The following is a 72,089-nucleotide window of genomic DNA, read 5'->3' on the forward strand; positions in this document are numbered from 1 at the left end:
CTAATTATCCTACTACATAGATTGACCTGTACACCTCCAAGTGGGCCTTGATAGTTAGAAACAACCTCCCATAAAGTTATAATACTGATTACCTAGTCATTAGGGCCAAAAGTACCACTTATGGTACTATAAATACATCCCACTTAGGCTCTCCTTCGCCAAATTCGAATTTGATGGGCTTTGAGAGAAGGAAAAGGGGAAAGAAGGAGAGAAATAGAGAAAGAAGAAGAAGACAAGGGGGAGAGAGAGAGAGAGAGAGAGAGAGAGAGAGAGAGAGATCTTGGAGCGTTTTCTTGTTGGGTTTCCTCTCAATCGAACCCTTGTTACTATGACATCTTCTACTGAATCCACTTCCACTTGCAATTGGAGGTAAGAATTTCATCCAATCCTTAGATTTACCAAACTAATCATAAGTTCCTCGTTCCTAATGAGTTCCCTTGGATTTTGATTTAGAAATTGATGATTTTTCTAAAAAATTCTAACCTTAGTGTGATTATATTACATAATCCTCTCCTAAGGTATATACCATTACTCCTGGGTTACCTCTTATCGACCTTTGAAGATCTCAGTTAATAATTGTTTGTTGTGAGTGGCTTAATGTAGGATAGCATGCCTATATATTAGTTATATTTGCAAATATTGCTATTACTTGCATATGATTGTTCACATGCTTGATAAAATGCTTAAATGAATACGCTTACTGATTTTAGGGTTTATGCATAATCTCAGTATGATTCTTTAACAATTATTTAGTCCTTAGTTGATGATTAAAACTGCTTTTGATGTTGGATCAGTCATCAAATTGTCCAAATTAAGGGGTGACTCGTATTAGGTCGGTCATCCTATGCTTGTTTAATTGACTCGGGTCGAACACGGACGACTGACAGTAACCGGACTACACAGGATGCTTTGCACCCAATGCTAGTATCTTGGGGTTTTCATAGGTCAATCGAGTTAGCCTAATGCCCAGTTGAAAATGTTATGTTCATAATGTATGACAATGACTAATTGAAAATCGGATAGTCCTGTTCCCATTGAATGTGACACTTATAATCATTAGCGATATGATCCTACAAGTCTCATGAACCGAACATGGTGTTATGTGACACCATGTTTGAGTTGTCGGCCTACGATGGGATGACGAGCTTCCCTGTAGTGTCCGTTGAGCAACAATAGTAACAACTTGCTCGCTATGTGCGATTGATTGGGAGTGATGGACTAGAAACGGATCAAGGGACACATGCGTAGATCCGCTACGGCTATTATGGGCCTAGTGATCCAGTTGAGATCGGTGATACAATGGAAGTACTCTAGCTTCCCAATATGCTAAATGAATGAGACTTAATAACTGCATGGCTAATCATATGTAACGCTCAAAAAATTAGCACCCGAGTACATAGACTTTGGTCTCGAGTTCCTAGGAGTTAACTTAATAAAACGCACATGTGTTCTCGTTAAGATTTGAATTCATTTTACACACAGATAATCAGAGTTGTGCAATTCAAATTAGTGGAACAAAACGATATAGAGATAACAAAAATTCATAAATATATGGATAATGGTCAAAAATACAATTTCGATATTGACAATCGCCCAAAATGGGGATTGTACAAGCCACCATATGCGACAAAATTTACACATAAAGCACGCTCTTTCGGAGACTAACATATACATGCACAAAACTAAAATAAAAGCAAGGTCTTCCAGCTTCGCTTGACGCTCCCAAGGCATCACGACGAAAGTATAAGCCGACTCAAGTATACCCACTGGAGGCCTCGATAGAACTTATATCAACAGCAATGCCTAGTTGATGTTTTAAAACACAGTCCCAAGTGGGAGTGAGTAACTAATTTAGTGGTTTCATTAGTTCTAAGTTATACATGTTATCGACTTAATTAGCGTAAACAATGACAAACAAGAAATCAAGCACTTCCTAAATACTCTTATTAAATATATGAATGAGATTATAAAAAGATGCATGCACCTCACAATCGAATATTCCCTCACAAAGTGACTTCAATGCCTATTTTACAAATGTCAACACTTTCTCATCACGCAACTCTAACGCCAAATCGCAATATCTTATGTTAACCAAATAATTATTAAATTCCATTCATTCAGCATATTGGTGAAGCTAAGATACTGACATTATATCACGAGTCCTTATCTTGATCATATAGTCATTGTGGCACATAGTAGCTCCTTACCAGTGCCCATTCACCCAAATTTAGGTATCACCCATTTATCTCACAAATCAACTATTCTAAAAAGTACAGCATGATACCCAAAGGTATGAAGATCAACCCGGTATGAGTTGTCACCTAAACATCGAGTATGTTCACTCAGTTCCGAGGTGCAGGCTTGTCACATGAAACCAGATCGTCACCCAATTTCATTCATGCCCGGGTCATTCGAATGGTACTTTGGCACGAAACCATCGGCCGAGTAATTTAACGGGGGTCGTTCGAACAACAATTTCTCACCTTCATCATGTTCACTGGTCATTACAGGGAGGCTCGTAACCGCAGCATAAACCGACAGCTCGGACACGGTATCCCATACCACTATGCCTGGCTCATAAGTCTTAGTGGGATCATATTGCACTAACGGTTATCAATGAACTCATCTACTGAGAACGGTGTATGTTAAATTCAATTTAATCATGTCATACATTGTGAACATATATGATTAGTCGGTTAGTGGACTAATTTGATTAACGTGGGGGAACCCCGGCGTAACCGGCATTGGGTGAAAGCATTCCGTGTAGTCTAGCTACTGTCAGTCGTTCATGTTCGGCCTGAGTCGATCGAACAAGCCTAGGGTGACTGACCTAACTCGGGTCACCCCTTGATTTGGGCAATTTACCGACTGACTCAATATCGTAGCAATCCAAAGTATTTCTATAGACTAAACTCTACATCACACAATTATAACATAAGTTTTACTATACAACCGCTTAGACATTTCATCGAACACGTGAGCATCCATAGGGTATTATGTTCACTAAATATTAAATCAAACATATGAGCCTGCATAAAGTAATACAATTACTTAGGTAATAAATCAAGAATGTGAGCATCGACAAAGCAACACATTCTACTACTTAGATATTTCATCGAACACGTGAGTATACATATCCAACTAATAACATATATTATAGAAAAATCAAAATGTTAGCTTATTAGCATGCACAAATTCATCTACAAACAACTAGTCATTGACTGAGACTCTCAAGGGTCGATAAAAGATAACCTAGAGATAATAGTCAACATATTTGCAATGATTCGTCCAACTCAAAGGGCTCATAGGATTAGGGTTATAGGAACCAAAGCCTAAACAACTATACAAACCATTGTAAAGACTAGAAAATATAACCCAAAAGACTATATTATAGAGTAGAATCTATTTCTTACCTCCAATCGCCGCGGAGAGAACTCCACAAAGGATCCGCCAGCGGTAAGGTGGCTATAGAAGAGGATGAGAGGGTGAATATGCACAAACCCTCACACTTCCAAGCTCTCTCTCTCTCCTCATTTTTCCTCTTTCTCTTCTCTCCTCTAAGGCCAAGGCATGAAATTCATATGGGGAGAGGGGGTGTGAAATAAATGAGTATTTATAATGCTAGAAAGTATACAAATGGCCCTAATAATCATTTGTTCATTATTCTAACCTTAAGGGAGGTTGTTTTCAACTCACGAGGCCTTTCGAAGGCCCACTGGTTTATCTACACTATGGGGTAGGTGCTTTGCTATGGGATCTATGTTTGGACACAACCGGGTGGCGATCGAACACTCCAATCAACCGTGGGGGTTATGATTGATGGTCGTCAATGATCGATCGGGGTTGCGGTTATACAAATATGTGTGAGGAAATATCTCTAACTCGCACCTCGAGTTTGGTTGAAAGTCAACGGTCAGAAAGTCGCAACTTTGCGAAAGAGCAAAGAGCCTAAGTCACTTAAATTTTCAAGCTTCTGCTTAGGACATTCGTGTATCCCAAGCATTCGAACTTTGGCCCAAGTTGAGTAGTTCTAGGCACTGTCTTGGTTCGCCACCCGCGATGGACATCAAGCCCACTAAGACGAACATTATTCCATAGTTTTGGAACTAGTGGCTCACTAACGAGTAGTCTAGAGTTTGTTTGAATAATCAGGGTATCTCTATAATGAATTGGGTATCAAGATTTTTTGTGCGTGAGGATTAGGGTGTGGATTAGCCAAGTTTATATTGTGGCCTGTTTGCAATCAGCGAAAAAGGCGATTCGTTCCTAATTACTATAAACCGTTGGTTCTTAGGCTAGATGAGAAATTGTGTTGATTTGGTTTGTTAATTAAGATTTGACCCATAGTTATCTCAGCTTTAGGTATGTCTTTACTTAGTTATGGTTGTCTTGATTAGTCAGTGATAGGTTGGCTAGATTTGTGCCCTGGATGAACAAATCACGATGCTAGACTTGAGATTTACGTGATCAGGCGGAGTCATTGACTTCATACGGTTGATTAATCAAATTTGTGTGATTCTTTACTGGTACTACCCATGTATAGGCTAACATCGAATGTTAATGGTCAGTAAGTAACAATATAAGTAAATTATATTAATTTTTTTAAAGAATTTTTTGGGATCCAAAATAGCAAAAATCCGAGACATTACATCATACATATTAATCGCATTGCGTTAGATTAGGTTGTTGTGATTTGGCGTTAGAGTTACGTGATGATGGAGTGTTGGTATTTACGAAATAAGCATTGAAGTCCCGTATAAGTAAGTGTTAGATTGTAAGGTACATGCATTATTTCATAATAATATTTGTGCATTTAACTAGATTAGTTTGTAAGTGTTTGTTTACCTATGTTGATTGTGTCAATAACATGTACAACTTAGATAATGGTACCACTAAGTTAGTTACTTATTCCCATCTGCAATAATGTTTTAAAACACCAATCAGACAATTTTATTAATGCAAGTATCATCGAGATCTTAAATAGATGCAGGTGAGTTCGCTCTTCGAGTGGGTCACGTGCGTACATTTAATGCAGATATATAATTGATAGGAAGCGGATTGCGTACTGAGTAACTCAGTACGGTAAGCGTACTGAGTAAACTCCGTGGGCCCCTGTGTCATTCATGCATTATATCCGCTCCATCCATCTCTTTTAATACATAATTTTAGGGCTTTATTCCAAAAATGGAATATATCCAAACCTCAAATGGACCACACCACCAGAAACTGTGTGAATTGAACATTTACCATTGAAAATTTCTTGGGGACAACAGAGGTTTTAGATCAAGCTCATATTTGTGTTTTCCCTTCATCCATGTCTTTCTGATCTTAGTTGGATGACAAATAAACATCATTGGGGGCCTTAGAAAATTTTCAACAGTTGAAATCAATAGTTCCAATTTTTCCAATGGTATGGCCCACTTGAGCTTTGTATATGCATCAATTTTGGGTTGAACCCATAAAATGATCTAGAAAATCGAATGGATGGCGTGGATAAACAACATGCATTCGCGGTGGGACCAACTGAGTTTACTCAGTACGATAAGAGTGTACTGAGTAACTCAGTACACAATCCGATTTCTAATTGATAAGCCTTTTCTCTTCTATCCATTTTTCCTTTCCACGTGGTCAAACTGACTGTTGAAAAAGCTTGCATGGACAATGAACACCTCCTCCCAGCATCCGTATTATCTACCATTTTATTAATGAATGTTGTGGGCCTAGGAAGTTTTTAACCGTGGGCGTTCAATCACCACTGTTTCCTGTGGTGTGGTCCACCTGAGATTTGGATCTGCCCTAAAATGAGATGGCAAAAGCAATGGACAGTGTGGATGTAAAACACATACATCACAATGAACCCCACAGTTACAAATCCTCCAAATCCACATTCCTCCATCAAACGGACGGCTTAGATCAATAAGCACATTCCCTCGAGAAGGCCGGTGCATTTTAAAGCTATAAACCCGCGAATAGGACTGTTAATGGGCCAGGTTGAGGTCTGTCCAAGACCAGCCTGCAAAGCGAAACTTAGACCCGACCCCCTGGACCGGGCTTGTGATGGGCCGAAACAAACCAACCTGAGCTGGGCCAGATATGATTATTCCTGGCTTGAGCCCAACCCTAGCCCAGACCGTTCACTCAATTTTGTGAAAGATCCATGCCGTTCATCATGTTGGCCCACTGCTTTATCTGCCAGGGCCCAAAAGTTACGCCAATCCATTGCAAAATTGGGCTACATTTACAATGTATTAAGAAAATACGAGTGAAAACCCTAAACGGCAGGTCCTGGCTGATGCCCGTCGGGTCATCCTAGCCATTAAAAATCCTGCCCACGTATCTGAATAGTCTGATATCCGTGTGTGCATTCTTATTGTTTCTTGCAAATTAAATCAGAGCTGTTGATTTTAGATTTTTAACGAAGATGCTGACTTGCCTGGGTTGACCCACGCCCAATCTGAAGTGGGCCCGGTTTCTTCTGGGCTTGGGCTGAACCTGTTGGCCTGTTCACGGGTCTAGCCATAATTCAAGCCCAGTAACCAGACAAGATGAGCTCAGTCTTGGGCTGATTCTCATGCCAATGGGCCCGGCTCTCTCCTTTAAAATAATAATATTGAATAGGCCCACCCCGAATAGTTCAAAATTCAGGCCGAGACCTACAGCACGCCCGGCCCATCGATAGTCTAATTCTCACCACAGGTCCACAATTAAATGACTCGGCGGTCCCGAGCTGAGTTGCGACTCGCCTGAGTCATGGGGTTTGACTCGTGGTACGGTGGGCCCTCTACTAAAATCATGGTGTGCCTCTCTCAAATGTTCCTATGGTGTGACCCACCTGAACCATGGATTAGCCTGATTTTTGGGGCCATGCCTAAACATGGCAAGGTGTGCATGATGGTCAGTGTGGATATCATCGACCCATCAGATGGAATGGGGCCCACCTAACGAAACATCAAGGTCCTCATACACTGAATGTTCACCTCACTACAATATAGAGATGAATGGGCCCCACCCAATCTCAAACCATAGCTGTGTTCTCGGGTCGCTCCCTGACCATCCGATCACGAACATAATCTTTTTACGCTAGCTCAACGATCTGTCTCGCGTTCCAATTTTCTACAGTGAAGAATAGTGCACCGCTAAGTGAGAGCATGCATGTACAAACGGTTCAAATCAAAGAATATCAAGAGGTTGATGGGCTTCTTGGGCTTAATAGGCTGTTATTGGACCCGAGATACAATGGAGGCCCAGCCCATGATTAACGGCCCAGCCAGGCCCCTAGTACCCATCCAATTTCAAGTGGGTCACCATCATTCAAACCATGGTTCAGGCTTTTTTCAACACAATTAGGGCCAAGGCTTAGCCAATTAGGGCTGGGCAGGGCTAGGTCAAACCCAGGCCAACCCTCAAATGAGCCTTTGCCCTTTACAGCCTAACCAAAGCAAGGACTAAGTTGACTAGGGCTAAGCCGACCCCTAAGAAGTTTTGAACGGTGGATGTCACTATCCCCACTATTTTCCATGGTGGGGCCACTTGAACATTAGATCTATCTCATTCTCTTTGTAATGCTATAAAAGGATCTCTAAAAATGGTTGGACGGTATGGATACAACACATGCATCATGGTGGGGTCCACAGAGCTTGGTGACGTCACTTCAGTAGCGATTTGGCTACTGACCTTGTCAGTATCCAATCCGCGCCGGGGGGTTGGTTACGGATGTTTTGTATCAGGATGATATTTGTGCCTGCAAATTACCTAGGTGGTAATAACCCTATGAACGGTTTGAATGGCATATAAACATCATGGTCAGCTCCGGGAAGGTTTCAACGGTAGACGTTTCTATTTCCCTGTTTCAGTTGGTGTGGCCTGCGTGAGTTTCAGACCTGTCTGATTTTCCGTTTCATTTGGTGTGGTCCACATGAGTTTTGGACCTGCCTGTTTTTATAAATCCAATCCTATCCTATCGTGGACTTTAAAAACAGAAGGATGGAGTGGATGTGTTACGGACAACTCCCTGGACCCCACACAACAAGTCACAGCCAATCTGCTCCCCCAAAAGTCATGCCAACCTGAAATTGGAGGTTATAAGTAGGGCTGGAAGTCGGGCGGCTTGGTGCTCAACCCTAGTCCAACCCAAGGTTCCTATAACTCTAACCCTAACCCAACCCAACCCAACCTAACTTCAGGTTGGGAATTCTCAACCCAAGCTCAACCCAAGCAGGCACGGTTGGTTTAGTCGGGTTGGTCGGGTGAATACATGCTAATATTTTCATTATTACATTAGTATATTGTATTTCAATACACGGCTTATTTTTTGTATCTATGATTTTGTTTAATTATATATGTAGTTATTTATCGTAAAGAACTTTACTTTTTTCTAAACAAACAAGCTAAAACATAGGACGACTACTTCGCAATCTATTTGGGAGAGAGAAATCCAGCATATCTTGTTAGTATGAGTCATTAGAAATGATGTGGACCAATGAGAGCCAACAACACTGGAATTTCTCATGCCTTCAACACAGACGATCCACACACACTCGGTTATAATTTATTAGTAACTTATATATTGATCGGATTTAGGTTGAGTCGGGCAACGATCGGGTTCGGGTTGAGTCGGGCAACCCAAGACCTCAACCCGAGCCCGACCCAAGTTCTATCGGGTTAGTGTTTGTATAACCCAAGCCCGAGATCGGACTCGATACATCATGCCTGAGCCCAACCCAATGTCGGGTTGAACCTACCCAACTTTCAGCCCTAGTTTTAAGATGGTTGTCCATTATTACCTAGGTGGTAATAACCCTATGAACGGTTTGAATGGCATATAAACATCATGGTCAGCTCCAGGAAGGTTTCAACGGTAGACGTTTCTGTTTCCCTGTTTCATTTGGTGTGACCCACGTGAGTTTCAGACCTGTCTGATTTTCCGTTTCATTTGGTGTGGTCCACATGAGTTTTGGACCTGCCTGATTTTTCAAATCCAATCCTATCGTGGACTTTAAAAACAGATGGATGGAGTGGATGTGTTACGGACAACTCTCTGGACCCCACACAGCAAGTCACAGCCAATCTGCTCCCCCAAAAGTCATGCCAACCTGAAATTGGAGGTTATAAGTAGGGCTGAAAGTCGGGCGGCTTGGTGCTCAACCCTAGCCCAACCCAAGGTTCCTATAAATCTAACCCTAACCCAACCCAACTTCGGGTTGAGAATTCTCAACCCAAGCTCAACCCAAGCAGGCACGGTTGGGTTAGTCGGGTTGGTCAGGTGAATACATGCTAATATTTTCATTATTACATTAGCATATTGTATTTCAATACACGGCTTATTTTTTGTATCTATGATTTTGTTAATTATATATGTAGTTATTTATCGTAAAGAACTTTACTTTTTTCTAAACAAACAAGCTAAAACATAGGACGACTACTTCGCAATCTATTTGGGAGAGAGAAATCCGGCATATCTTGTTAGTATGAGTCATTGGAAATGATGTGGACCAATGAGAGCCAACAACACTGGAATTTCTCATACCTTCAACACAGACGATCACACACACTCAGTTATAATTTATTAGTAACTTATATATTGATCGGGTTTGGATTGAGTCGGGCAACCCAAGACCTCAACCCGAGCCTGACCCAAGTTCTATAGGGTTAGTGTTTGTATAACCCAAGCCCGAGATCGGACTGGATACATCATGCCTGAGCCCAACCCAATGTCGGGTTGAACCTGCCCAACTTTCAGCCCTAGTTTTAAGATGGTTGTCCATTATTTTCTAATGGTGGGGCCCAGTATTTTGTATATGCCATCCAACGTTAACCCCGTTGAAATCAGGCCTATACAATATTAGGTTGGTGACCCAAACAAAACAATGGACAACCATCCAAAAACCTCCAAATCGGGTGGCCCACATGATGGTTCGGTCAGCCAGACTTTTGGCGTGTCCAACTTTCTTGGTGGGACGGCCCTTCTGGAGAGGTTGGATGGCATTAACACACCTCAACAGGACCTACGTAAGGCACTTTTTTTTTTTTGGGTTAGCTTGTTAGTACACCCCACTGTCAGTTCACACTTCACTGTTAGCCACCCCTACTAGGGAATCGATACCAAGAACTCAGTGTTTCAAGGTATCTCTCACTCAGTCTACCACTTGAGCTATGGATCAGGGTGTACCTACATGAGGCACTTGTGGGATAAGCTAATTCAACAGGTACTTACAGAAGAACCAGTCTATAGGGTAGTCAAACTGCAGCCAGGGTGACTCTTGACTCAAATTACAATTACTCAGTCAGTTGACTCGGACTCAGTCGAGTTTGATCCGGTTCGTGAATATGAGCCAGTCGTGAAAACAGGCCTGACTCGGATGAGTTGTGACTCGGATTAGGACTGAACGAGTCCAGCCAAGTCGAGTCACTGAGACTTGAGACCATAGTTTAAAAACCTGAAAACTCGACTCGAGTCAGTAGCCAATCAGGTTGGGTTAACTCGACCAAGTCTTTACTTGACTCAACATATTAATTACCTATAAGCAATTATAATATATCAGAAATTACTCAAAAAAAAAAAAAAAAACCCCTACTGGAAAAAGGTTGTGTTTGACTTCCGAGCAATGCATTTTTTGAATTCTTTAACGTTGGCTGGTTCAACTTAAGAAGTAAAGCAAACGTAGCTGCAAATGTATTCTAATTGTTTTCTAGTGCGCATGCCAGTGAGAGGGTTGCCTAGTATTAGATCAGTTGGATAGTCTTTGACTGATATTAGTTCAGTATCGATTGGACTAGACGAGGAGTCGGGTTTTTCAATTATATTGACTTTATCATCTTCTGAACAAGATGTGTTCAGGTGATCATCAATTACCACATATATAGATTCCTGAATTACACCTATTCTCTTGTTAAGAACACGATATGTAACCATGGTCAGGATGAAGACGGAACTGAATGATAATATGACAGATCAAAGAAGGAAGACAAATGGGTATGCCAGACACGACAGAATGGAAAATGCGACACATAAACGAGGTCAGCTCGGCCTTGTTCCCAAATCTAGGATACATATTGACAATAAAGATGCGGTAAAGAATCCTATATTTGGGCAACATCTGATTGGCACGGAGAGCATTACCTGGGCTCCACTCAACATCAAAATGACATAATTTGCGAGTAAGTTTGTGCCGCTCGAATTCAGACATTCTATCAGCAAGAGCATAATCAAATGAATTGCAATTATCTGAGAAAGTGACTCTGGCTATAGTCATTAGAGCCTTAATTTTATTTGAAGTTTCTTATTCTGATTCATCCCACTCAGATGAAACTTCAAAGCTGGATACTCATCTCAAGTAGCTAGCATGCCTTTTCTTTTTGTCTGGTTCCTTTCTGGACACTTATTTGCCATATATATATATATATATATATATATATATATATATATATGAATGCTCACTTGCGCACGTGAGCACCCATGTGCACCTTTGCATGTGTCATGGGCATAGACACGTGATGTTGCACCCCTTGAAACTTTGTTGGCCCAATTTTCGGCATGATACAAAACTCTAGTGGGCCATAGTAAAGAGAAATGCAATCAAGGGAGGAAACTGTTTCCTTTTTCCATGACGCACTAGAGTTTTTTTATCAGGCTGAAAGTTGGGCTAGTGAGGTTTCAAGGGGTGCCGCATCACATGGACCGTTCAGATTCTGTGCCCATGACACATGTCCAAAGGTGCATACCGGTGCTCACGTGTGTAGCAAATAGCCACCAGAACTGTTATCTGAACATCAAACATACTTCCTTTTTTTTTTCCCTTTTTTGATTTAAAAAAAAAAAAATCACTGGGAAATATTAATGAGCTATGAACTATGCGCATGTAACGTTCATGCGAAGAGAAATTAAGAGGTAATTAGCGGCAACATGCCAACATGGCACACATGTGAGATCTAGGCTGTTCATTAGATAGGGGCTGCTGCCAACATTCCATAGCCCAAGAAAGGTTGGTGTGCTCATCAGGTGGGCCGCGCGTATGTGAAAAATGAATGGTTTAGGAAAAAAAATGAAAAAAAGAAGAAGATAGCGGATGGCCTATATTTGCCGTGCATATATGGGGCATACAATGGGCTACATTTGAGGCCCATGTTGGGACCTTCAGGGCGGTACTCACCTGATGATTGCACGGATGTGCCGCACATGTTTGAAAAGTTACCACAAGCGTCCATTGTGGTCATGTGCAATCACATATGCCGTTTTTATTATTATTATTATTTTAATTTCTATTTTTAATTTTATGTCTAGATGGATCACATATGCCATCATGGCATATGCGATCAGGATAGTATGCAATGGCATGCTTTTTTGTGTCATGAATATGAGGTCGCATATGCGAGAATGCGATGGCATACTCCATACGCGATCGCGTATTGTTTTGTAAAAATGTATATATATATATATATATATATTACTTTATTTATATATATATATATATATATATATATATATATATATATATATATATATATATTACTTTATTTATAGATGGTCTAATAGTGTCAAACACTCAAACTACAATGAAATAGGTAAAATAACCCCATCCAATCACTTATAATAATTAGGCATAGTTTTCCTAATTTTTTAGATTTTTTTTCTTTCAAAACTTCTTCTTTTTTTTTTTTTTCAAAAAAACATATAGCAATTTGCGATCACATATGCGAGCATGCAATGGCATATGCGAATAGAATATGCTGGTCACATACGATGGCATATGGGATTTGACAACATTGCATTTGCTGGGAATGGCTTCTTCAATCGCTTCTCAGACACGGGATTATGTAATAATATGCAAAAATTTTCCTATGTATTCCTCTCTATGAGATTAAAATACAACAACTGTTGCTACTACTAAGCTACGTACCTTTCTCACTTCCTTGAGGCCTTGTATGATACATTTTCCTTCAACGAAGATGAAGATGATGATGAAGATGACAGCACTGACTGGCTGAACTCGGCCTTGTCCTTGCTGAAGGCCTTCTGGACGTCCTCTTTAAGCTCGCAGAATCGCATCCGCTTGATCTTCTGCTCCTCAGGGGTGCCCCGCTCAAGGTAGAACAGGTCTGGTAGATCATCTTCCAGGAACTTATCCAGAACTTCCGAACAATGCGGGAAATAATGCCTACCCAACTCAACTGCAATCAATGAAAACAGCAACGAGTGAGAGGCTAATTGCCAACAAACCAATTTGATGGTTAGGATTTCTCGACCAATGCTTCATCCACAGTGAGCCCCTCAATTTGAATGGTCTGGATAGTTGTATGTGTGTGCCAGATACAGGTTGTCGCACATAAAAATTCAGTACTATTAAATAACCTCAGTGACTCACTAATGACTCACATACCTGGATTTGCGAGTTGTCTGAGTCCTGAATTGGACCCCTTCTAGACTGATCCAGTTCAGTACCACGGGTCAGCATTTGCCCAACTGGTCAAATCCTGATAAACTCAGGACCGAACAAGTTGATCCAAGTTGCCTTGCCTTCAATCCATGCTCAAATCAACAGAGTTAATGAGTTGAATCAGCTTGGATGTTGGCATGGTTCTTCCCCAAAATGCTTGATGCCTATGGTGGCTTGTGCAAGCTTGAATGGGTTTGACTGAACTCTGACTCATGGGTTGTGATCGTATAGCAAGCCTTGCTGTATAAACTAGCTTACTGGCTTGATGGTCAAGTCGAAAACATATTTCAAATACTAAAAAACTCGACTCGACTTTATTCGAAGTCTAGCTGGGTCACGTTAACTCGAAGACTCAATGATGTAGGACAATTAACCACTTGCTCTAAAAGCTCGAACTGTTAGAGTATGGCAAATTAATCCCTTTATTTCATAGCCCAGGCCCCACATTACATGCGTTAGGACCTCGGCCGAACCCCCTTCGTGGGCCCCAAATCACATGGGCCGCCCACCCCGAGCGTGTCCCCGCATCCCACGGGCTATCCCACTCGAGCTCCGTGTGAAATGCACATTAATTACCCCCAGTGAGAAGTCTCGAACACGAGATCTCTCCCGTGGGCGCCAAATCACATGGGTCACCCACCCCGACTGCGTCCCCGCATCCCACGGGCTACTCCACTCGAGCCCAATGTGAAAATGCCCCTGCAATACTCAACCAAGTCTTTAATCAGCTCGACTCATTCACCATCATCATCTAAGCCTTATTCCAACTAATTGGGGCAGCTACATGAATCCTTTTCCACCATTCTACTCTATCAAGAGCCAGACTTGAGTTAGACCATACGTCATGAAGAATTTTCTTACTACCTCCATCCACGTCCTTTTGGCCTTCCCCGTACCCTTTTAGAGCCTTCAACTTATACCAACTCACTCCTAACCGGCATAGTTCATGGTCTCAGTTGCACATGACCAAACTATCTAAATCTACTTTCCCTAATCTTATTACCTATTGGTGTTGCTCCTAAATTCTTTCGAATGCATTCATTTCGAATTCTAGCCTTCTTTGTCTTGCCACTCATCCATCTCAACATCTTCATTTCAGCTATACTAATCCTATGAACATGTTATTCCTTAACTGCCCAACAATTTGTTTAATGAAGCATGATTGGTCTTATAGCCATCCAATAAAATTTCCCTTTCAGTTTGAATGGTACACAATCATCACATAAAATAACCGAGACACATCTCCATTTCTTCCACCCTACTTGAATTCTATGGGCAACATCCTTCACAATCGCTCCACTCTTAAAACATAATCGGCTCAACTAGATATTTTCATAATTATTTTTTTATTATTTAATTCATTTAAAATTGTTGGAAACAGCTAGAACAATTGAAATATCCAAACAAAGCACAACAGCGCAATGCAGTGGTAGCATCTTGCTTTTCTGATAAATGAGGCTGCCTCTTAGATTCTTGCATAAAGCACTTTCTAGTTTTACAACAAAAACCCAGATGACTGGTCACGTGACTTGGTCCAGTCATGCCAATTCAAATTGAGTCAGTCAAGTTTTTGAGCCAACTCAACAAGTCTTGTCAAGAACAAGACTAAGCCATGCCAGTCAACGAGTTTCCATGAGACTCAGCTCGAAATCCCGTTGAGGTTGTTAACTCAGATGAGTTTTGAATCAACCCACCAAGTTTTAGAACTAAGGTCAAAAGAGCATGCTCGTTGACCTAGTCCATCCAACTGATGAGCTCTTGGATGAGCCCTTTGTAGACAATCATACAAACTGAATGACCATGACCAATGAAATCATCGATTGTTGGCCATGTCATTTGAGAGGAATTACGGTATACTCAGATCTCCAGTTTGAAGTCTTCTGACAAGCAGGGCCCATGGTTCATTAATCCATTCCGCTGGCCGTTGTGCCTCATTGTGGATGGACTATGGCCTAAAAACTGTCCCAGATAGGAAGATACTATCCACCAATCTAGGGCCGATTTTCATTTGAATCTCATCTTAACTGTCTATTTGTTGGCCACGGAATGAAAGGTTGGGTTTATCAGGGCACAGCTCATCTGTGTCATGACTGATGGGTATAGACTAATGAACCATGGAACCCACCTGTCAGAACTGAAAACCCAAACACACTGCAAAACCTTGGATCAAGGATATGATAATTCCTCTAAATCAAATGCGGGCTACCGACCAGATAATAGGTAACATCCCATACATGTAAGTCTAGGCTATGGCCCGTGTTAGATATTCCAAATCGATGGGCATGAACCGATTATGAGTAGGTAAGGTTTATACACTAATTCAGCAATAATTTATTAATAGAATCATCGCCCTCTTTTGTTTTTTTTCCCTTGGCTCGACTGAATTCTGACTCGACCGTTCGGAATCAATGAGTTGGTGGCCATTACTGAGCTTTCAAATGATGCAGAAAGGGCAATTGACACCTTTAAAGGGGAGTCAAGAGGGGTGTTTGATTTGGTTCGTAACGGTTCCAGTTTCAAAACCAATATGGTGTGGCCCAGAATCCTAGACAAATGGGCAACCACCTGATCAAGATCCCTCAGTCTTTAGTAAGCACTTGCACCAAAAACTCGGTGCAAGCGATCACAACCGAATCAGTCTTTGATAGGAAATTCATGGTACCTGTTTTTTGGAGGGCGTCCATCCTCGATCGGAGCCTTTTGTTCTGCACGATAGGTGTCTCATTCAGATCAACCTCTCTTAGGGTCCCAGATGTGTTCTTAGGTGCAGAAAGGCCAGCGAACTCAGAAGTTGTCTCTGCGTGTGCGATTTTCATTGCTAGCTTAGCTTCAGCAGGGAAAAGCAACCTTGCAAATGCCACTGAAATGAAAAATAAAAGCTCTTAATCAAACAGATTTTAAAAATAAATCTCCTATAAAATTTTCTATTCATGACATCTAACAGATGTTGTTCAATTCCAAATTTTTACCAAAAGGTTAATGAGAAAAGCATTATTTAGTAAAAAGGACCACGAAGTGTATCAACATAACCGGATTGTACATTGAGGAACAATCAGCTAGGTTGTAGACCAAATAGCGGTTTATATGCTACCAACCACTGCTCACTCTAGGTGGGGCTGTCCATGCAGTTAGGGGTGGCAACAGGCCAGACGAATGTAGGCCCGGCCCGACTTGGCCCAACACTATAAGCCATAAGGCCTGAGCCTAGCATGGGCTGAGCACAGCAAAGCCCGAGCCTGAAAAAAATTGATTAAATCCTTATTTTCCACAGTGAATGTTCCTAATCCATTCCCTGATCAGGTGGGCCACACGTGCAAGGAGAAATAGACATTTAGAAAATGAAAACCAAGGTCAACATGCAAGATGCATGTGTGCCTAACCAGTGCTTGGAATGGCATATACCTAAAATAGAACACATTATGTTAGGTAGGGCTGGGTCGGGCTAAAATGACCTAAAACCAACCCTGGCCTGAAAATTGATGGGACCATACAGGCCAGGTCCAAGCCCAGCCCATGGCCCAGGCTATAGGTCCAAGACCAGTCAAAAGCCGGGCAGATCACCCAACCAATTGCCATCCCTGCACAGTGTTGATGTGAAGAGAGACAAAGAAGGTAGTCCTTAATGACAATCCTCAACATCAATACTTCCTACGTGGCCCACCTGGAATCAGCATTTGATTTAGTATATGCTACAGATCTGATCATAATTCAAAAATCAAATACAAAAAAGCAAAGGTTGTTCATGGAAATCTGGATGCCATATTAAGTGAAGTAGTTTCAACCATTCCTATTTTTAGGAGAAATGAGAAGGCTACTCACAAGAGTGGGAATTTCAATCCAACTCCCGCAGATGTTGAACATGTGCACAAGATCCAGGCTGTTCATCAAGTGGGTCCCACCATGTATGTGCCATAACCTGAAATCAGGCAGTCCAGTCATTGGATGGGCCAAACATGTAACATAAGAATGGACAGTTAAAAGAGGATTGATCAACTGTCGCATTTGATGTCCACATGGCCCATCTGATGACCAGCTTTACCAGAAAGCCATTTCCCATTTCCAAGACCAGTATTTGACGCCTCCCATTTTTGGAATTTGCAAATACTATGATAACTGATGTAAAATGAAACATTTTGACTTTCAACATCTGTTTCTTGCTTTGTTTCCTGTATCCAAGTTTTTTTTTTTTTCTCTGGAACCCATGCACCAAATGGGTCACATTTTTCGGCAACACCACATGCATGGTGCGTCCAACCTGATGAATAGTCCAGATACATACATGTTCTCCACATGTAGGAAAAATAGGACCCAAAATCTTACTCTCACGTAGCCTTTAGCAGGGCTTGATATTGAAAGGAACAAACATAGAAATCTTCTCAAGTGGAAGCTATCATGGCTTGTGTTCCCTTAACAAAGATTTAAATTCGCTGATAAAAAGAAGGAAATAAATAACATAATGCATTGCGAAAGACAGAACTCGAAGCGAAAACCTGAAATATCCTACAAAAGAAAGCTTTTGAGATACTCACCTCTATTCTCTAGATACAACAGCCTCATGTGCAGATCGTCGGCCATCACCATCGATGAATTGGACCCATCCCCATCAGTCGGGTTCCGCCGCATCTCCCTCTCCAAAATATCGATGCAAATCCGGTCCTTGTTCGACTCCTGCCCCTGCTCCGTCTTTGCACAATAATCCTTGGCCCTCGTCAGCCTCCGACAGATACTAATGGTGCTTTGCCCGTCTGCTGTTATATCCGACACACAAGCTCCCATCCTCAGCAACGACATGATCACAGCTGGCTCCCTACGCATGGCAGCCACATGGAGGACTGTATAGCCTCTAGCATTCTTGAGGTTGACATTTGCCAGTCTTAGCTCTAGCACCTCGGCCACAATCTTCGAATCACAGTAGGCAGCTGCATAGTGAAGAGCATTCGCGTCATCCAAGGTGATGTCTGATTCGCTCAGCAGAAGCTTTAAGAGCTCGACATCATCCGAATCCAGCGCCTTGTGGATTCTCCTGACTCTCTTTTCTTGCACGGGGTCCACTTGGGCAGAAGGATCATTTGGATGGGATTTGAGACGGAGTAATTTGATGTTGTCCACGACCTCAGGTGGCGCCTCCTTCTCTAGAGTGATGTTGTCAAGATCAGACCGTGCGACTCTCTGGATGCAGTGAGTGAGGAGAAGATTCAGCTGGCAATGGAAGGCGACCTGAACGATTGGTATTACATCTTCGATGAGGGCCTTCTCGACGAAATTGAGAAGACGACGCTGCACGAATAAACAGTTCCAAGTCATCATTACAGTTTTGATCGAATTAAGTGCTCAAGATCACATCGCAAATACCATCAGAATCAAGAACAGATGCAATAGTCTTAAAAATTAAGAGGTGGAAAAAAACAGACCATTGGCATTCAATTAGGGGTGCAACTTGGGCGGGTTGGGCTGAGGGTCAACCAAACCCCACCCAAACTCAAGAGGACCCAACCTGCAACCCGACTCTACCCAAATTCCAATCCGAGGTGCCCAACACGAACCCAACCCGAATTCCTCTATACTCGACCCAACCTGACCTGACCTGACACGACCTAAAACTGACAAATACATGTGTTTATTCCCATCCCGACCTAACCCAACCTGACCGGAGGACCTTGACAACCCGACCAGAACTCAGATTGGGTCAATTGGGTTTTGGGTTGACCCGAACTCAAGTTGCAGTCCTAATTATGAAATCATTGGATGTGGTTATTTTAAGGCTGTGTTTGGATGCACAAGTTAATTGATTCATGAACAATTGGTTTAATCAAGAGGACATCACGAAAGTTGATATTCCCTAGTATTCAAAATATGGAGGTAGGCCGCATATTGTACTCACATCTCTCTGAAATCTAACTTCAACAGTTCAATGTAATGCAATTGCAATGCTGAGAAAGTAAATTACAATTTGGTCATTCCCACTTTGTCACACTAACAATTGCAATTCTATTTGCTAGTGCATCCAAATCACCATGAGTGATTGCAGAAAATCCTATCGAAACTAGAATAACACTTTTGAAAAAAAAATAAATTGAAACTGCTGCTTTGGGTATTACAATAATTAATGCAAATGATTCATTCGCATTTGGTGAATTTTATTTTAATTTCTGAAGTATTACTAATCATTTTGAGTATGACAATGGAGTCTCCAGATAAAGAGCAATCAATCAAATCCTCACATGTACCACAAATGACATAACATTTGGTTCAAACAGCAAATTCAACAATAAAACCCAAACTTCTAAGGGCTGTTTGGGGTGGAAGGATTTGAGGAAGGGATTTGAGAAATCCAAGGATTTCAAATCTCCCCTATTTGCTTTTAATTGGGGATTTGTTAAATATGTCGATTTCCCAAATTCACAGGTCCATAAATCCATGGATTTGGGGCATATCCAAATCCTTGAGAAACTAAAGACTTGGAAAATCCTCAAAATGAGAGGAAAAGAAGTAATTCCTTTGCAATAAATGCTCCCCAAATCCATGGATTTGTAGTGTGATACTCAAACAGTGATCTTAGGAATTTGTCAAATACAAATGCAGTGCAAATCCAACTCATTGATTGTAATCACCCTACGTAATAGACTATTAGCTAATGCTTGATTGTAATAAACCTATGCAATGGTTGATTAAATTGCACCTATGGGAGCTTGTGCTGTCATTGTCAATCCCCAACTCAGATAAAGGAACAGGGTTGCATCCGGCATCAAACTTATGCCATAACTTTAATTATGAATTTGAACAATATGACATTCCAAACTCATGCTAGGGTGTTCCTTGTAAGCAAAGTGTTGCATCGCCCTTGATAGAGTGGATTGGTAGAAAAAGATCATGTGGTCAACCCCAATTATATCGGATAAGGCTTAGATGATGATGATGAAATCCAATGCAAATCCATGACTTTAACAAGTTGATGGATTTACCAAATTTCACATTCTCGCTTCCTTGATTCCAAATAGGGTCTTGGGATCACCCACACTATTTGAATCTGTGAAAACACAAAGCCATCACTCCAAAGATTCTACAAAGTTCATTATTGTTCCCAAATATCCATTTGAAACATGGGAGTTATTGATTGCTGGTTTATAAAGACACCCAACTTGCCTTTGTAGAATAATTGGTACCCAGCATTTATATGGGAACCCAATTTTGGAAAAGGCATGCTAGTGTTAGTTCCTAATCATTAAATTCAGAGGAAAATTTTGGATTCTGAAGATTCCACAATAATGACCAATTTATTGCTTTGGAGAAAATATCAGGACATCTATTACAAAAAATAATAATAATAATAATAAATAAAAATAAAAAATTCAATGAAAGATTCACCATTCATGAGAATGTGATTTCCTTTTATCATACTGCAAAAATAAAATTATTCTGTTTTGTTGAGAAACATTAAGTTAGAACTACTGCCGATTATCAAAATTAATGATGCACAACGGCATTTTCAGACCACAGCAATTGCCTTCATGTGGTTTTCAATCTGGTTGCCACCGTCTTTCGCCCCTGGAGCTCTCTGGGCATGACGATTGAAGCAGTTACTACACTAAATCATTGTTTGAAAACCTGAAAACTCAACTAGACTTGAAGTGTCCATTGAGTCAGGAAGGCTTGAAGATGTGGAGGGAAATTCAGGAAAAACTCAAAGCTTAAAACTTGATATCTAAATGCAAAAAGATATTTATTCAACATTTTCATCATATAACAGCAGCAGCAACAACAATAATCAAAGCCTTGTCTCGACTATTTGGGGTCTGCTTTTATGAATCAAACACATCTACAGGCCTCCAACTTGGTAAGCGAACAAGCCTTCATATCCCTTCTTACATACTCAATCCAATTCATCTAAAAGATAAGAGGTAAACATCTAAAAATATCTAACAAATCCTAGAAATAGAAGAATATCTAATCCACCCGAATAAACTAAAGAAAATTCAGAAAAACTAGAAAAAAAAAAAGGAAAAAACTCGAACGCCACTTGATGGAATTGAGTTTCCGTCTAGTCACAAAATCTAATCTAATTGAGTTGATTCCTCCAGTTTTGAAGCCATGCACTAAATACAAACAATTCCATATAACCTTTAAAAAAAAAAATCGAAAACAGGAATACCAAACTTCTGGAAGTTGAATACAACTAAATAAACAATTACCTTAAATCTAAAATGGTAAGTGCTTAGAGGAAAAGAAACAAAGAAGAATAGCACAAAGCAAGTAATAATCTCTTTGGGGCTTATTGACACTGTGTTAAAAGTCTGTTATGCTATGGTAAATAAGTCACCTGGAATATAGAGTTGGATTAAACAAATCCAGTAATATTCCACCTAGTGTTGCACTTACAAAATCAGAAACCTAGCTTTTAACTCCAAAAGAACAAATATGTAAAAAATTGCAGATGATCGAGACTCAATTGTGCATAAACAATCAACCTACATCTCAAAAAGCATCAGTAAACACGTCAGGCTCCCAATCTTGTAACTTTGTCTGTGGAATCAAGTTAACTCTCCCCCTCCCAAACAAATATGCACAAAATTGCAGCTGATTGTGACTCAATCGTGCATAAATAATCAACCTACATCTCAAAAAGCATCAATAATCACATCAGGCTCCCATCTATCTCTGAAGTCAATTTTTCTAATTTTAATGCCAAGACTCATTCTAATAAGATGTTGTTGTTGAACGCATACATGTATGTATACATACATGCATATATGGTGTGTATAAAACAACACAACAAAATCTTGACAAAACCATGGACATAAAAGTCCAGATGCAGTCAAATCTTTCTATTAAATGGTTCCTTGCAATTACTTCTATTTCTTCGCTATTCAATTCAGCATATCTTTCTTTCTTCAATCAGTAACAAGGAAATTTCAATTATCAGAAGAAAAAACAAAGTTCACACCATCTATCCAATCAAAACCATTTATAAGAACTCAGTCATGATTAGTAAAGTTATCAACCACCAAATCACTCCTAATGAACTCGGGACCTCAAAAGGTCTTATCGTATCCATATTTTAGAAAGATGCACTTCATAATGTGTCCTTACATCCTAGCCCTTCCACTAACGAGACATTCCATTTTCCTTCCCAATTCCCCAAGACCAGTGTTGTTAAAATCTTATGATTTAAGATATACGATTTGAGTTGAATCTTAAGCAAAAATGATTTGAATCCCACCTTGAATCCCTTTTTATATGAATCCTACGATTCTATGATTTGAATCTTATGAATTATGATTCAAATCCCGATTTACCATTCAAATTTGTTCTCTTCTATTTTAATCCCCACTTGGCTCTCGTTTTATGTTTTTAAATTGGTGGGGAATTTAAGAATTGTTCAGAAAATGTAAATTATTTTATTTATTCTTTATAAGAGATTAAATGATATGTATTCTCTTCAACATTAAATCGTAGAGCTTTTCTTATGACTTCTTAACTGGTCGAAACACCAAATTGATGAATGACTTGTCTAGAATGTTTTTATGGATTGTTACGATCATGTTGACTTATATATATTGTGGAATAATGTTTGGAAATCAAAATATCTTTTTTTGTCGGTCTACAATATCCAATGCCACTTTTTTCCAACGTGATTCTACATTCAAGAAAGGTAACATGAACATAAAGTATAAAAGGATCCTTGTATGGTTTTTAAGGGAAATTTCTTAAAAGATAAAAAAATAAAGGAAAGATAAGAATCCTTAACACTATCATGACATGGTATTACTTGGTGTATATTGATGGTAAAAGGATGATTGATGAATTCTAATTTTTTTTATTGATTTCTTTATATTTTTCATATCTTTCAAAATTTTATGAAAATTGTGAAATATCTTACGATTTATGATACAATTTGCGATTCGATACGATTCAACCCCCATTACGATTTGCAATACGATAACGATTTTGACAACATTTCCTAGGACTTTGAATTTGAATTCAAAGTCACTCCAAGATAACATCTGATCTGCCAAAAACACCTCCAAACAATCATGATTAAACCTTAGATTCCAAACATGACAAAATCATATAACTTCTTATTTGATTAGTAAACTGAAGATATGCAATTCACCCACTCATCCAAACACAGCCTAAAGTATAAGGGTGTGTTATGATATTTCACAATTAATCTGTCTAATTGCGTGCAAATTTGCATCACATTTCATGAAATTTGGTGCACCAAAAACACCCTAAGCCATGTACAAATTCAGCAACGTATCTAACTTCCATAAAATTGAACTCTATTATCACCAGTGATAAAATCATACTCATCCATTTTGAAAATAATCAAATCCCAAAATCTCGTCTCCAATCTAAGAATTGTCTAGCAATATCACCTAAACAACCAAGGCTATAGCTTCATGGCTACTCTCCCTCTTGAAGAAAAAAGTTATATAGGCCTGCTTCATATTCACCAAGGGAAATAACTGATTGACAACTAAACCACAACAACAAATCAAAATCCCCATTCATATTACCTTCCTACTCAAAATTTGCTGAACCTGCTCTGAAGAAAAATGCTCAATGACAGATGAATCTTGAAGAAAAACATCAAGATGAGGTTTGCAAGGCAGGCTTGCGCCACAAAGGTTCATCCATTCAGCCCCACCATATGGTGATTCCGAACATTCATCTAGTAGGTCTCCATGTGGGTGGCCTGCATGGCAAAATCCCCCTAACTAGAGATCCTTGTCATCTATACATGTTTTGAAATCTGGACTGATGTTTCTTCCCCATCCCTGTATAGATGGTGAGGATGTAGGGTCAATGAGTTTTATCCATGTCTCCCATCTTAGGTGGGACCTTCTATATGAACCTATGCTACCCAAGAATGGATATAGGTATCAAGTATGGAAAGGATCAGGTTTGGGAGTTCTCAAAATCAAAATTTTTAGTACAGGGGTACGAAATTGATTGGTTAAATAGAGTCAGATTAAATAGTTTCCAAACAATATTACAAGCTGACCTTGTTGTCCAATTGTGTGATTCACCATGAAATTCCAAATAAGTAACAACTATAGAAGTCAAAATCCTAATACATTTGGATTTCAAGTCTCAGAGATGGGGAATTCCTTATCCTTACCCTCCTCCAAGCATCCAGTTTTGACTTGGATACTCCAGTTTTTTCAGGGATCTGATTATCATATATTGAATGGCCTGGATCACCAAGCAGTGGCAAAATGGGTGAAACTTGCTCATATTTCTTCTAGAAGAGACTTTCAAGGCGTATGTACGAATTAGTGCATATAAAACATATGGTTGGGTGATTACATATTTACAATTGGCTCTAGCACAATCTTTTTTTTCCTTTCTTTCTTTCTTTCCTTACGAAAAAAAAAAAAAATGAAGAAGGAAAAAAAAAAAAAAAAAGGAAGAAAAACTAAACTGTTTTTGAACCTAAGACCTCAATGTTGAAACACACCCTGCTAACCATTGCGTCATTTATTGCCCGCTAGAACCCACGAATTCTCACTGGAACTTGGCAAAATAATCACAATTGGCTTCAAAAGAATTAGTCCAGATTCACATGAATATGCAAAATACCATCTTACATACCCAAATACAAGGAAGCAACTAGTAGAAAATAAATGATCAGTACTGAGAATGGCAAACCTGGAATAGAGAAACCAGCTCTGCTATCTGAAAAACTGAAGAAGCATACATCAATTCCACAGCAAAATTAACAGCGGGCCGGCAAGCATCGTGCACACAGGAAGTGTCCACACACGTTGATACATCCTGTGGGGATGGCTTTAGCTTACCCGTATACAAATAACTCAAGAAAATAATGAACGCTTCGTGCCCGACCCTTCCATCTGGCACCAAGTCATTCATGTGATACTTTGGTTTCCGCTCCGGCTTAGAAGACCCATCTCCCCCCTTAGCGAAGAGCTCATGGAAAAACCGACTTCGTGCAGCAAGGATACATCGGTGGACACCAACCGGGATGCCTTCAACAACAATCTCCACATCGCTACAATCGAAATCGGAATCGAGCAATAGCTTTTCTAGATTAGAACTGAGCCGACTTAAACTGATGATTTCAAGATTGGATCTGCCGGATTCAGGCCCACTAGAAGCGGATACGTTGTAACTATTCGCACCATTGGATAGATGGGAAGTTGATGTAAAACTCAAAGAAGACGACGGTTCTGTCAAATTGTCCATAAGTGTATCCATCATCTAATCCAATCTGACTTCACCCAACGAGCATTCAAATTTACCAATAGACACGAATTCCGCCATGAATTGAGAGAAAAAAAAGCGATTGCAATGGGACCCAGATCTTCTAATCTTCTCCAATGATCCTATGTATTGAAAATTACACGAATGGACTAAATGTTCAGAGCAGATAGATGCATCTAAAATTCACAAGAACAGAACAAACTCAAATTCAAAGATTTTCTCAAGTACTAAACAAGGCGAATCCAATCCTACCTTTTGGAATCAGGACTGCAGTTACCAGCAAATGAAAATCTTCCAGCAGGATTTTGAAGCGAACCTCAGAATCATGATCTAGGAATTCTCGTAGAGAAATCTTCCTAAACTTCCATCAGGACCAAAGAATTCAAAACACTTGCACGAAACAGAATTCGAAGAAAGATTTTTCTATTCCTTTCAGCATTCTTACGCATCAACTTCAAACAAAAAATTCACCAAAAAAAAAGGGAAATCGATACTTCAAAATTCAGCAGATCATCACTCCAATGCAAAATCCAAAAAAAAAAAAAAAAACAGGGAGAAGAAAATTAGAAAATTCAGATTCTTCCAATTTCAACAGATTTTCAATCTGTCCAAAAAATCACCAAAATAACTACAAAAATAAAAAATAACAATAAAAATCAGATCGTCACGATTCAAACAGCGCCGCATTTCACTGCGGAATTCATTAATAAAAAGAAAAATAAAAATCGCCTAAAATCAAAAAGAAAAACTATCTTCAAATTCTATTATTTTAGATTAACAAGCAAGTTCGAAGAAATCCTTCCAATCTAAACCAAAATCCTTCAAGAAATTGCCATTTTCTATATAAAAATTCACCGAAACCAACAAAATTCCCAATTCCTTCTAATCTATTCAAATCCTTCAAAATTCGCCATTTTCAAGGAAAAATCAATAAAAAAAACTCAAAATTTCGGAACTTCTTCTTCCAATCTATCCTAGTATCGTAGAAGTCGCCATCAGAATTTGAAAATTTGCGGGATAAAGAAAGGATCGGATTGCTTTCGGAAGTCGAAAAAAAAAGGAGAAGAAAACTCTTGCGAGAACGAGACTGGTTCGTTGTTTTTCCTTCGTCCGCTGAATTTCATTTACCTTTCTGAAAGAGAGAGGGGGAGTTTGGGACAAATATCGCCGATATTTTGAGAATATCTCAAAATAATGATAATATCGTAACATTTCCAAAATATCGGATGATTTAAATTTATCGCCATTATAAAGAAAGAAACCATTTAAAAAACTAGTAAATCATTATAGTTTTTTAAAATGATTTATTAATTTAAAATTTATTTTTTTAATATTTTATTTCCAGCGACTTTTTTCCTTTAATATCGCGAAAAAGACTTCGAAATCTGAAAATCTCTGGAGAAATTCACACGAGAAATGGCGAGGACGAGATTTGTCCTGTATGAGACAACACAGATATGAATTATATGGTACTCCTTGAGAGTACGGATATCATACTAACGCCAGGCGACAGCGTACACGTGGCGGTCAGGTACTCGATCCTTGCTGTCAATGACCGGATACTAGAGAAGTGAGCCTGCCCTGCGTAGATAAGAGTCGCGCACTTGTGCTACCGAATTCTACTCTCTCCACACGTGCCAATGGAAGATCCATCCCATTGATGAGTTAGGGCCCACCAGTTTAAAAATATTCATTCCAATCAGTTCGTTTTCGATGCGCGTACTGGAAATCGGATGGCTAGAAAAAGTGAGGTGGTCCATTATCAATCATACAAATTTGGACGGTCTAGATGGAATCTAACCAGATTGATTTTGATATAAGGTATGGTCAGAGTGGGCTCCTATTGATGAATGGTCTAGATCTTACGCTTATCTTGAATTTAGCTTTGTTTATCGCGATGTAAGCACTCGTCTCGGGAAAGTGTAGCCAAAGCATCCGTTATAAGAGAATATACACGTTACACACGTGTTTTTAGTTTTGACAAGTGGGGTCTGCGTCCATGGAAGGACTCAACGGACCAACGGTCTGGATTGCCAAACCATTGCCCCTGGGCCCCGCTTCAGCTTAGAGCTGGTAACGGTGTAAACGGACCCGAAGCCTAAACAAACCTGTTGTACGCACCGGATAAAACACCCAACCACTGTGGGGGTCACCATGTTATATGGATAAAATCCACACCGTCCATCGGGTAAGTCTTCTTCTTTTCTATGTAAATACAGAATCTTAGATCACTCCAAAACTCATCTGAGTCACACCATGCGGAGAAATGCATAATACACCTAAAACCTCACAAGTTCACGCGGCGTGGAGAGAGTGATATCTGGATTAAGCTGATTTTTGGAGGGGCTATCCATTTTAGTGAATCAGACAAGATGAACGGGTTAGATGGAGTATAGGCATTTTTTTGGGCCCACACAAACCTACGATGGGTGTCCACCTTGTTCCCTTTGGTGTGTCCCACTTAAGTTGTGGAGGGGCTCGTTGAATGGACGGAGTGGATGTCAAACAAGCAAGAGAGCGGACCCCTTGTTAGGCTTGCCTGATGAACAGCTTGAGTCTCGCACGTGTAACACGTATGCACTTGTGAGTCACGATCCTCTCATAAAATGATCACAGCTCTCTTCAAAGGAACACTACTTTCCTTTGGGTCTAAGTTATAAATTTGGACCGTTGGATAGGTCTGAATTCAAAACACAAGTCCCATGGATAAATGTATCCGTCCAAAACCTTTCCAATTGGGCTAATCAACCTTCCCTGGACCCCAACTCAAGCTAGATCAAACACCACCAATGGTAGATGGGTTCACAGAGGTTCATGGTTGGGTAATCCAATCCGTCTACCCATCATAGATAGCCCACACCCCAAAAATCTCGCAAATTAGAACATCCAAGCCACCCAATCATTGACCTTTTCTTTATCAAACGTAGATCTATGGATGAGTATTTTTTGGGGGGCATGCATATTTAATATTTAGAGCTAGAATCTCAACGGTCTAGATCATCATATCATGATTGCATATGTACTCATTCAATGCATAATAAAAAAAAGTTGCTTTATTTGAGATCGATAGACCATTGGGGTGTTTGGATATAAAGAATCCATGCAAAAATGGAAATGGTTTAGATAGATGAGAAAATTCCTTATTATAGATCAGCAATCTGGGCATGTTCAAATACATGAATTCCATGTGGAAAAGGAAATTGTGGTCTATTGACAAGATGGTGGCTGTTTAAATACATGAACTCGTAATCAGTACCATAATCCACGGTCAAGATCTTATCATATATACAATAAATAAATCACCAATGAATCTAAAGGTCCGTTTGGCAGCATGGATTTGAAATATCATGAAATCAGATAAATTAAATCCATTTAAAATTAAGTGGATTAAAAATCATCACATACGCTTACAGGTGAGAGCTTAGAAGATGTTTTTAAATATTTGAACTCCTTTCATATCTAAAACCCTTCAATTCATTATTGTTTAAATAATAGCTAATTCTCACAAATCACTCCAATTCAAAACTAAGCTCTACTAGCTTATTTGGTTTTTCAATTATAATGGTAAATGGTTAGAAACGGATGATGCTTATTTATTATTATAATTGTACTGTAATATCATGTATATTTGAATAAAAATGATATTTTTATAATGTAAAAATTGTAATAATTACAATTTTCTCAATTTATTTACTTTATTGATATATTCAACTCTCAATATATAAGTTTTAATTCTTGATAATAAACACCTTCAAATAATCAAACTACCTGATTGGTATATTTGACTCTTGGTTTATAAATCATGATTCTTGTTTAAACAAACACCTTTAAACAAACGATTTGCTTACTTTACAGGTGTATTCACTTCTTAATTTATGAGTAGTGATTCTTGTTTAAATAAACACATGATCATGATGGTTTATTTACTTTGCATTAAATAGGAAATTGAAAACTTAATTATAATTACTTATTTTTATAATTATATAATAATATCATTTACATTTCATTGTACCAATATATTATGATAAAAATCTAAATTACAATTTACTTAACTTGTTTGCTATAGAGGTATTTAACTATGTAATTCTTATTCAAACAAACACTTCAAAATGATTATAATTGCTCATTTACTTTGTATTATACGGAAAACAAAAAACCAAATACACCCTAAAATTTCCACTATTTCCAAATTAGAATTCTAACTGTTTTTCACACAAGATTCAAGGCTTGTTTGATTCTCAGGATTAAGTGGGATGGAATTGCATTAGGTTTATGTAACCGTGAATTTTGAAATCTGCCACATTTATGGCCCCACATTGTTGCATGTATTTTATCCCTGCAGTCCATCTATATGCATCCTTCGTACGTACGCCATTAATTACAGTTTTTTGGTCCACTAAAAAGAAGTTTAACTAAATACTGAGGAAGGTTTTGCTAAATACGCTGTTTTTACCTCCATGCACAGCTTGCCCTCGTGGTATCCAAAGATGGTAGTCAAAGTCAATTCCAGCTAAGTCCCAGCTCACGAAACAAAGAGAACCGTCCAAAACTTCCTTATCTTAAGTTGATCCGGACCCAACAAAACCCGAGGTATTTTGACTTGGACCCGACGACGGTTCTCACTGAGAAATCCACACCGTCTAAATTCCCATGGACCCTACCCAACCCATGTGGACCCTAGGTTCGGTATACATTACAATATGAGTGCACAAGCACGATCACGGGTACTCCTTCATCTTATTTTATGATATCTAGAGAGAGAAAGACAGGGAATCGTTGATTTTCTCCTACGTTTTATATCAGCCGTTAACTGCTGAAGTCTTCCGCTGACGTTTCCGATGGTGTCACGCTCATGGCCTAGGGTTTGCTTACGTTTGCCACGACGTCAGCGGACGTAGACCGATTAAAAAACGCGTTTTCCTCGAGCAGCTTTAAGTGCACTCACACGAATGCCTCTCTCATGTGTTTTATTTGGACACGTGTGAAGATCCAACCGTTCAACACAGATGCCCAAAGGCAATATATGCATACATCGAAACTAAGCTAGCTATGGCCATCATCTATCCATACTTTTACCAAAGAAGTAGACGGTAGAAGGAAAATGAAAAATGATGCAGATTCAACTGGGACCTAAAATAAACGGTCAGTAATAATTCTTTCATAGAGAATATAAATGGTGGTCCCACATTTTTAACGGAGTGGATATGTCAAAAACACGACAGAATTTCACGTGTATGGGGGCGAGTGACTAAGAGAGTTCATACGCACGACTGTATTCTTTTCATGTTATCTTTTGGACTGAATTTCTTGGATGCTTCACGGTCTCCGTTTGCTTTTGCCTTCCTTTTTTTCGTGACGAACCACCATTAAATACTCGGGCCGAATGTGGGCACTGTACCAATTTCGGCTCTCAGTTTGTACAGATGGAGCCCACATTTTAGAGATCTGAGTCATTGATATGATGGCTTAAGATGTGGATAAACCATATACCAAAAATATTCCGTACGAAGAAACTCTAACCTATCAATAGATAGACGGATAATGAAGAGAAAGACAGCAACGGTCCACTTCCAAATGAGGTAAGAGAATATCCCATCGGATCTCCAAATATTAAAATACCTCTTGTATGGACCATTCAGTTCCTATCATATCAACGGTTTGGATTACTGAAAAATATAACTGATTTTACTAAATCAAATCCGAAGTACAAAGTCTCCGCCCGAGCATTAAATAATCACCACTGGTAAACAATAATTATATGGTACGAGTACGTACATATTGCACAGTCTACACGGTTTTTCAATTACTACACCAATATTATGTTTTTTTCTTATCCAGACCATTAATTCTTTAGATCATTCCAAAAATCCATAATACTGGAAATTTTAGAACGATCAATAAAACGAACTTTTACAGTTGTAAGACGACAGATATTATCTTTCTATTCCTAACTATCTAGATTTATAGTTAAATCAAATGAATAAAATTTTATTTTTTTTATAATAATATTACAAAAATGGACCAATGGTTTAGATTAACGAATCATGGTCCTCAAATTTCAGAATTGAAAACGCGTGTATACTTCCAGAAGATGCGTGCGACGTCTTGTATGGCTTCTTTGATAAAAACAAAAGATAACTGACGCGACAATGGATCGGCTTCTTTATTCGATCTTGTCGGGGGAGCTTTGCTTTGTTCATACGGGATGCGGATTGCCTGGAGACTCGACCTTGTGAGGCACACCTTAATGTATGTGCCGTTCATCCATTTTTCCAGATCATTTTAGGACATTAGAGAAAAAAATAATTCAGATCGAAAGCTCAAGTGGACCACATCACATGAAATAGTGAGATCCTACCATTGAAAACTTCTTGGGACCAGAGAAGTTTTGGATCAAGCCGATATCTGCGTTTTCCCTTAATCCACGTCTGATGACCTTAGGGCCTGTTTGGCCGGACCGATCCTACGTTATTAGGAGGGATGAGATCGCGATATCCCGGAATATGCATGACGAGCCAAACAGACCCGGTGAACTTAGGATATAAGCAATCCTATGGATCTTAAAACAATCCACTGACATCATTATCATTACCTTTAAACTGACCCCATTCCTTAGTTGGACGGATTGGAAGGTAAAATCCCGCGATATGACGGGCGTGCCAAACAGACGGCAGTGAACTTGTCCGGGATATAGCCATCCCATGGATCTTAAACCAATCCACTTACACCACCATCATTACCTTAAAATCATCCCATCCCTCGTAATCCCATGGGATTCGCCCGGCCAAACAGGCCCTTATCAACATGTTGGGTGGCGAATAAACGTCATCCTAGCCCTTAGGATGGTTTCAACGGTGGGTATTCATTATAACGTTGTTTACTGTAGTGTGGTTCATTTGATCTTTGGATCTGCCTCATTTTTTGGCTCGTGCCTTAAAATAATCCGGTAAAAGGGATGGACGGCGTGGATAAAATACATACATAACGGTGGTCCCCACAGGGTCGGGTGACTATGGATATCCCTGCAGATCGGGTCTCCAGCCAATCCGCGTCCGTTCATACGCGTGCAGAGCCGTATCAATCCAGATGCGGTTACGCCTTCAAATATAAAACACGTGTGCAAGATCTGAGCCTTCCAAAGGTTTTAAATAATGCCTTGGATCTTCTGCGTAAAAAAATCAGACAGTTTTATAGCCGTCCACTTGTTTTGATATTCTGTGGCCCACTTTAACATAAGTGCACATTTAGATGAAATAGGCTGTCTTCTTCTTAAGAATAACCCCAGATGGGAGAAAAGAGGAAAAAACTACTAATGGTGGAAAAATCTTCATAAAGTCTACCTACAAAGCCGCTATGTTAAGCGCTAAACCTTAATTTCTAATTAAGTACTTAGAAACTTTCTTTAAATATCTAATTTACTAAAAATACCAAAAGCTACTACCTCTACAAATAATTATTACTAAACATAGTTAATTTTGACTTAAGAAAGTTGGATAAATGACTTTCTTCATCTATTTATCCTTATTTAAATTTGTGAGCCCCACTGCGGTGTATATAACCTATCCGCGCTGTCCATTCATTTCAACAGCATATTTTAGGGTATGAGCCCAAAATTGAGGTAGATCCAAAGCTCGAGTGAACCACATCTTAGAAAACAGTGGTCCTAAAGACATCGACCGTTGAAAGTTATTTTCTCCTTAGACCTTATGTTAATGTTTATTTGTCATCCAACCTATTCATAAGGTCATACAGTCATGAATAAAAGGAAAACAAAAATATCAGCTTGATCTAAAACTTTTAAAACTGTCAACAAGCTTTCAACTATAAGTGTTAAATTTCCATTTTTTACTATAGCGTGGTCCACTTGAGATTTGGATCTGCCTCATTTTTCAGCTCATGTTCTAAATTAAGCTGGCCAAAGAAATGGATGGTGTGGATAAGACACATACATCATGGTGGCTCCCACAATTTTAATATTTTCTCTTTGGGTGACATGATGGAAGTACTATATATAAAAGAAGAGGACAGATGTCAAGGCTATCTTGAAAAGCCAACAGAAAATACAGAGGTAAATAATTATTAGTTGCCTATTTATATTCAATCACATGCACAGTTAAAAAAATAAAATAGCTATTAAAACACAAAATTAACTCTTAAATAATCTAATTTTATAAAACATTTTAGGTTGGTGATGACTTTTGGCTTTTGCTACCATAGAGAGCTCTTGGTAGCTTTTTAACAATATATTATATGCATGTGTAAACACTTATATCATGTGTGAAACAGATGGCAAGTTGTAATGTTATGGACATTGAAAGTTATAGCATGTGTTAAACACTTATATCAAACATTTGAGTTGTGAAATGGCATGATTTTAATTCTAAAAGATCCGGACGGTGTATAGAAAGCTGCTTACATGTTTCACGTTATGACATGTGAATGTGGATGTGCATGGGTCTCACATGTACGTGGTGAAGCAAGCCTCTCCGTTGCGTTAAAAACCATTCACCTCTTGGCTATAACAAACGGGCCAAAATTGCTATAAAAGATGTGGTGCTAAACGCTAGCTGCTGATATGTTGCTTTAAGCCTATTCAGTGTAGACACTGCTTCCATGCAATAGATCAACCGTCACATGCGTGGGTGTTACTCTTAATGATGTGTTATATATCCACGCCACCATTAAAATTTTCCTAGGGACCGCAGTAAAGCAGACTGTAGTTTCTTTTCCATCCACCCTGTTGATAATGTTAACCAGACCTGGATAAAGAGTAAATATAAAGATCAACTTGATTGGAAATTAACTTATGTGACTCACAAAAGCTTTTAATAGTCTTTCACCACTATTTTCAGAGCGTGTGTGTGTGTGTGTGTATATATATATATATAAAAGGGGGGCCCTACACTATAAGGGTGTTACCTATGATAAAATTAAGGACTACAACACTACGAAATGACATATATCAATCTATATTCATCTATATACTTATTTATACACCCTAATCCATGGCTCAAGGGGTAGACTGAGTGAAAGATACGTCGTTTCAACACTTAGGTCTTGGTATCGATCCCTAGTGGGGGTGGCTAACAGTGACGTGTCAACTGAGAGTAGGGTGTACTAACAAGCTAACAAAAAAATTTTAAAAAAAAAATCTATATCTATATCTATAGTCATGTTGATGCAGACACTTTTAGGATTGAGCTGCTGGGAAAGTCAGTACCGAATGATGGGCACCTTATAACCTATAGGCTATGATAGGCCAACATTCTAGTGCCCTCACACCAGCAACCTACTTCCCTTTTACTGACAACCTATACTCTCTCTCACTTGAGTTTTTCTTCAATAAATTTACACCCTCACTGTCCAAACAAAGGAGGAAAGAGTAAGGAGCCAAGAAGTAATCAAAGAGTGAAAGACGGAAGTTTCTCTAAGTCTATTGGTGTGAATTCATTAGTAATTTCTACAATAGTCAATCAGCGAAGTAACTCAAGTGAGGAGTAGGGGTGTGATCGAGGACATCCAAGCATCTCTTTTCAAATAAGAGTGTCTGATTTCTCATTTCTTCCTGCATGTTTACAACAGATCAATTCCAACTCCACACATTCTAAAATTTGAATAATCTTTCTTTTATTTTCTTGTTTCATCCGCTCTCCTTTTAAAAAAAATAAATGAATAAATGGTTTAATCCTTATGCGATTAAGCCACACATGATATTTGTAAAGGTTCAATAAAATTTCCAAAAAAATTAGTAAAACGTCGCCAATTAAAGACTATATAAGTGTATCAATGGAAAATGGTGTCTAATCCCTTCACTTTCCGTAATTGTAGCCCTTACCCAATATCTATGCTGCAGTTTAATATAGGAGTAATTCTGATCAAAGGTTCCTTAGACCTCTAGTCCATTCGGCAATTTTATAGGTTCTAGTCAACCGTAGATTTTAAAGTTACAATTTGGTTGGTGGCGACTCTAAAACATTTTAACATAACAGAGGTGTCATTTTAGCTTCACTAAAAAGTTATTGTATATCCAATGAGATAAAACCAAATTAAACCAATTAACCATACTTGAGCATCATCCCAAAAGTGACATGACGTGTGAGCTTCCGTTCCTTCTATCCTCATCACAGGATAAGATGATCAAGAAATTCTCGGGGCAATGCTCATAGAATGACGACTCTACTGGGGAATAACTAACTATTAATCAAGGCCCGACTTGAAACACATGATTTTTCTTAATATTTCTTTCAAGAATTCATAACTTACTTCGTTCTAATGTAATACTAATCCTATGTTCTTGTAACACCCTGAAAATCGGGTGTCGAGTAAAAGTCTAACTCCCGAGTTCCAACGCATCAATTATGCAACATATATAATGATGATTAAATGTTGTCTGTATTAGTGCATTAATCATGAGTGAGATGATACCAAAACAGTAATTCATACTCCAGATCAATTCATGGAACGCAAGCGGAAGACTGAAAAACGTATATAGACGTGTATGAACCAAAAAGATCACGATCGGTCTCTAGAGTATGAATACATCACTGAGTCATCATATACATGTAATAGTTAAAAATAATTCAACTACAAAAATAAACCTTATAGCCCCATCGATCCGAATGGCCTAAGCGAAACCACCAGAGAACTGTATATATGAGAACTCATCCTGATCATCATAGTAATCGGGCTCCGCCTCCTGAGTCGCATCATCATCTGCAACTAAGATAGAGTCTGGTGGGTGTTCAGAACACCATCCCAGAACGTGGGAGTGAGTGATCAACTTAGTGGAACAATAAAGCAAAGGTTAATAATATGTTCTCAATTCAGTCAAGCAGTAATGATAAAGCAATACAATCAAATATCCCTAAGTACTCTGATTAACGCAAGGATGAAATGTAAGCATGATGCATGCCCTCGCCTACACTCCCTCGTGCGACACCATCTTACGGTCGCGGCATGCTTTCTTCCCTCTGTGCTCTTCAACCCGGGGCACATGCAGTGCGATGTAATGAGCGTGATTACCGAGTTATTATTAGTCCTTTTTATACAGCAGGATTGGGAAGCTAAGGTACCTCCCTTATATCAATTCCCAAACAATGATCCAATCTAGGGTCGTCAATCCTAGTAAATCTCATACGATGTTACGGTTCTAGGTCGCTGCAAAGGGCTCGTCACCTTATCAGTGCAGGCCTAGTGTACTCTTGTTGCTACGTAAGGGCTCGTCGCCTCTACGCAGTCTTAGTGTACGCTCGAGGTCACTACAAAGGGATCGTCACCTTATCAGTGTACGCCGACGGCTCAAATACAGTGTCACATACCACTGTATTCGGCTCACGAGTCTGGGTTGCTCACTGGTCATTACGGGGAGGCTCGTCACCCCAGCATAGGTCGACAGCTCGTCTACGGTGTCCCATACCACTATGCCCGGCTCATATGAGTCTTAGCGGATTGAGGTACCAAGGTTTAAAAGAGTTTTAACTGGTGAGTTTGGTACCTTAGATTCAAGCAGTAGCGTCCATACATGGTGAACATACATTGGGTCAATCGAGTTACTTGAGGAGCTCGATTAGTACGAGCGTGCGTTGAGTTGATCGACATGAAGTGCGTAAGCACTTCATGTGGCCTAACCACTGCCGACATCCCAAGTACGGCTTGGATTCATCGATCACGTCCTATGTGGCAAGACAACTTCAGCCACCTATTCAGTACCTGTTACTGATTGCCTGGACTATTTCGTAGTCCCAAACACATTCAATTATAACAGATAATCATACATGCAAAACAGAACAGTAATGAATCAACAATTCCATTCATACAAGCATGTGAGCATTTGATGAATTTCAACTCAAACATGAATTCACACATAAGCAGTGTCTAAATAAAATAGTCAAAGAATGTAAGTTACATGGAGGAAATCATACACATCGTTAAGGTAGTTGAGAATCTCTTCTCAATGCCCATATAAAGTACAATATATTACACACTTGTTCATTCAAACATTTCTACAAACACTTACACTACATATTCCAACATACATGATGTATGTTGGTGATAGCACATATTAGGATAAATCTTTTCGCCAAGGAATTGTTACACATACAACTAGCACAAACACACGACAATTAATCATAGCAAACACATGTTCAAATTTCATACATATACGATACTTTCTACATATACATAGAATACACTAAACTCAATATAGTTCATATATATCAGAAACGCGATACAAACATGTGTTTGGCATGTGAAATTGCACCCACATCAGTAATAAATCATTAACCGACATTGAAAGCCTTGAAAACCATAATCTATATATTTATAGTGCACACCTTTCGCCGGTAGACTTGTAACGAACTTAGTTTTAAAGATAAGTCTTTGTCTACAGCAGATTGACAACCTATAGCATAAATTAGGTTAGCTATTTCATAATTTGCACTATCTGAAACCCTAAAACAGATTAGGGTTAGGTTTTCTTACCCAAGTACATTGTCGAAAACGCCGGATTAATGATGTAGATGCAATAGCTAAGGCCGAGGACCAATGGGATCGAATCCCAGGAGGAATCTCCAACTCTCACTCTCACTTTCCCTCTTTCCCTTCTCTTCTCTTCTCTCTCTTCTAGGGTTTCTCAAATTCGTATGGAATATAGGAGAGAGGGTTTAAGGTCCTTATAGAGGCCCAGGTTTGATAGAAATGGCCCCAGGGCCAAGGTATACTTAAGTTATATCCAAATATGGGTCGTTCCGGTCCAACGGAGCACTTCTGGTGGCCCCTTTTCCACGTGTGGTCGGACTTAAGCTTCCTGACCATGGATCTAGGTCAGGCTGAGTTTTCGTTCCGATCGAATTTACAGATCAGTCGTGGCGGACCAGTTTCAATTCAACGGTCACGGTCACTCGATCAGGGTCACAAGTACATCGACATGTGTGGGACATTTCTCCTGATCCGAGGATATATTTGATTCAGATTCTGACAGTCTGATTCCTTATATTTGGTCCGCAAGCGACACGACTCAGATTACTTAAATTTGGATTTTATTTCTAAATATTTTCACGTTTCTCACACTCTTCGCTCCGGGCTCAAGTTGTGCAGTTCTAGACACAATCAAGACTTGATTTCTAAGGAGGTCGTTAAGTCAGATAATGCGGTCATATCCGTATAGTTTCGGGGTAATCGAACTTTCGACGTGCGGTCCAGGTCCGATACGAAGTTTCAAGATGCTCCCGAGAGCAACTGGGCTTTGAGATGGATTCTAGATTTCAGGGTAATGTAACGTCAATGATTCTGCACGTTTTGGCTCTTGCAGATCATATTTAAAGCGATTAATGCTAATTTTATAAGCACTCTAGTTTAGCACTTGCTAATATTAACCTAATTTCTAAAAGGTTTTAGTCCTGGGTAATTTCTACGTTACAGTTCTAGTACATAGTAGTCCTCATTAACTTTCTAACCCACTAACCAACTAATAATTCAAGTTCACTGGTCCTGGTTGCTTATTTGTCGTTCTAGTACATACTGGTCCTCACTAATTCTCTAACCCTCTGACCAAATAAGAATTTCAGTTCACACTGGTCATGATTACTTCTCTGTCATTTCAATATCAACTAGTCTTGGCACTTACATTCTGTATTCCAGTATACATATATTATTCTTTAGAAAATAAAAATAAAATAAAAATAAAAAATATCAAATAAATTAATAAGACCAACTTATCTTCTGCCAAACTTGTAAGTGTTTAATTTAAGAGTTCATAGAGTTTGTAACCCAAACTCGAATAGGTCCTTGTGTAGGATCGTCTCCGGCGAAAGTGTATGGAAATTAGTTCTTATGTAGGATTAATCGAAGGTTATTGGTAAACCTATAGAAAACCGTTGAAGCCTCTGAGGGATCCACCAACATGGGTGCTTACGTGTAGATTCTTCTGTAGGACCATCACTAACACACTGTGTGTATATGTAGGTCCTTATGTAGGACTACATTGGTTCTTAGTTAACCTATAAAAACCTTATGAGTCTCTGAGGGAGCCATAAATACGGGTAAGTACATGTAGTTTTGTTGTGAACTTAGCGAAAATCATTATAAAAGTTATTTGTGAACCTATAAAAAACCATTTGAGATAGTGAAATCCGGTATACTCAATTTTAAGTGTATCAGCTAGGAGTGGAGTAGGCATTTAGCCGAACCACTATACATTCTTGTGTTTACGATTGTTTATGTGGATGCAATTCCATTTATGTTTATGAATGATTTGTTTATTTCATATGAATGTATGAAATTGATACTTAGATTAGAGCACACACAATTAGTATTTTCATATCTTGCATCATAAACTAGTTGCATAATTAGTTGTATATTTGTAGGTTATGATCTTGGACCTAATTCACCTTGTGGATTAATTTGTATTAATTGATAAATAATTTTAAAATGTCATATTCACCCCTTTAAGGGCTTAGCCATAATTCTAAGCTTCACAAGCTTATGTGTGTCATGGTATCGTGTTAGATAACCGTGCAATTTCATCATGATGGGTCCAAAGAAGTTTTACACATTTAAAATTTTATTGTATAGTACACAATGTACTGGGGAGAGAAAATTAGTACATTTTGGGAGCCGGTGTCATCGATGATGACATGGACTAATGAGAAGCAACGACACTACATTTATGCCTTCAACACAAACGATTCATACTCTTAACAAAATAGCTAGTTAATTTTAATTAGAAGTCAGCTTTGTCATTTTTGAAAATAAAGATTTTAAGTTGTATAAAACACTAACATCATTAGATGCCAGACATCGAGATGACTAACGGTGCAAAGCACAAGCTTATTAATTTAAATATTTTAAAATTGGGTGACTATAGGTTGATGAGGCTAGTGGTTATATGGAAAAATCTCTTTGATATATATATATATATATATATATATAAAAACTTGCCTTCTTCTTTTTTTCATCTCTTTCTTCTTTTTCATTTCTTGAAAAAGAAAAATGACAAATAAAAAATAATAATTAATAAATAGATGAAAGCATTCTTAACCTTTTTAGATAAAAAGAAAATTGAAATTTAAGGAAAAAAGTAATAACAATGACCCTTACAATGTACTAACAACAACCCGTGTAATATACCAACATCAATCCCTATAATGTATTAATAGTAACTCATATAATGTACCAACAATGACTTTTTAAAATGTATCCATAACAACTCCTACAATGTACCAACATTGACTGCTATAAATGTACCAATAACATGGGTCGTTGTTGGTACATTTTATGAGTCATTGTTAGAAGTTTTTTTTCTTAATTTTTTTCTTTTTTATTTAAGAAGATTAATAATTTTTTAATGTTGACTAGTTAGGTTTTTTGAATTATTTGTTCTTCTTTAGAAAAAAGAATAAGAAGACAAAAGAAGAAGAATGAAAAGAAGAAGGTAAGTTGAATGAAAAGAAAAAGATAAATTGTATTATTTATTTAATATTTTTAGTTTCAAAAGTTGTTTTATTTATTTGATATTTTTAGTTTCATTCTCTTTTTGTGTTTTCTTTTTTTATTTAAGAAGATTGAGAATGTTTTTGTTTTTTATTTATTAGTTGATTTTATGATATATTTGTCATTTTTCGAGAGAAAAGAAAGAAAAAAAAAACAAAAACAAAAACAAAAAGATAAGTTGTTTTAATTAATTAATATTTTTATTTTATTCTCTTTTAATTTTCTAAAGAAGAAGAAGAAGAAGAAGATATTAGAGTTATACTTTATCATTTTTATGTATTTTTTAAGGGTGTTAGAATAAATGTAAAGGCATTTTTCATCTAAAAATAAATAAAAAGCCGTTAGAGGTGTAAAAAGCATTTTTGAAAGGATTACCTAATCAGACTACTATGATTTTAAAAAAAAAAAAAAACAAACATTGTTTATTTGCCATCAAGGTTGAAGCCCATCTTGTATATGGCTTAGATTCCCAAACATGACTTCCAATATCTAAGTGGTTTTAGTATCGTATTGCAATAAATGGGAATGTGTTCCAGCAAACCTCTATATATTTTACAACTTTAATCACTTGTGTATAAAAGTTATTCATTTGCTTGTGCAGGGCCTTCAATCTTGTGTAAAAGCCCTGTAACCTTAAGTGAGCCAAACTGCATGTGATGATAAAATGCCTCAAAATATAGTCTTATCATATCATTAGGTTGGCCACATCATAGGAAACAATGGACAATTATCAAAAACCTCAAATTTCAAGTGGTGGCCCACTCAATGGTTGGATTGATATGATTTTCTTTGCATCCCACTTTCATATTCTACGACTTTGTTAGATATAGGTTGCATGCCATAAGTACACAAAATGGGTCCCAAACACAATCTTTGTAGAATAAATTATGTGGATGAAACCTTAAGTATTTGCCTGGAAAAATGGTTACTTTTTTCGCTTTATAACTATAAAACAAGTTCATTTTTCAATATTATTTCTCCTCTACCTTTCATCTTCTTTCCCACTAACCTTCACAACATCACCACCAACTATCATCAGGTGTCATATGGTGATGATGATGGCAGGTGTCATCTGTCATCTGTTGATGATGATGGTGATGATAATGAAGATGGCAATGGTGATGAAATGATGACGATGATGATGGTGATGATGATCATGATGGTGATGATGATGACGACCACTAACCCATAAGAGGGACCACCAACCAATAACATGTTGCCGCCAGAAGTAGAACCCCGTATTTCTTCCAAAGAATCTTTCAATTGTTCCGTAGCAACTAGATGAGAGAAATGCCGCTATTGATGATCATGATTACAATGGCTATGCTTATCATGACGACTACAATGATATAAACTCATGGGTAGTAATTCAAGCCATGGTGGACCACATATTTGAACATGAACCATTGTTCGATTTCTCTAACCATTATAATTACTTTCATAGATATGAATTGATGAGTGGGCCGCCCTCATTTTAAAGAAAAAGTATCTAATTAAATAGCAATAATTACCATACGAGCAGGTTTAATATATATATAAGCTCAATCTATCCCATGGTTCATATAATAAGGGCTTTTCCTATATCATAAGCCAATGAATAATCTAATTAAATAGCAAATTATTAGACATTCCATTGATGAAATATTTGTACTCTAATTCGCAAGTAGCATATTTGTTTTGCTCATAAAGTTGAAATTTCATGGCAACTCCTGTTATGATATATTTTTAAAGGGAATTATTTGATAGTCTGGTATGATGCTTAATATACAGCTACTTAGAAATATTAATTGTCCACATGGCATATATATACATTAACTCAGATGAAATTAATAAAGCCCCAAAATTTGATTATTTGAATAATCCTATCCTTTGATTCAGGGACACTTGTCTGTTGAAATAGGACCAATAAATATATCTTTAATTTTTATCTTTCATTTTTAACTGTCCAATAACTGTCCATCAAACCAATAAGTACAAGTTTTAGATCATGGTACATCACATCCAATAAATGTCCATCAAACCAATAAGTGAGTCACATCATGAAGATAAAATTCTTCATATTTTAGTCTTATCCAATTATTAAGTAGATCACACCGTTAGAAAAAATAAAAATGGACAACTGCTAAAAGCCACAAATTTCAAGTGGTGGCCCACCTAATGGTTAGGTTGATATGGTTTTCTACTCATCCTACTTTCATCTCACAACCTTGTGAGATGGGTTACACGCCATGCATACATTAAAATGGGTCCCACATACAATCTTTATAGAATAACTGCAATGGATGAAACTTTAAGTATTTTTCTTGTAAAATGATTACAATATTTCATCTTCCTTTGTGCTAACCTTCATGACATCACCACCATCCATCAACCACTAACTATCATCGGGAGTCATCTCCTTCTTTTGTACTGGAAGTGGATTGGCTGGTGTACCACATACTAGCTATATAGCTGGTGTAGGTACGTGTCGTCCGAAGAGGAGCGCTGCCACTCCTCGAACTCTGAGTTGTACGAACGGTTCATAGGAGATCAAAGTTGCATGGCCCCACAATGATGTATTTATTATATCTACACCGTTCATCCATTTTTAGATATCATTTTAGAGCATTATCCAAAAAATGAATCATATCCAAAGATCAACTTGACCACACATAGCAGCGAAGATGATGATTTTCACCGTTAAAAAATCCGTAGGGCCCATCATAACGTTTATTTTCCATCCAATCTATTCATAAGGTCACAAATACCTGGATGAAAAGGAAAAACAAATTTCATATTGATCCAAAACTTCCGTGACCCCCAAAAGGGTTTCAATGGTAGATGTTCAATCCCCCACTGTTTTTTGCAGTGTGGTCCACTTGATTGTTATATATGTCTTATTTTTCTTCTCAAGCCTTACTAAGAGATCGCAAAATGGATGGACGGTTTGGATATAACACATACCTCATGATGGGACCCACAGAACTTGCTGACGTCAATCACCAACTACATAGCTGGTGTGCGATACACCAGCCAATCCGCTTCCCTTTGTACTAACCTTCATAACATCACCACCATCCATCAACCACCAACTATCATAGAGAGTCATCTCCTATCAAGTATGATAATGATGATGGTGATAATAATGAAAATGGCAATGGTGATGAAATGATGACATCCAAGATGATGGTTATCATGACCGTTGCTTAATATCTCTTACCATTACAATTACATTCATAGATAAGAATCCACGAGTGGGCCATTCTCATTTTTAAGAAAAAGCATCTAAATAGCAATGAATAGAGGTGTATACAAACTGAGCTAGCTCGGTTACCTCGCTTGACTCGACTCAAAAAAGCTTGATTCAACTCGGTTCGAAGTTGAGTTCGAGCCGAGTCAAGCTGATTTTTTGAGCTCGAAAATGAGTTCAAGCTGGCCCTAGCTCGACTCAACTCAGATCGAACCCAGCTTAACTTGAACTCGAATTGAACCAGTTCGATGACTCGATTACTTTAATATTGATGTTGCTCACCAAGTGTTTGATGAAATGACTTGAAGAAGTGTGGTTGGTGGCAAGGAAGGTATGTATATGAAACCAACACCCTTTTTTTCTAGATTTTTATGTTGCTTAGGACGTGTTTGATGAAATACATGTAAAACCATTACTATTGTCTTAAATACAGTAAGACTTTGAAGGTGCAGTCCAGGTGTTTGTGAAAATGCTACAATGGCAAACTCAGCTTGATCTTGGCTCGAACTCAGCTCAAACTGGCCCGAGCTACTAATTAAACCGAGCCGAGCTGGCCAATAAGGCTCGAGGACCGAGCCGAGCCGAGTTCGAGTTGAGGTCAGCTGGTGTCTGAGCGAAGTCGAGCTGAGGCCAACTCGAGTCGAACCGACTTGATGTACACCCCTAGCAATGAATTAACCCAATAAATCCCTAAAATCGGATTATTTGAATTATCATATTTTCTTATTCATGGACGCTTGTTTGTTGAAATACAACCATTAAATGTCTTTCATTTTTAACCGTCCAATAAATGTCAATCAAGCTAAAAAGTGTAGTTTTTGGTCATGGTAAATCAAAGCTAGATACCATAACTTGGACAGTTTAATTTTAAATTACTTGCATGCTACGTATGCAATTTATAATTAATTCTTAAATGCTTGTGCATCATCCATCACAATATGCCAGGGAGCGGATTAGATACTGAATGCTTCAGTAGCCAAAAGGCTATTGAAGTGACGTGGCAATGGCATTGGTGAATACCAATCGGCTGTTTCCTCTCAATAAATGCGCTTCCAAAGGAGATCCGTTAGCGGATGTTTTTCCATTTAGGCCGTGAATGCACTCTGCCACGCACAGGTAATTGCTTATCTTAAGAAAAAAAATGACGGGAATTTCCTGTGAAAGACTTTCGCAGGAAGTTCCTGTGCTGGGAACCCAGGCGGGGCCCATTGTGATGTTTGTGAGAAATCCTACCTGTCCATCAATTTGTTGAGTTCAATTCAGGACATGAAGCCAAAAATGAACCGTTTCAGAGCTCAAGTGGGCCAAAAACGTGATAATTGAACGTCTACAGTTGAAATATTCGTAGGCCACAAAAGTTTTTGAGTCATGCTAATATTTGTGATTTCAGTTCATCCCCATAAGAATGAAGTTATTAACGGTATGGATGGCTTGTAAACATCACTGTCGAACCCAGGTAGATTTTAACAGTAGGAATTTCCCTAACCACATTTTCCTCTAGGACGGCCCACTTGAGCTTTGTATACGGTTCATTTTTGGCATCAATCCTAAAATGAACTCAAAAAATAGATGGAAGGGAAGGATTTCTCACAAACATCACAGTGGGCCCTACCTAGTTCCCAGCGCAGGAAGAAATCTACGTTTTTTTCTAAATGGAGTTTACCAGTATGTGGCCAAGGGAAGCGGATTGCGTACTGAGTAAACTCTGTGGGGTCCACCGTGATTTATGTATTTTATCCCATTGTCCATCCATTTTATAAGATAATTTTAGGGCCTTAACTCAAAACCTAAGCATATAAAAGGCTAAACTTGACCACACCAAAGGAAACAGTGTGAATTGAATTTATACTATTGAAAAATTCTTAGGGGCCACGAAAGTTTTGGATCAAGATTATATTTGTCTTTTACCTTCATCCATATTTTATGATCATTTGAACAGTTTGGATGAAAAATAAACATCACTGTGGGGCCTGGAAAGGTTTCAACAGTATTTTCACTGATTCCCGTGGTATGGTCCATTTGAGATTATTATAAGCTTCAATTTTAGGCTAAACGCCTAAAATTAGATGGAAAAACGGATGAAAGGTGTGGATAAAACACATAAATTGACAGTGGACCTAACTGAATTTTCTCAGTAGGACAATCCGATTTCGGGGCGAGTGGGTGCACGGGGAGAAAGATCCATTAACGGATCTAACGGGGTAGCATTTATACCAAGGGGACGTACCATTGCTATCTAACTAATGGCGTTTTGCACATCACTTCAGTAGCCTTTTGGCCCGTGAAGTGCTCAGTGTCCAATCCTTTCCAAATATGCCAGAGCATCAATGTTCTTCTCTCATGTGACAGGTCATGACGAAAATCAAATTCAATGCACCTTGACAAGCGTCATGAAAAACGTCTTTTTAATTGCTTACGTGGAGGATATGCATATATATACTTGTGTTTTCATTTTCTAAATGTGGGGCCCATCGTTTGGAAATCCAGGCCATTGGTAAGCTGGGCCTTGCAGTGGATGTTGTACATCCATAAGAACGTGCGTAGAAGTTTGTTGGAGGCGTGAGCTACACGTACTGAAGGGACTGCCAGCTGCTCAAGGGGTTGGATACACACCGTTGGATTACAATCCGACGGTAGATCAGGGCTTTGTACGCTTTTTGACAATCGCAAAGCTTTGTATTAGATCTGGCCTCTTGTTCCACATTCAACTAAAAAAGCGTACCAGATTGGTGGCTAGGATCTATCTGCCAGTGAGATCCCATTCATGATGGGGCCCAACAGATCAATGGTCCGGATCACTTAACCATTTGGCCCATCTTATCCAGTAAAATATGTGTATCCTCGGTTTGAGGATGCAATAAAAATTGAGAATTTGCTGCAGTGACGCGTACCTATCAAGTAACAGGAGTTATTTGATACTCCAGCTGCTGGCGACGCTCCATACTCATGCAATCAGAAATTGTACACGTGGAATATGCTGATTCAAATTAAACTGACTAAATAGTGGATCTTACAATCTCTAACTCGCAGTCTTAAAATTAGACAATTTTAACCACTGATTAGGTGAAAACATTTTTGCTCTAAAAGAATCTTTGGAACATTTTTATCTTAACCGTTCGTTAAATGATCATTAATCCGGGATTGGGATGGTTAATTAATCCTAATTTTTGGTCCATGATATATAGAAAATGTATTACATACTTTGGACAGTTTACGATAATTATTTGTATGCCTAGTATGCAATATCTTTGTATACCAATCTCTAAGTTGACCACATTACAGGAAACAATGTTGAATGAGCCTCAACCATTAAAACCCTTCCGGGGGCTATAAAAGTTTTGGATCAAGCTAATCTTTGTTTTTTCCCTTCATCTGGGCATGTATTACCTAATCAACCAATTGGATGTCAAATAAACAGTACATTGGGCCTTAGGAGGATTTTAATGATGAATATCCAATCGCTATTGTTTTCCCGTGGTTGGTCCATCTGAGACTTGTATCCCTCTCATTTTTGTTATAAAATTCTAAAATCATCCGTAAAAATGGATGAACATAATGAATGAAACACATACATCATGGTGAGGCCCACATAGCACCTACCACAGCCACTGGGCGGTGGCCGTGAGAGTAGCCAATCCATTTCCCATTGTACTACAGGTAAATTAGCTACCAAACCCAATCTCAAGTGACATCACCATGTTCTGTGGGCTCCACCATGATGTATGTGTTTTATCAACACCGTATTCATTTGGAAAGATCATTTGATGGCATGGTCCAAAGAATGAGTCAAATCAAAAGCTCAGATGGACCCACCATAGAAAAAAGTGTGGAATGAACGCCTATCATTAAAAACTTCTCTGGAACACATAAGCTTTCGATCAATCTAATATTTATGTTTTCCTTTATTCCATTTATGTATTAGCTTATAAACAAGTGGATCTCAAACAACCATTATGGTGGGCCCTAGGAAGGTTTCAACAATAGGCGTCAGTCCCCACTTTTTCTATGATGGTCTGCTTAAACTTTGGATCAGCCTCATTCTTTGTATCATTCCCTCTAATGTTCTCTCCAAATGGATAGATGGTGTCATACAACACATATATCATGGTGGGGCCAAAATAGATATGGTGGTGTCACTTCCTAGCTACTTTCATGTTCAATAGCTATTAATGGGTATTTTTTTAGTATAGACTTGACGTGCTATTTGTGTTTTTTCTTTCCATCCGGAGAAACTTAAATTACCAAATTAATAGACTAATAGACGGATTCAAAAAGATAAAAATATCTCTACTTTTTTCAACTCCTTTATCTTATTAGGCGGGGTATTTTCGTTAAAAAATCAACCTTTATATTTTGAAAATCTAAATCAATAAAATATTTTTCAAACGTTGAAAAAAAAAAGGCACAAAATGATGTCATCCACAGGGCTATTTTTTCGTGGCTAATCCAGGTTTGGACGGTACAACGTAGAAAATTCGCGGCAATTGGGCCATCCTGAAATCCGGATATGTGGCGTTAGATAATGGTAGACGAGAAACAGTCCACGTTTTATAATAAATGGGGAATTTTCTATGAACTAGACAGCCACTAGAGTCTACTTACTGTCCTTGTTGTACCATGGCCCATCCATTCTAGAGTCTGCCAGATGACTATCCACCTGTGCATAGCGAGGTTCAACGAATCCAAGGCTTCTTACATTTCTAAATAATTGAAAAACAATGATCCAAACCATTAATGCACTTAGCCTTACTTTTGATTGCACCCTCCTAAAATCTTCATCGGTTGCATGCATGTAGCCAGCAGGTCGAATGCGGACTCGGTGAAGCTGGGGAAGCACCAACTTCGGTGAGGACGTGACCGTGGGAACATCATGATATCTTTGTATCATATCCATGCCGTCCATCCATTTTGAAAGATCATTTTAGTAGATGGACCCGAAAATGAAGCAGATCTAAATTTAAGGTGTACCACACTAAAGGAGATAGTGTTGATTGAATTCCCACCTTGAAAAATTCTTGTGGGCCAAATAAGTTTTGGATCAAGGTGATATTATTTTTTTCCCTTCGTCCAGGTTAGTGTGACCTTATCCAAGGTTGAATGGTAAATAAACATTACGGTGGGTCCTAGGAATTTTTTAATGGTGGAAATTTAATCATCATTGTTTCCTGTGGTGTTAGAATAAATGTAAAGGCATTTTTCATCTAAAAATAATAATAAGCCGTTAGAGGTGTAAAAAGCATTTTCAAAAGGATTACCTAATCAGACTACTATGATTAAAATAAAATTTAATAAAAATAAAAATAAAAATAAAAAAAGCAATCATTGTTTATTTGCCATCAAGGTTGAAGCCCATCTTGTATATGGGTTAGATTCTCAATCATGACTTCCAGTATCTAAGTGGTTTAGTATCGTATTGCAATGTATGGGAATGTGTTCTAGCAAACCTCTATATATTTTACAACTTTAATCACTTGTGTATAAAAGTCATTCATTTGCTTGTGCAGGGCCCACAATCTTGTGTAAAAGCCCTGTAACCTTAAGTGAGCCAAACCGTGATGATAAAATGCCTCAAAATATAGTCTTAACATATCATTAGGTAGGCCACATCATAGGAAACAGTGGACAATTATCAAAAACCTCAAATTTCAAGTGGTGGCCCACTCAATGGTTGGATTGATATGATTTTCTTCGCATCCCACTTTCATATCCTACGACTTTGTTAGATAGGTTGCATGCCATAAGTACACAAAATGGGTCCCAAACACAATCTTTGTAGAATAAATTATGTGGATGAAACCTTAAGTATTTGCCTGGAAAAATGGTTACTTTTTTTTGCTTTTTAACTATAAAACAAGTTCATTTTTCAATATTGTTTCTCCTTCACCTTTCATCTTCTTTCCCACTAACCTTCACAACATCGCCAACTATCATCAGGTGTCATATGGTGATGATGATGGCAGGTGTCATCTGTCATCTGATGATGATGATGGCGATGATAATGAAGATGGCAATGGTGATGAAATGATGACGACCACGATGATGGTGATGATGATCATGATTGTGATGATGATGACGACCACTGACCCATAAGAGGGACCAACACCCAATAACATGTTGCCGCTAGAAGTAAAACCCCGTATTTCTTCCAAAGAATCTTTCAATTGTTCCATAGCAACTAGATGAGAGAAATGCCGCTATTGATGATCATGATTCCTATGGCTATGTTTAACATGACGACTACAATGATAGAAACTCATGGGTAGTAATTCAAGCCATGGTGGACCACATATTTGAACATGAACCGTTGTTCGATTTCTCTAACCATTATAATTACTTTCATAGATATGAATTGACGAGTGGGCTGCCCTCATTTTTAAGAAAAAGTATCTAATTAAATAGCAATAATTACCATACGAGCGGGTTTAACATATATATAAGCTCAATCTATCCCATGGTTCATATGATGAGGGCTTTTCCCATATCATAAGCCAATGAATAATCTAATTAAATGGCAAATTATTAGACATTCCATGGATGAAATATTTGTACTCTAATTCGCAAATAGCATATTTGTTTTGCTCATAAAGTTGAAATTTCATGGCAACTCCTGTTATGATATATTTTTAAAGGGAATTATTTGATAGTCTGGTATGATGCTTAGTATACAGCTACTTAGAAATATTAATTGTCCACATGGCATATATATACATTAACTCAAATTAAATTAATAAAGCCCCAAAATCTGATTATTTGAATAATCCTATCCTTTGATTCATGGACACTTGTCGGTTGAAATAGGACCAATAAATATATCTTTCATTTTTAACTGTCCAATAACTGTCCATCAAGCCAATAAGTGCAATTTTTGAATCATGGTACATCACATCCAATAAATGTCCATCAAACTAATAAGTGAGTCACATCACGAAGATAAAATTCTTCAAATTTTAGTCTTATCCAATTATTAAGTAGATCACACAATAGAAAAAAATGGACAACTGCTGCAAGCCACAAATTTCAAGTGGTGGCCCACCTAATGATTAGGTTGATATGGTTATCTACTCATCCTATTTTCATCTCACAACCTTGTTAGATGGGTTACACACCATGCATACACTAAAATGGGTCCCACATACAATCTTTATAGAATAACTGTGGTGGATGAAACTTTTAAGTATTTTTCCTGTAAAACGATTACAATGTTTCATCTTCCTTTGTACTAACCTTCATGACATCACCACCATCCATCAACCACTAACTATCATCCGGAGTCATCTCCTTCCTTTGTACTGGAAGTGGATTGGCTGGTGTACCACACACTAGCTATATAGCTGGTGTAGGTAGGTGTCGTCCGCAGACGAGCGCTGACACTCCTCGAACTCCGAGTTGTATGAACGATTCAAAGGAGATCAAAGTTACATGGCCCGACGATGATGTATTTATTATATCTACACCGTTCATCCATTTTTTGAGATCATTTTAGAGCATTATCCAAAAAATGAATCATATCCAAAGATCAACTTGACCACACCACAAATAGCAGCGGAGATAATGATTTTCACCGTTAAAAAATTCATAGGGCCCATCATAACATTTATTTTCCATCTAATCTATTTATAAGGTCACAGATACCTGGATGAAGAGGAAAAACAAATTTCATATTGATCCAAAACTTCCGTGACCCCCAAAAGGGTTTCAATGGTAGATGTTCAATCCCCCACTGTTTTTTACAATGTGGTCCACTTGATTGTTATATATGTCTTATTTTTCTTCTCAAGCCTTACTAAGAGATCACAAAATGGATGGACGGTTTGGATATAACACATACCTCATGATGGGACCCTGACATCAATAAACCAGCTATATAGCTGGTGTGCGATGCACGAGCCAATCCACTTCCCTTTTTACGAACCTTCATAACATCACCACCATCCATCAACCACCAACTATCATAGAGAGTCATCTCCTATCAAGTATGATAATGATGATGGTGATAATAATGAAAATGGCAATGGTGATGAAATGATGACATCCAAGATGATGGTTATGATGCTCGTTGCTTAATATCTCTTACCATTACAATTACATTCATAGATAAGAAACCACAGAGTGGGCCATTCTCATTTTTAAGAAAAAGCATCTAAATAGCAATGAATAGAGGTGTATACGAACCAAGCTAGCTCGGTTAGCTCGCTCAACTCGACTTGAAAAAGCTTGATTCGACTCGGTTCGAAGTTGAGTTCGAGCCGAGTCCAACTGATTTTTTGAGCTCAAAAATGAGTTCGAGCCAAGTTCAAGCTGGCCCTAGCTCGACTCAACTCGGATCGAACCCAGCTTAACTTGAACTCAGATCGAACTAGTTTGATGACTTGGTTACTTTGATATTAATGTTGCTCACCAAGTGTTTGATGAAATGACTTGAAGAAGTGTGGCTGGTGGCAAGGAAGGTATGTATATGAAACCAACACCTTTTTTTTCTTGCTTTTTATGTTGCTTAGAAGATGTTTGATAAAATACTTGTAAAACTATTACTGTTGTCTTAAATACAGTAAGATTTTGAAGGTGCAGTCCGGGTGTTTGTGAAAATGCTACAATGGCAAACTCAGCTCGATCTTAGCTCGAACTCAGCTCGAACTGGCCCGAGCTACTAATCAAACCGAGCCGAGCTGGCCAGTAAGGCTCGAGGACCGACCCGAGCCGAGTTCGAGTTGAGGTCAGCTAGTGGCTGAGCGGAGTCGAGCTGAGGCCAGCTTGAGTCAAACCGACTTGATGGACACCCTTAGCAATGAATTAACCCAATAAATCCCTAAAATCGGATTATTTGAATTATCATATTTTCTTATTCATTGACGCTTGGTTGTTGAAATACAACCATTAAATGTCTTTCATTTTTAATCGTCCAATAAATGTCAATTAAGCTAAAAAGTGTAGTTTTTGGTCATGGTAAATCAAAGCTAGATACCATAACTTGGATAGTTCAGTTTTAAATTACTTGCATGCTACGTATGCAATTTATAATTAATTCTTAAATGCATGCGCATCATCCATCACAATATGCCAGGGAGCGGATTAGATACTGAATGTTTCAATAGCCAAAAGGCTACTAAAGTGATATGGCAAAATGGCATTGGTGAATACCAACCGGCTGTTTCCTTTCAATAAATGCGCTTCCAAAGGAGATCCGTTAGCGGATGTTTTTTCCATTTAGCCCGTGAACGCACTCGGCCACACACAGATAATTGCTTATCTTTAGAAAAAAACGACGCGAATTTCCTGTGAAAGACTTTCGCAGGAAGTTCCTGTGCTGGGAACCCAGGTGGGGCCCACTATGATGTTTGTGAGAAATCATACCCGTCCATCTGTTTTTTGAGTTCAATTCAGGACATGAAGCCAAAAATGAACCGTTTCCAGAGCTCAAGTGGGCCAAAAACATGATAATTGAACGTCCACAATTGAAATATTCGTGGGCCCCAGGAGTTTTAAGTCATGCTAATATTTGTGATTTGAGTTCATCCCAATAGGAATGAAGTTATTAACGGTATGGATGCTTGTAAACATTATTGTCGAACCCAGGTAGATTTTAACGGTAGGAATTTCTCTAACCACATTTTCCTCTTTTTCCTCTAGTACGGCCCACTTGAGCTTTGGATACGGTTCATTTTTGGCATCAGTCCTGAAATGAACTCAAAAAACGGATTGAAGGGAGGGATTTCTCACAAACATCACAGTGGGCCCCACCTGGTTCCCAACGCAGGAAGAAGTCCACAGTTTTGCTAAATGGAGTTTACCGGTATGTGGCCAAGGGAAGCGGATTGCGTACTGAGTAAACTCTGTGGGGCCACCGTGATTTATGTATTTTATCCCGTTGTCCATTCATTTTATAAGATAATTTTAGGGCCTTAACTTAAAACCTAAGCATATAAAAGGATAAAATCGATCACACCAAAGGAAACAGTGTAAATTGAATTTATACTGTTGAAAAATTCTTAAGGGCCACGGAAGTTTTGGATCAAGATTATATTTGTTTTTTACTTCCATCCATGTTTTTTTGATCATTTGAATAGTTTGGATGAAAAATAAACATCACTGTGGGGCTAGAAAAGGTTTCAACTGTATTTCCACTGTTTCCTTGTGATATGGTCCGCTTGAAAATTTTATAAGCTTCAATTTTAGGCTAAACGCCTAAAATTAGATGAAAAAATGGTCACATAAATTCATAGTAGACCTAACTGATTTTTCTCGGTATGACAATCCGATTTGGTGGCCGAGTGAGTGCACGGGGAGAAAGATCCGTTAACGGATGTAACGCGGTAGCATTTATAGCAAGGGAGCGTACCATTGGTATCAAACCAATTGCGTTTAGCTAGATCACTTCAGTAGCCTTTTGGCCAGTGAAGGGTTTAAGTATCCAATCCTTTCCCAATATGCCAGAGCATCAATGCTCTTCTCTAATGTGACAGCCCATGACGAAAATCCAAATTCAATGCACCTTGTTAAGCGTCATGAAAAACGTCTTTTAGTTGCTTACGTGGAGGATATGCATATATACTTGTGTTTTCATTTTCTAAATGTGGGGCCCATCGTTTGGAAATCCAGGCCATTGGTAAGCTGGGCCTTGCAGCAGATATTGTACATCCATAAGAACGTGCGTAGAAGTTTGTTGGAGGCGTGAGCTACACGTACTGAAGGGACTGCCAGCTGCTCAAGGGGTTGGATACACACCGTTGGATTACAATCCGACGGTAGATCAGGGCTTTGTACGCTTTTTGACAATCGCAAAGCTTTGTATTGGATCTGGCCTCTTGTTCCACGTTCAACTAAAAAAGCGTACCAGATTGATGGCTAGGATCTCTCCGCCAGTGAGATCCCATTCATGATGGGGCCCAACAAATCAATGGTCCCGATCACTTAACCATTTGGCCCATCTTACCCAGGCTGGAAAAAAAAATAAAAAAAATCTGGAAATATGTGTATCCTCGGTTTGAGGATCCAATAAAAATTGAGAATTTGCTGCAGTGACGCGTAACTATCAAGTAGCAGGAGTTATTTGATACTCCAGCTGCTTGCAACGCTCAATACTCATGCAATCAGAAATTGTACACGTGGAATATGCTGTTTCAAATTAAACTGACTAAATAGTGGATCTTACAATCTCTAACTCGCAGTCTTAAAATAGGATTCGTTAGACATTCTTAACCACTGATTAGGTGAAAACATTTTTGTTCTAAAAGAATCTTTGGAACATTTTTATCTTAACCGTTCGTTAAATGATCATTAATCTGAAGTTGGGATGGTTCATTAATCCTAATTTTTGGTCCATGATATATAAAAAATGTATTACATACTTTGGACAGTTTAGGATAATTATTTGTATGCCTAGTATGCAATATCTTAGTAATCGGTAAGTGCCCGCGTATCATCCACCATACTCTGCCAGAATATCAAAGTTTTTCTGATAACGTGGAAGATAGAACGACCCTCTTTCGCAGGAAGTTCCTGCGCTTAGAAGCTAGTGGGGCCCACCATGATGTTATCAGAAATCCACCTTGTCCGTCCATTTTTGCAGATCGTGTTAGGGCTTGAGCCGAAAAAAGATGCTGATCCGAAACTCAAGTGGCTGCACGACAGTGAAAAATGGGTGGGGAGATGTGTACGGTTGAAACCTCTCTGGGTCCACCGTGATGTTTATATGCCATCCAAACCGTTCATAATATCATTCCCACTGGGATGAATTAAAACAGAAAAAAGTACTAGCCTGTTACAAAACTTATGTAGCTACATGAAAGTTTCAACGGTGGTCCACCTGAGATTTATATCCCTCTCATTTTGGTATAAAATCCTAAAATGATCCGCAAAGATGATGAATGGAATGGATAAAACATATACATCATAGAGCCCACAGAGCACCAACCATCAGCCCCGGGGCTGGTGGCAGGTGGAGTAGCCAATCCGTTTCCCATTATACTCGGGGTAGTAATGGATGGTCCGGACGTGGATTAGCTACTGAACTCAATCTCAAGTGATCGTCACCATGTTCTGTGTACTCCACCATGATGTATGTGTTTTATCAACACCGTCCTTTCATTTGGAAAGATTATTTTATGGCATGGTTCAAAAAATGAGTCCGATCAAAAGCTCAAATGGACCTATTATAGAAAAAAGTGTGGAATGAGCGCCTATCATAGAAAACTTCTTTGGGCCACAGAAGCTTTTAATGTTTATGTTTTCTTTTATTCCATTTAGGGCGTGTTTGGACAAAGGGATTAGGTTGGAGTAGACTGGAGTAGACTGGATAAGGTTTTGAAATCTCATCCCGTCCTCCTGTTGTCTTGTTTGGGTGGCGCGGTTTTGACGACGGATTGAGCCGATCTCTGGATTTGGGAGTGAATCCGCTGGATTGCGAAATCCCGTCGTGTCATATCTCGCCTCTTTGTCATCCCACGCACAGTTCATTATCTCTCTCTATCCTGTGTGCCCGTCCAAACGCGGCAATACCTAAGCCGCTGGATATAGCAATCCAGTGGGATTGCTTCTAATCCACTGACAAATGTATTGATGATATTGAAAGCCGTGCAATCCACCCTACTCCCGTCTACTCCAACCTAATCCCTCCGTCCGATCACGCCCTTATGTATTAGCTTATAAACGGGTGGATCTCAAACAACCATCATGGTAGACCCTAGGAAGGTTTCAAGTCACTATACCAACTTTTTTCTATGGTGAGTCCACTTAAACTTTGGATCAGCCTCGTTCTTTGTATCATCCCTTCAAATGATCTCTCCATGTGGATGGTGGTGTCGTACAACACCTACATCATGGTGGGGCCAAAATAAATATAGTGCTGTCACTTCGGTAGCCAGACCGGCTACCATCGGGTTCAATAGCTATTAATGGATACTTTTTTAGTACGGACTTGACGTGTTACTTAAGATTTTTATTCCACCCAGAGAAATTTAAATTACCAAAATATGCTGTTATTCGTACAGACGAACTCAAAAAGATAAAAATACTTTTACTTTTTTTAGCTATTATATCTTAATAAATGAAATATTTTTATTAAAAAATTAACCTCCGTATTCTAAAATTTTAAATTGGTGAAATACATGAGCGGTTAAAAAAAAAAAAGACAAGGTGCTAATTTTTTCCTAGCTAATCCAGGTTTGGATGGTACAACGTAGAAATATCGTAGCGATTGGGCCATCCTGAAATCTGGATATGTGGCCTTAGATAATGGTGGACGAGAAACGGTCAACTTTCTATAATAAATGGGGAATATTTTATGAACTTGACAGCCACTAGAGACCACTTACTGTCCTTGTTGTATTATGGCCCATCCATTCTAGAGCCTGCAGATGACTGGTCTATGTGCACTGTTTGTATATCCACCTGTGCGATAGTGAGGTTCAACGCCAAGGCTTCTTACATTTTTAAATAATTGAAAAACAATGATCCGAACCAGTAATGCACTGGGCCCTACTTTTGATTGCACCCTCCTAAAATCTTCATCAGTTGCATGCATGTAGCCAGCAGGTCGAATGCGGGCTCAGTGAAGCTGGGGAAGCACCAACTTCGGTGAGGCCATGACCGTGGGGCCATCATGATATCTTTGTATCATATCCATGCCGTCCATCCATTTTGAAAGATAATTTTACCAACAGGACCCAAAAATGAAGCTGATCTAAATTTAAAGTGTACCACAATAAAGGAGATAGTGTTGATTGAATTCCCACCTTTGAAAACTTCTTGTGGGCCAAATAAGTTTTGGATCAAGGTGATATTATTTTTCTCCCTTCTTCCAGGTCAGTGTGACCTTATCCAAGGTTGAATGGTAAATAGACATTACGGTGGGTCATACGAAATTTTTAATGGTGGAAATTTAATCATCATTATTTCCTGTGATGTAGTCCATCTGAGATATATATCTGCTTCGTTTTTTGTCTGATTCCCTAAAATGATCTGTAAAAACAGATGGACGGAGTGGATATACAAAAAATAAATGAAGGTGGACCCCACGTTCACGGTCACACCGAAGTCGGAATTTCCCCGGTCTCACCGAATCCGCGTTCCTGCAGGTCGACAAAGAAGATAAAACGGAAGAAGAGAGAACGGGCCACGTGGGCCACGTCCATGATAACGTACGCAGGTTGCGTACCGACACTGCCTACGAGACGGTGTCGGTGGGCCTCACCATGATGTATGTATTTTCGACGCCGTCCATCCATTTTGTACAAGGTGGCGTCTATGGTTAAGTTATCCAGACCATTGGTTTATCGGGCATCGCTGTAGTTTGACTCTACCATCAAAATTCGGTCGAGGGCACAATCCAAACCATTCAATTTTACCGACCAGCAAATAGACGGCTAAGAAGAGGACCACATCGACACTCCGCATTCACTTTGAAATGGCAAAAAATGGGTGGCTAATATCTTCCCGAGAGATTAGGGTAGTGGGTCTGGATCGGAAGCGGATTGGCTGATGTATCATACACCACCGACCTAGCTGGTGCGTATTCGTGTCGTGCGAAGCCGAGCGCTGATGTTCCTCCAGCTCCGAGCTGTACGAACGGTTCAAAGGAGATCAAAGTTATATGCCCACGATGATGTATTTATTATATCCCCACCGTTCATCCATTTTAAAAGATAATTTTAGAGAATGATATAAAAAATAGTCATATCCAAATCTTGAATGGACAACACCACAAATAGCAGTGGGGAGAATGATTCTCACAGTTAAAATATTCATAGGACCCACCATAACGTTTATTTTCTATCCAATCAGTTCATAAGGTCACATATATTTAGAAAAACAAATACTATATTGATCCAAAACTTGTGACCGCAAAAGGATTTCTATGGTAGACATTCAAACCCCTGCTACTTTTTTCAGTGTGGCCTACTTGATCTTTGGATATGTGTTATTTTTTAGGTTCAAGAATTACAACGGGCTCACCAAATGGATGGACGGTTTGGATATAACAGATACCTGATAGTGGGACCACAGAACTTAGTGTCGTCAACACACGAGGGGTACACAGGACAATCTGCTTCCCATGTGGGCCCGTCCAGAACATTTCCTTGGAAGCGGATTGGCTGGTGTACCTTACACCAGCTGAATAGCTGTTGTAGGTGTCGTGCGAAGTCGAGCACTTACGCTCCTTGAGCTCTGAGTTATATTAACGGTTCAAAAGAGATCAAAGCTCTATAAGGCATCACAGAGGTGGGCATCGGACCAAGTCGGATCGAATAGGGCTAACCTGATCTTGTTCGAAATCTAACTGGGCTAACCCAAAACCGATCCGATCCGAGACCGAGTCCAGAATATAGGACTCAATCCGACCCGACACACGGTTGGTCTGACCCGAACCGAGTTCGATTCGTTCAGAGAAACCGAGTCAGATCGGGTTGGGTGCGATTCAAATGGTTAAAAACGGTGAAAATTATTATCCCATGGCTATTTTCAGTGTGGTCCATTTTAGCTTTAGATATGTTTTTTTTTTTTTTTTTTTCAAATGATTTAAAATGATCATGAAAATGATAAACGGTATAGATATTATAAATACATCATTGTGGAGCCCATATGAGATTGATATCATTTGAGCCGTTTGTACATCTCGGAGCTCGAGGCTCTGCAGCGGCGAACGTGCTTTGCACGGCAGCTGCGGCAACTTGTTGCCCACGAAAAGATGAATTTATGTTACGAAGTTATGTAGGTCTGATCATGGAATATATGTTATATCCAATCCGTCCATCCATTTGGCGAGCTAGTGTTAAGGCTTGAGACAAAAAATAAGATAGATCCGACCATCAAGTGGACCACACTGGAAAAAGTAGTGGGACTACACTGAAAATCATTATCTGTTACTATTTGTGGTGTGTTCTAGATGATCTTTGGATATGATCCATTTTTTTGGATAATGCTGTAAAATTTTCTCTAAATATATATCAACGGTGTAGATATAATAAATACATCACTGTAGGGCCATATAACTTTGATCACCTTTGAACTGTTCGTACAACTCGCGGCTCAAGAAGCACCAGTGCACTGAAGACGGGATGGATTGGCTACTCCCCCTGACACCAGCCCCGTGGCCAGTTGTCGGTGATCTGTGGGCCCCATCATGATGTATGTATCTCATCCCTTCCGTTCATCCATTTTTAAAGACGATTTTAGGACTTTATTTGAACTATCATAGGGAGATAAATCTCAGGTGGACCACACCACAGGAAAACAATACTGATTGGATATCCATCATTTAAATCATACTAAGGCCCACTGTATTTTTTATTTGACATCCAATCTGTTGATTAGGTCATAAAGACCCAGATGAAGGGAAAAACCAAAGATCAGCTTGATCGAATACTTTTATGGGCCCCAAAAAGTTTTTAATGGTTGACGTACATTCAACACTGTTTCCTATAATATGGTTCACTTGAGATTGGGATATAACTCATTTTTTGTGAAGTACCATATAATGATCTAGAAAAATAAATGGACAGCATTGATGAAACAAATACATCATGATGGGGCCCATAGAGCATCGACCGCTAGCCATTGGCTGGTGACAGGGGAGTAGCGAATTCATTTCCACTTTCCAACGACTCGTCTTGGCACGACCCGCACCTATAGCTAGCTGTACATAGCTTTGTGCGGTACACCAGCAAACACTTTCTTATTGTACACAGTAAGTACTGTTGGGGCCCACCTTGAATGCATGTGGTTTATCCACATCGTCCATTCGTTTTTTAAAATCATTTTAGTCGTTGAACCCAAAATCGATGTATATTCAAAGCTCAAGCGAACCATACCACGAGGAAAAGTAGAAGTATCAATAAGAGCTACTCCGGATTGAGTAGGTTTGGGTCAGTCCGGATCTATTCGGATCGGGTTTTCGGGTCGGGTCGGATCGGATCAGGGGCAATCATCTGGATGGAGCTACCCGATCCGCACCGATCCAGATCGTCGATTCGATTCTGATCAGGTCGGATCGGGTCTGATCGAGTCGAATCCACCGGATCGGGTCTCTTTTGCCTGGCTCTAATCACAGTGATGTATTTATTATATTTACACCATTCATCTATTTTTAAAGATCATTTTAGAACATTATCTAAAAAACAAATCATATCCAAAGATCATTTGGACCGCACCATAAATAGCAATGAAGATAATGATCTTCACCCTTAAACAATTTGCATGGCCTACCATAAAATGTGTTGTGATGATGTATTTATTATATCCACACCGTTCATCCATTTTTAAAGATTATTTTAGAGTATGATACAAAAAATGAGTCATATCCAAATCTTGAATGGACCACACCACAAATAGCAATGGAGAGAATGATTCTCACCTTTAAAACATTTGTAGGACCCACCATAATGTTTATTTTCTATCCAATCAGCTCATAAGGTCGCATGTATTTGGAAAAACAAATATCGTATTGATCCAAAACTTCCGTGACCCCAAAAGGGTTTCTATGATAGACGTTCAAACTCGCACTACTTTTTTCAGTGTGATCCACTTGAGCTTTGGATATGTGTTATTTTTCGGTTCAAGACTTACAACAAGCTCGTCAAACAGACGGACGATTTAGATATAACAGATACCTAATAATGGGACCCACAGAACTTAGTGACATCAACACACAAGCCAATACGCTTCCCATGGTGGCCCCATCTAGAACATTTTCTTGGAAGCAAATTGGCTGGTGTACCTTACACCAGTTATATAACTGCTGTAGGTAAGCGTCATGTCGAAGACGAGCACTCCTGCTCCTTGAGCTCTAAGTTATGCTAACGGTTCAATAGAAATCAAAGTTTTACGGGCCCCACAATAATGTATTTATTATATTTATATTGTTCATCTATTTTTAAAGATTATTTTAAAGCATTATCTAAAATACAAATCACATCCAAAGATCACCTAGACCACACCATAAATAGCAGGAGATAATAATTTTCATTGTTAACCAATTTGCATGGCCCACCATCTTGTTTATTTTCCATCCAATATGTTCATAAGGTCACAAAGACCTCAACGAATAGAAAAAACAAATTTCATATTTATCCAAAGCTTCTATAACCTCAAAAGGGTTTCAATGGTAGATGTTCAATCCCTAACTGCTTTTTGTATTGCAGTCCACTTGATAGTTAGATCCATCTTATTTTTCGTCTCAGGCCTTAATACAAGCCCGCAAAATGCGTGAACAGATTGGATATATCACATACCTCATGATCCATACCCGTATAAGCTGGCTGACGTCAATACAGCATCCTTCCCACTTACTTGGGCGGCGGAAGTGGATTGGCTACACGTCAACAAGTTTCATGGGTCTAATTATATGGTATGTGTCATATTCAAACAGCTCATCCATGTGGTGAGCTCGTCTTAATGCTTGGCACTAAAATAAGACATATATAACTATTATGACCACACTGAAAATACCGCTAGGGATTTAGATGTATGCTGTTGAAATCTTTTTTATGTTACAAAAGTTTTAGATCAATATGAAATTTGTTTCTCCTCTTCATACAAGTCTTTGTGACATTATGAATACAATGATAAATGTTATGGTGGGCCTCAAAAATTTTTTAACAGCGAAAAATAGTATCTCCACTGCTATTTGTGGTGTTGTCCGGGTGATCTTAGGATTTTTTAGAAACCAGAATGATCTCGGCCGTGTTTGTTTGTCGGTGATCTGATAAATACCGTGTAAAAAAGTAATAGTTATTTCCCCTTGCAACGTACCTGATATGAGTGCTTATTTTTGACATGAAAACTAAGAACATTACAAAGTATCCGTGGGTTCCAATTTGATGCACACCGTTCATCCATTATTCCAGTTGAATTCATAGCATGAGTAAAAAAATTAAGGGATATCCAATACTCAAGTGGACCACGTCACACAAAAAAGGGAATGGAATACTTACCGTTAAAAACTGTGGGGTCACTGTTTCTTTTGGCGTGGGCTACTTGAGTGTTGGATCTGCTTCATTTTTTGTCTCATGCTCCAAACTATTATAATAAAACAGATGAACGGAATGGGTATATCATATGCATTACCTTGCAGTTCAAAAATTAAAATTATATCTTTTGAACCAATTTCAAAGGCACCCGTTCTTATGAATTTTCAGACACGGTGAAATCGTAATAATTATTATTTACCGTGGATTTCCCATTGCTTTTAACAAACAAACAGGTCCTAAAAATAGATAAACCGTGTAGATATAATAAATACATTACCTTGGGGCCATGTAACTTTGATCTCCTTTGAACCGTTCGTACAGCTCGGAGCTCGAGGAGTGTCAGTGCTCGTCTTCGCACAGCCCGTACCTAAAGCAGCAATGTAGCTGGTGTTTGGTGGACGTAGACCAGCCAATCCGCCTCCTTGGGCGGAGGACCATTCTTTTCCAAACCGACACGTGTGTATAAGACAGCTCATGCACACTCTACCAAATGCGCCAGCATGGCACTGGAGACGAGATCCAAACCATACATCAGACGGGTCCCATTATTTGGATACCCTGGCCCAAAATCTGCTTTCCCGACTGGTCAGGTGGTCCAACAGCTTAGAAAAGAAATGTACGGCTGAGAAAACTTGCCTTATTTTTCTAACCGGTCCGACTGATGGGCGTTACGGCTTGATTCTTGGCGAGAAAAGCACACGCTAGGTCCCGCCTAATTAACGGCTTGGATATTGCACGTCTCTACTACGTTGGCACACGTGCGAGCATGTAGATGGGTTGCGCATGCACGCGTGCGAGATTGGCAGACCTCAGTCAGGGAAAAGTCTTCCAATGAGGTAGATGGACGACGACTTGCGGTAGGTGGTGCAGTTACGTCTGACCCACTGGACGGGTTGTCCTGATCATGTACACGTGCATCGCGCGTGCTGCGACTTCTGCTATGGAAGCTCCACGGAACCTTTCAAAAGAGTGATTGCGGACCATGGCCACGTGGTTCTCATTCTCGGTCCAAAAATGAGATATATTCCAATCTCAAGTGGACCACGTTATAGGAAACAATGTTAAATGAGCGTCGACCATTAAAAACCTTTCACGGCCATAAAAGTTTTGGATCAAGCTAATCTTTGTTTTTTCCTTTCATCTGGGCCTGTATGAGCTAATCAACATATTAGATGGCAAATAAACAGTACATTGTGCCTTAGGAGGATTTTAATGATGGATATCCAATTACTATTGTTTTCCTGTGGTGTGGTACACCGGAGATGTATATCCCTCTCATTTTTGCTATAAAATCGTAAAATGATCCGTAAAAATGGATGAACAGAATGGATGAAACACATACATCATGGTGGGGCCCACAGCGCACCAACCATCAGCCAGGGGACTGGTGGCAGGGAGAGTAGCCAATCCGTTTCCCATTGTACTCGGGGGTAGTAATGGATGGTCGGGACGTGGATTAGCTACCGAACTCAATCTCAAGTGACGTCACCATGTTCCGTGGGCTCCACCATGATGTATGTGTTTTATCAACACCGTAAGATCTAATTTGGAAAGATCATTTTATGGCATGGTCCAAAGAATGAGTCAGATCAAAAGCTCAAGTGAACCCACCATAGAAAAAAGTGTGGAATGAACGCCTATCATAGAAAACTTCTTTGGACCACATCAACTTTCGATCAATCTAATATTTATGTTTTCCTTTATTTCATTTATGTATTAGCTTATAGACAGGTGGATCTCAAGCAACCATCATGGTGGGCCCTAGGAAGGTTTCAATGATAGGCATCACTGCCCCCACCTTGTTCTACGGTGGGGCCTATTAAACTTTGAATCAGCCTCATTCTTTGTATCATTCCCTGGTGATTTCTCCATGGATGGATGGTGTCATACAACAGATACATCATGGTAGGGCATATTTGTTGGTGTCATACAACACATACATCATGGTGGGGCCAAAATAAATATGGTGCTGTTACTTAAGTAGCCAGACCGGCTACTGTCAGCTTTAGTACGCCACTAATGGGTACTTTTTTAGTATAGACTTGATGTGCTTTTAACGTTTTTTCATTCCACCTAAAGAAACTTAAATTATTAAACTAGGCTATCATTTATACAGATGACTTCAAAAAATAAAAATACTTCTGCTTTTTTCAATTGCTTAATTTAATAGGCAGAGTATTTTCGTTAAAAACAACCTCAATCCCCTAAAAGTCCAAATCGGGGAGATACTTTTCAAGAGGCAAGAAAATATATAGTACGGACTCATCTATCGGGCTAATTTTTTAGTAACTAATCCAAGTCCGGATGGTACAATGTAAAAAAATCGAAGTGCTTGGGCCATCCTGAAATCCGGATATGTGGCCTTAGATAATGGTGGATGAGAAACAGTCAACGTTCTATAATAAATGGGGAATTTTCTATGAACCAGACAGCCACTAGGGTCCACTTACTGTCCTTGTTGTACTATGGTCCATACATTCTAGAGCCTGCCAGGTGACTGATCTAGGTGCACTGTTTGTACATCCACCTGTGCGATAGAGAGGTTTTACATCCCTAAATAATTGAAAAACAATGATCCAAACCATTAATGCACTGGGCCCTACTTTTGATTGCACCCTCCCGAAATCTTCTCGGATTTCCTGCGAAAGCGTTTCGCAGGAAGTTCCTACGCTAGGAACACAGGTGGGGCAGACTGCGATGTTTATGAGAAATCTACCCGGTTTATCCATTTTTTGTGTTAATTTTAGTATGTTAGGGAAAAAATTGAACCGGATCCATTGCTTAAGTGGGCCCATGACATGAGAATTGAATGTCCACAATTGAAATATTCATGGGGCCATAGAAGTTTTGAATCATGTTAATATTTGTATTTTCAGTTAATCCCAGTAGGAATGAAGTTATGAACGGTATAGATTGCATGCAAACATCACTGTCGACCCCAGGAAGGTTTCAACGGTAGGAATTTTCCTAACCACCTTCTCTTTTAGTGCGGCCCACTTGAGTCTTGAATCCTGATCAATTTTGGTTCTATAACCGAAAATGATGTCAGAAAACGGATGGACGGAGTGGATTCATTAAAAACATGATGGTGGGCCCCACACAGCATTTTTGCGCAGGAACTTCCTGCGAAAGGCTTTCGCAGGAAATCCGCGTCCCCAGCAGGTCGAATGTGGACTCGGTGAAGCTGGGGAAGCACGAACTTCGGTGAGGACGAGACCGTGAGGACATCATGATATCTTTGTATCATATCCATTCCGTCCATCCATTTTGAAAGATCATTTTACCACATCAACCCAAAAATGAAGCCCATCTAAATTTAAGGTGTACCACACTAAAGGAGATAGTGTTGATTGAATTCCACCTTTGAAAACTTCTTGTGAGCCAAATAAGTTTTGGATCAAGGTGATATTATTTTTTTCCCTTCGTCCAGGTCAGTGTGACCTTATCCAAGGTTGAATGGTAAATAAACATTATGGTGGGTCCTAGAAATTTTTTAATGGTGGAAATTTAATCAGCATTGTTTCCTATGTGTAGTCTATCTGAGACATAGATCTGCTTCGCTTTTTCTTTGGTTTCCTAAAATGATAGGTAAAAACAGATGGACGGAGTGGATATACAAAAAATGTATGAAGGTGTAACCTACGTTTACGGTCTCACCGAAGTTGGAATTTTCCCGGTCTCACCGAATCCGCGTTCCTCAGGTCGACAAAGAAGATACAAGGGAAAAAGGGAGAACGGGCCCCGGTGGCCCACGTCCATGGTAACGTACGCGGGTTGCGTACCGACACTGCCTACAAGACGGTGTCGGTGGGCCTCACCATGATGTATGTGTTTTATCCACGCCTTCCATCCATTTTGTACATGGTGACATCTATGGTTAAGTTATCCATACCATTGGTTTATCGGGCATTGCTGTAGTTTGACTTTACCATCAAAATTTGGTTGAGGGGACAATCCAAACCATTCATTTTTATTGACCTGCAAATAGACAGCTAAGATGAGGACCACGTCGACACTCCGCATTCAATTTGAAAAGGCAAAAAATGGGTGGCTAATATCTTCCCGAGAGATTAGGGTAGTGGGTCTGGATCGGAAGCGGATTAGCTGATGTACCATACACCACCGACCTAGCTGGTGCATATTCGTGTCGTGCGAAGACGAGCGCTAATATTCCTCGACCTCCTAGCTGTGCGAACGGTTCAAAGGAGATCAAAGTTATATGCCCACGATGATGTATTTATTATATCCACACCGTTCATCCACTTTTAAAGATTATTTTAGAGTATGATACAAATGTTAGATGTTCAATCCCTAACTGTTTTTTTGCAGTATGGCCCACTTGATAGTTAAATCTATTTTATTTTTCGTCTCAAGCCTTAATACAAGCTTGCCAAATGCGTGAACAGCTTGGATATAACACATACCTCATGATCCATCCCCATATAGCTTGCTGACGCCAATACAACATCCATGGGCGGCAGAAGTGGATTGGCCACGCCAGCAAATTTTGCAAGTCCGAATCATGAGGTTTGTGTTATATCCAAACAGCCCCCTCCTTTTGGTGGGCCCGTCTTAAGGTTTGAGACTAAAATAAAACAGGTATAACTATCAAGTGAACCACCGTGAAAATTCAGCGGGTCATTAGACGTATACCACTGAAACTTTTTTTGAGTCACAAAAATTTGAATTAATATGAAATTTAATTTTCCTTTTCATTCATCACCTTGTGACATTATGTATGGATTGGATGGAAAACAAATGGTACGGTGGGCCCTATAAAATTTTTAATTGTGAAAATAGTATCTACACTGTTATTTGTGGTGTGATCCAATAATTTTTGGATTTTTTGGGTAATGCTTCAGAAAGATTTCTAAAAATAGATTAACAGTGCAGATATAATAAATACATCACTGTGGGGCATGTAACTTTGATCTCCTTTGATCCGTTCGTACAACTCGGAGATCGAGGAGCGTCAGTGCTCGTCTTCGCACAACCCGTACCTACATCAGCTATAGAGCTGGTGTGTGGTGGACGTAGACCAGCCAATCCGCTTCCTTCGCCGGAGGACCAATCATTTCCAAACCGACACGCGTGTATAAGACAGCTCATGCACACTCTACCAAATGCCCAAGCATAGCATTGGAGACGAGATCCAAACCATACATCAGACGGGTCCCATTATTTGGATACCCTGGCCCAAAATCTGCTTTCCCGACTGGTCAGGTGGTCCAACAGCTTAGAAATGAAATGTACGGCTGAGAAAACTTGCCTTATTTTTAACAACCGATCCGACTGGTAAGCGTTACGGCTTGACTCTTGGCGAGAAAAGCACACGTTAGGTCCCGCCTGATTAACGGCTTGGATATTGCACATGTCTACCACGCTGGCACACGTGCGAGCATGTAGATGGGTTGCGCATGCACGCGTGCGAGATTGGCAGACCTCAGTCAGGGAAAAGTCTTCCAATGAGGTAGATGGACGACGACTTGCGGTGGGTGGTGCAGTTACGTGTGGCCCACTGGTACACGTGTATCGCGCGTGCTGCGACTTCTGCTATGAAAGCTGCACCGAACCTTTCCAAAGAGGGATTGCGGACCATGGCCACGTGGTTCTCATTCTCGGACCTTGTGAGTCTCACTTGCGTTGGTAGAGGGTCCATGTGCCTATTAAACTGTGGCAACTCTCCGACCATACACGTGGCGTGGTGTAGCCGACCATCAACATTATGCCATTTCGAAGGAGTGTAGCCTAAAAATCAGGCTGATTGGAAGATCTTAACCATTTGATCTTAGCCGTCAATTTTTTTAATTTAAAGTTTTTTTTAGATCATTTAGGGGTAGCGGGCACCGTAGATTTGGGGGGATTTGAAGGGATTTCAAATCCCCCGGGGGTGTTTGGCACATGTAATTAGATGGTATTAAGTATGATGTAATTATTTTTTAAGAGTGAGTTATTCACCTTTGTGTTGAATCATGTAGGATGTGAGGCTTAAATGCATGTTTTGATTCACGTAGTAGTTTTGTTGTACATTGAAAATAATTAGTAATCTTGAAAATCATGTTTGAACACTACAGTGAGAAGTAAAGTGGGGCCTACCTTGAAGTTTGTGAGTAATCCACCCCATCTATCCATTTTGTGAGATCATTTTAGGACATGCTACCAAAAGTCAAACATATCCAAAACTCAAGTGGGCCATACGAGAGGAAAGAGTAGGAAAGACTTTCCTACTGTTGAAACCTTCCCAAGCTCTACCTTGATGTTTATATGTCATCCCAACCATTTCTAAGTTCATTCCTACCGGATGAATTGACAACGTAGAAAAATTTATCGTGATACAAAACTTTTGTGGACATATGAATGTTTCAATAGTGGTCACTCAATCCCCACTGTTTTCTCTTATATGGCCCACTTGAGTTTTAAATCTACCTCATTTTTGGCCGTTACCCTAAAATGATCTTGTAAAATAGATAGATGGGGTGGATTCCTCACAAATATCAAGGTGGGCCCCACCTCCCTTCTCGGCATAAGAACTTCTTAACTCATGCTTTTAGGAGGAAATCTCATGGATTTTTCAAATCCCGGTAGAATTGGGAAAAGCCCTCCCTAATACATGCATATGATTTAATGTTAGAAACCTATGGTGAACCAAACAGGGATGATTTTTCAAACCAAGGGATTTAAAGTTCCATCCCACTTAATACCATCTAATCCCGTATGCCAAACACCCCCCTAGTTTGTTTGGCACTATAAAGTAATGGGGGTTTCAAATCAAGGGGCTTTCGAATCCCCTCACGTTTGAAATCCAAGGTGAGACCGTGGATTATATCTAAAATCATTCCCATGGTTGCATGTGTAATTTGTGTATCACCAAACTATTAATCTATTGGACACATGGCCTGCTAATGATGTACTAAAATAATTAGATTATCAATTGCATCACTATAATTACTTTAATACAATGATTAATACCATCCAAACATTGTCCATGTAAATCAATGGTTAAAAATTGTTGGTTAGTTACACGGACGTGATCTTGTGCTTGAGATCCATCCGAGACTTGGAATTTCATTATTTTTTGGCAAAGTATATATTTCAACGGGCTTATTACAACCATTGTGTCAAAAATTACATAAGTTCACTAATTAGAGATATTAAAGTTGATTTAGTAATTAAATTCAAACCTCTGCAAATATACTATGAATGGCTACTTTTGGATTAAAGTTGATCATCAATCTAGGGTGCGAAACACAACAAGAAGATTTCAAACCTAAGGGATTCCCAATCCATGCGGTTTCAAATCCACACTCCCCAAAAGGCCCCAAGTAATTTTTATTTTACTTCGAAGTATTTAATCACTTCAATTTTACTTATTATTTTTTTTTAATAGCTTTTAAACTTTTCATAATTTGTTGAAGAGAGGCCTCACGATGGATGAAAGAGAGGAAAAGTTGATAAGTACATTGTTTGCCAACATACTTGTTTTCTAACTAAGTAGTAACTAATAAAAGCTACCTGTGGAAACTAGCTTATGGCAAGCAACTTATTATCAAAATGCTTTCTTATTAACTGGCTGGTCTCAGGCCAAGCCAGGTCGGACACATTTAGGATTTAAGGGCATTTTTTTTTCACGTTTCATGGGAGATGGTGCACATTTAATGAACAGCCTAGATGATGCACAAAAGTGGGTGGCTGGGCTCTGCCTTCACATTATCGGTTATGCTGGGCTTGGACTTGGGCTTGATTGTTTTGGCCCATCATGGCCTGGCTGAGGTTTTACTTTGCGGGCCAGCTTAAACGGACAAGTGAAAAGCATGTGTGAGAGATCTAAACCATCCATTAAGTGGGTCACATGATGAATAGAATGACTTAAATTTTGGCCTACAAAACTATACTCACTGATTGACAACTTAAAATTAAAGTGGCCAATCCTTAGTAGTCATATTGAAAAACGTTTGATGAATAGAATGACTTAAATTTTGGGCTACAAAACTATACTCACCTTGGATTGACCATCAATACTTAAAAAATTGGGTGGTTCAAAAATTAATCTGCAAGCAAGCTTTTTAGCATCTATTTTAACCTAGGGTTCAAACAAGGTTATAAAAGTGCATTCAAATATATTCAATTTGATTAAAAATAGGATTTGGGCTAAGCCTTATGCTGTCAGATAATGCTTGGGAGTTTGATTAGGTGCAAACCCAAGCAGTGCAGCTCTACGGGCGTACCTTGATGTATGTATTGTATATACAAGGCTGATTGTGGGGGCCCACCTTGATGTATGTATTATGCATCCATGCTGCCCATTTGTTTTTCTTTCTCAGTTGAGGGTATGAGCCATAAAATGAAGTAGATCCAGTTCTCAAGTGGACCAAACTATAGGAAATCGTGGTGATTGAGTGCTTGTCATTAAAAACTTCCTAGGGCTCATCGTGTTGGCTTTTGATTTGTTTTGGTCACGTATGACCTGTGCAAGCATGCTAAAATTGATCATACAGCTTGATTCAAATTAATAACTTGATCACAAGTGCTAAAATAAACAAATGCATCGAATATAATCATATATTATTAAGACTTGAGAAGATCGGTCGCCTATTGACCCAGTTGCAATATATTTTAAGATAATCAAACAATTATAAGAGGGTGGAATTCTTCATTTGAAGATGTGTTACACTTTGCCTTCCGTACAAAAAGACATTTGTATTCGTGTGGAAACAATTAAACAAAAAGAAAATACTTATGCCGGTTATAAGA

The 72,089-nt window shown here is 39.0% G+C and overlaps 1 protein-coding gene across 1 annotated transcript; it reads right to left on the reverse strand.

The window, feature by feature from the left end:
* Nucleotides 1–12,782: 12,782 nt before the first annotated feature.
* On the reverse strand, nt 12,783–26,768 carry LOC131220977 (BTB/POZ domain and ankyrin repeat-containing protein NPR1). The gene is made up of 5 exons (XM_058216018.1): nt 25,911–26,768; nt 25,086–25,780; nt 17,963–18,710; nt 16,096–16,293; nt 12,783–13,167 (listed from the first exon to the last, which is right to left on the reverse strand). The coding sequence occupies exons 2-5, from the start codon at nt 25,653–25,655 to the stop codon at nt 12,902–12,904; spliced, it is 1,782 nt and encodes a 593-aa protein (XP_058072001.1). The 5' UTR covers nt 25,656–25,780; nt 25,911–26,768; the 3' UTR covers nt 12,783–12,901.
* Nucleotides 26,769–72,089: the final 45,321 nt, after the last annotated feature.

This window comes from Magnolia sinica, chromosome 12 (assembly GCF_029962835.1).
Source record: "Magnolia sinica isolate HGM2019 chromosome 12, MsV1, whole genome shotgun sequence".
In the NCBI taxonomy this organism is placed as follows: domain Eukaryota; kingdom Viridiplantae; phylum Streptophyta; class Magnoliopsida; order Magnoliales; family Magnoliaceae; genus Magnolia; species Magnolia sinica.

Coding starts and splice junctions, on each gene's coding strand:
- LOC131220977 (XM_058216018.1), bottom strand. CDS start 25,655: ATGATGGATACACTTATGGACAATTTGACAGAACCGTCGTCTTCTTTG. Junction 18,711..25,085: donor AGCTGGTTTCTCTATTCCAG/GTTTGCCATTCT, acceptor TTATTCGTGCAG/CGTCGTCTTCTCAATTTCGT. Junction 13,168..16,095: donor GGACGCCCTCCAAAAAACAG/GTACCATGAATT, acceptor CATTGATTGCAG/TTGAGTTGGGTAGGCATTAT.